At 34.5% G+C, this 72,089-nt stretch overlaps 1 protein-coding gene and 1 long non-coding RNA gene across 3 annotated transcripts; one reads left to right on the top strand and one right to left on the bottom strand.

Annotated features, from left to right (window-relative positions):
• Positions 1 to 39,273: 39,273 nt before the first annotated feature.
• On the bottom strand, positions 39,274 to 42,357 carry LOC141559625 (uncharacterized). Its single transcript, XR_012487507.1, has 3 exons — positions 42,194 to 42,357; positions 40,729 to 40,848; positions 39,274 to 40,258 (listed from the first exon to the last, which is right to left on the bottom strand). It is a non-coding gene; the product is annotated as an uncharacterized LOC141559625 (long non-coding RNA).
• Positions 42,358 to 44,477: 2,120 nt separating this feature from the next.
• On the top strand, positions 44,478 to 58,862 carry NABP1 (nucleic acid binding protein 1). 2 transcript variants are annotated; one of them, XM_074302824.1, is made up of 6 exons: positions 44,478 to 45,307; positions 45,731 to 45,869; positions 51,557 to 51,628; positions 53,441 to 53,516; positions 53,975 to 54,041; positions 55,097 to 58,862. In XM_074302824.1, the coding sequence occupies exons 1-6, from the start codon at positions 45,217 to 45,219 to the stop codon at positions 55,216 to 55,218; spliced, it is 567 nt and encodes a 188-aa protein (XP_074158925.1). In that variant the 5' UTR covers positions 44,478 to 45,216; the 3' UTR covers positions 55,219 to 58,862. The 2 variants fall into 2 exon arrangements, with proteins under 2 accessions (XP_074158925.1, XP_074158924.1); XM_074302823.1 differs by having other exon boundaries at positions 44,480 to 45,307; positions 55,025 to 58,862.
• Positions 58,863 to 72,089: the final 13,227 nt, after the last annotated feature.

The following is a 72,089-nucleotide window of genomic DNA, read 5'->3' as shown; positions in this document are numbered from 1 at the left end:
CTTATATTCCATAAATACTCAGATCAAGTATTACTTAATTTTGAAATGCATATCTGTATATATGTATATGTATATATATATATATATATATATGTATATATATATATATATATGTACATATATATATTTAGGGTATATTTTTTCAAATTACATGTAAAAACAATTTATACATTAATTTGTTAAAAATTCGTTAAGTTTAAGATGGCAAGCAATTTGATGTAGATCATATATATACAATCATGCAAAGCATATTTCCATGTTAGTCATGTTTTGAAAGAAAACACAGACTAAAAAAAAAAGAAAGAAAAAAAAAGAAAGAATGAAAAATAGTTTTTAAAAATATGCTTCAATTTGCATTTTGACTCCATTAGTTCTTTCTATGAAGTTCATAGCATTTTTCATCACAAATCCTTTGAAATTATTGATAATAGTTAATTTATTCACAATTGATCATTGTTTAATATTGTTGATAGTGTAAACAATTTTCTCCTAGTTCTGTTCACTTCACTTTGCATTAGTTCATATAAATCTTTTCATTTTTTTTTAAAGAGAGCATTATCTTTTCTTATAGTACAATAATATTTCATTATAATCATATACCGTAACTTGTTTAGCCATTCTCCAATTGATGGGCATTCCCTCAGTTTCCAATTTTTTGCCACTACAAAAAGAGCTGTTATAAATATTTTTCTACATATATATCTTTTTCCTTTTTTTTTTTTTAATCTTTTTGAGATATAGACCTAATAGTGTTATCACTGGGTTAAAGAGCATAATTTTTATAACCCTTTGGGCATAGTTCCAAATTGTTCTCCAGAATCAGTTCACAACTCCACTAAGAATACATTGGTGTCCCAGATTTCTCACATCTCCTTCAAAATTTGTCATTTTTCCTTTCTGCCTGCCAATCTCATAGGTGTGAGGTACTACTTTGGAGTTGTTTTAAGTTGCATTTCTCTAATCAATAGTGATTTAGAGCATTTTTTTCCATACAACTATAGATAGTTTTGATTATTTAGTGTAAAAATTGCCTGTTCATGTTCTTTGACCATTTCTCAATTGGGGAATGATTCATTTTTATAAATTTGACTCAGTTATCTAGATATTTAAGAAATGAGGCCTTTATTTGAGAAACTTGCAGTAAATTTTTTTTCACAATTATGATTGCTATGTGTTTCACTTCATCCTATCCCATCCAGCCCATTTATCTTAGTTTTTCTTTCCTTTTATCCTGTTCATTTTCAAAAGCATTTTGCTTCCAATTATTACTTGTCTCCATCCTCCCTTCTATTATTCTTCCCCACCCTGCCTCTTTCTCCTATCTTCTTCCTCTCTTACTTTCCTGTAGAGTAAGATAGATGTCTATATCCAACTGAGAATGTATATTATTCTCTCTTTTAACCAATTTCAATGAGATTAGTAAGACTTAAGTAGTTCCCCCTGCCATGTATACACACTCCCTTGATGTTCCCCTCTAATGTAAAAGCTTTTTCTTGCTTCTTTTATGTAAGATAATTTGCCACATTCTATGTTTCTCTTCACCCTTTTCCTAGCACGTTTCTGTAGAGGAATTAAACTCTGAAAAGGTGTACTTGAAACAAGGACAGCATGGTGCTTATAGTTAAGTACCTATTCAGTGTGAGATAGTAGTTCTCTATAAGGTAAAATAATGGCTCTCCTAACAGTTGGCACGTGCTTAGTGTGCTTTAGTGATGTAACTGTACTGAGGTATTTAAGAGAGTCTCAGATAAGAAGACTCTCAGCCACAGACACAGAGGACTCTCAGACACAGACATAGAGAAGACTTCAGGTTCCAGATTCCAGACACTAGACTTTATCGTTGGTAGCTCTCCTGCCTCTTTCACTTTTCTACCTAAAGATCAAAGGACTTAGGCTGATCCCAAAGTCCTCCAGAGAACTAGTCTGGATATTATACATTTCTTTCTTATTCCTAATTTTATCTTTTTAAATAACATTCTATCATAATGCAACTCACATCTATGCCTTCTATGTAAATACATTCCTTCTAACTGCCCTAGTAGTGATGTTGTTAAAGTTACATGAATCATCTTCCCATATGGGAATGTAAACATTTTTATCTTATTTAATCCCTTATGATTTCCCTTTCTTGTTTGCTTTGTATGCTTCTGTTGAGTCTTCTATTTGAAAGTCAAATTTTCTGTTCACAACTTTTTTCTCCACCTCTCTTCTTTGATTTAAAAAATCAAGAATCAGACTTTTTTTTTTTTTTTTTTTTTTTTTTTTGGTATTGAGACAAATTTACATTTTTTTAAAGAGGCTTTGGATGTAGTAATTTTGACTTAGTGATCTTCTTCTGAGTTTATATATTTATCTTCCCTATCATCATAGTAATTTTTTATGACCAGGTTCTTTCTTTGTTGTTTGCTAATTTTTCTAGCTTATTTCTTGGCTTTTAACTTTGTGTTAAAAGTTCAGCTCTACTCCTGGGGAGAAAGGAGCACTATTCCAAGTTTCAGGGTTTTTTTGTGCATCTGTTTTCAAAACTATTTTGGGGGAAGAACTTTCAGTTCTTCCAAGTTGGTATAATCTAAAGAGAGGTGTGTTGATTACTCTCCTGGCTTATTCTCTGATCTATGAATAACCATAGGCACTTTTTTCTACCTTGGAACTATGATCTGTGTCCCCATTCCCTGTGGCCACAAGCTCTGATATTCTAGTGTTCTTCCTTGTCCTTGGACTGCAACCCAGGACTATGAACTAAATTGGCATATGGGCAATACAACAGAGTCCTACACTCATTGTTAGCAAAGGAATTCCTGTATCATAGTGTATGGACTGAGAGCTCCAGAAACCAGTCACTGCCCCAAAGCCTACTGTTGGCTTGCTGAGACATGGTTGCCTTTCACCATGATGCAGGACTACACTGCTGCTATACTGGTTCATTGCCTTTGCTGGACTGTGCTCTACTCTCACTATAGTGAGACAGATGTTTTCTGCAGACCTTCTAAGTTGTCTTGGGCTGGAAAATTTTTTCACTCCATCCTTTGGTGGGCTCTGTCACTCCAGAATATATTTTGAGGCATTATTTAAAGTTATTCTAATGGGAATTTAGGAAAGCTTAGGTGAGTTCCTACCTTTTCTCTGCCATGTTAGCTCTATCCTCAAGTGCCACTTTGTATACAAAGCTCTTTGATTCTTTTATCTGTATAATTCAGCCCTATTCTCTCCTGATTTTCACTTCTGCATCACTAACTGTCTATTGAGCATTTCAAAATGGCTATTCCCTAGGAATATTTCAGAGTTTAAGAATTCAAAAGGATCTCAATGGCCATCTAGTCTAAATTGTACATGAAAGAAATCCTGCTTCTCTCAAAACTCAAAGCAAAAGGCATTTTATATTCCACCATCATTCCATCCCTTCCCTGAAACACTTTCTTCTTCTGAACTTCATATTACTATCAAGGGTACCACTGTCCATCTTATCAAACAAACAATTCTAGTGTCATCCTTAGACCCTTATTCTTACTCAACATACGTATCCAATTACTGTACCATATCATTTCTTTCCCCTCTACCTCTCTTACATATATACCCTCTTCTCTACTCATACAACCACCATCCTAGTTTAGGCCAACATCACCTTTCCTCTATGCTATTTCAACAGTTTCTTATTTTGTTTCCTTAATTTGAAGCTCTTCTCATGCCAATCCATTCTTCAGAATAATTCTCTTTTTTCAGTTTGAAGCCTCCCTTCCTCCTCCCTCTCTCTCTCTCTCTCTCTCTCTCTCTCTCTCTCTCTCTCTCTCTCTCTCTCTCTCTCTCTCTCCCCCCCCCCCCATCTTTTCCTTCTATCTTTTTATTAGAATATGATATATGAAACTTATGTAGATTACTCATGTAGTGGTCAATTGCTTCATCTTAAAAAAACAGTTCATTTTAAAATAAAGTGAAAAAAAGAAAAACAAATTCTTAAGGAAAAAAAGATTCGGAATGCAAGTTGTTCCTCTCTTTAGCATGAGTAAGAAGATGAAAGTAAAGTGAAGGACAGGATGAGGAGGAATCTTCAGTTCTGTTTTGAGCATCATAGAAGGCTCCATCCACTCTGGGTCTGTTCACTGTGGCTCCAATAATGCCTAATTACAGTAAGTCCCTTTTTTGAGAATCAAAGTCCTTTGATTTTCATCCTCCTGCCAGCATGCTCACAGGAACAATGGAGGCAGTAATGATGGCAGCTTTACTTGGAGCTACAGCCTGCTTATGCCATCTCTCAGCCTCCCTTTAGTTTCTTCTACTTGGCTTCATTTAGGATTGGGAGAGGCTACAGAGCCTCCTGAGAGGAGAGAGAGTAGGTATGACCACTAATGTCCTGTTTCATTTTACCAATGAATTGATTCTCTCCTAAATTATATACATATATAGGTTCATGCATATACATGTGCAGGAACCTCTCTATATATGTATAGGTTCGTGTATATGTATACACATACATATACCATAAATACATATACATGATTTTTACATATACATGGATCTATATATGTACTAGTTGTCTCCCCTGGTTGAATTGTAGGCACTTTGAGGGCAGAGATTAGTTCTCTTTTACTTTTGCATTCCTTATACCAGTGCCTAGAATATAATAGTTGCTTAATAAATGTTTGTTGATTGATTATTCTCCCAAGGAAGAGGCAAGAGAAATAACAATTGGAAAGAACATCAACCAGGAATTTTAGACTTAACTAGTTTTTTTCCATGCTCAGAAGTTATAGGATGAAATTATAGAATTCCAAGAGTTCAGACTTTACAAAGAATTACAATTCAATCTTTATTTTATAATATATATATATGCATATATATTTATATATTTATTTATTATGTTATAAATATAACATATATATGTACACTAATATATAAAATTATATTATTTTCCCAAAAAACTACCCTAAGCCATCTTCTGAAACCTGATAGTATATACTATCCCAATGAGTAGGAAGTACAGTGATTAGAGATAGAAGATGCCTCTAAGCAGCTAGGTGATCTCAGGTAAATTGCTTATATAATCTCTCTGGATTTCAGTTTCTTCATCTGTGAAAAGACAGGTTTGAAAGAAGTGATCTCAAAAATCACTTCTAAATCTAAAATTTTATGAATTACGCAATTAATATATGAAGGTAGATTTAGTCTGTGGAAATATCACTCAGAAAGACGTGAAGGCTTCCATCAAGATCAGATAGAGCTTATAATTACGTGTGTATATATATATGTCTAAAATGCATACACATATGTTTAAAGTTACAAATATATAATTTTCTCTCTCTTCTCTTATAGGTAGAAAGATCAAAATGTCCAAGGGGCTTGTTTTCACTTTCGCAACCCCTTGGGAACTTTGTCAAGACTAAGTGAGTGATTTATAAACCGATTGCTGAATTTCACAAGAGATTGCAGAAGTTGTGAAATCCAAGGACCTCCCCTTAATACTCCAAAAGAAAGGAGAGCAGGATTAGGAGTGCTAACTAAGCAATGTGCTCAGTTCCTCTGAACTTGCTTAAATCTGGGGGAGCCTGAAAGCAAACAATTGACTTCCATGTAAAGATCCTCTCCTCCCCTCACATTAATCCTTAGTATACAGACAATAAATGGGACTAACGCTATTACACTCTCAATGTCCTGGGAAGACATGAGTGGCACAGAAGAACCTACTTTCCAAACTGAACAAAGAAGGCAAAAAAAAAAAAAAAAAAAGGTTTCAAAAAGGATTCAGGTCAGAGTTTGAAGAAGGTTCCCTTTTCCTATACTATTTCCATCGTGTTAGATGAGGGGTTATGGGAGGGGTTGGAAGATGCTAGTTAAAACTGTTAGGGAAGTATCTATTATATGGAGATTGCAAAGCTATGGACCATTTACTAAAACACTAAGTCCTTTGCCACATAGGTTATTGGGCCTTCTGACTTCTCATAAAAGGGCTACATACTGTCCTATAGAACAGGAATTAACTATTGATTCTAATGGCTAGATTTTGCTCTTCACTCCTAAAATTCGGTAATATGTGATTCAGACCTTTAAGTAAGGCTTTTTTTAAAGGATAGCCAAACCACTAGAATATTCACAAGTGAGACTGTTAGTATACAATCTCAGGTTGTTAGTTTAAAGCTGATCTTAAATCCTCTTAAAATCCACCCACATACAGCCTTCAAATTTGAAAGATGAATATGAATTTGCTACTTTTCATAGTTGGCTTTTATTTCCTCCAATAGCCTTGAGCTTTGATTTAAGGCTTGGATCATTAAATATGCACATGTGTGGGTCTTAGGTCTTTCCAATTCAATATAATAAGAATTAGGTGCTTATTATATGATAGACACTACGCTAGCTATCTAGCTAGTTGTTGTTGTTTAGTCATTCAGTTACATCTAACACTTCATGACCCTGTGGACCATACTATCCATGTGGTTTTCTTGTCAAGGATACTGGAATGATTTGCCATTTCCTTCTCCAATGAATTAAGGCAAACAGACATTAAATAACTTACCCAGAATCACACAACTAATAAGTGTCTGGGGCCACATTTGAACTCAAACCTTCATGACTCCAGGCCTAATGTTCTATCCACTGACTCACATTCAGATGTAAAAGAGAACACTATCCACTGGGGAAGGGCTTGTCACAGGAAAGACCTTATTTAAGAAGGGATCTAAGTTGAACTTTGAAACCACAAATTTCAGGAGAACAAGATGAAAAAGAAGAGCTTATCAGGTATCCATAACAACTTGGGCAAAAACATTTAGATCAGAATTAGAATGTCTTTTTTTTTTAATTATATCTTTTTATTTTCAAAATATATACATAGATAATTTCTGATATTCACCCCTATAAAAAACCCTGTGTTCCAATATTTTTTTTTCCCTTCCTTCCTTCCTTCCTCCTCCTCCCCTAGTGGGCAAGTGATCCAACACATGTTAAACATGTGTACATATTTCTTCAAATATTATGCGGCACAAAAAAAAAAAAAAATCAGATCCAAAAGGAAAAAGAAAAATGATAAAGAAAACAAAATGCAAGCAAACAACAAAAAGAGTGAAAATACTATGTATTCATTCATTCAGTTCCCACTGTCCTCTCTATGGGTTCAGTTTTCATCATAAGACCATTGAAACTGGCCTGATCACCTCATTGTTGATGAGAGCCATGTCCATTAGAACTGATAATCATGTAATCTTGTTTTTGAAGTATATAATGATCTCCTGGGTTCTGCTCACTTCATTTAGCATCAATTCATGTAAGTCTCTCCAGGCCTTTCTGAAATCATCCTGCTGGTCATTTCTTATAGAACAATAATGTTCCATAACATTCGTACACCATAACTTATTCATCCATTCTCCAATTGATGGACATCCATTCAGTTTTCAGTTTCTTGCCACTACAAAAAGGGCTGCACAAACATTTTTGCACATGTGGGTCCCTTTCCCTCCTTTATGATCTTTTTAGGATACAAGCCCAATAGAAACACTGCTGGAAAAAAGGTATGCACAGTTTGATAGCCTTTTAGGCATGGAGCTAGAATGTCTTGTACAGAAAATGATAGATTCACTAGTGTGGAGGATAGAGTGTAGCGGATAGAGTATTTTAGTTTGGAGTTGAGAAAACATGAATTTAAATCCTGTCTCAAACATTTACTAGCTGTATGATCCTGGGCAAAACCCTTCTCATCTCTTAACCTTAGCTTCCCCATCTATAAAAGAGATAATAACAGCATCTACCTCCAATGGATGCCTTGTGAATTAAATGAGAAAATTTGTGTAAACTTCTTTGCAAACCTAAAAATACAATATAAATGCTTGCTAGTGATGTGACTAGAGTATGTGAAAAAGAGTAAAATAAAATCAATCTGGAAATATAGTGGAAGCCAGATTGTGAAAAGCTTTAAATATAAGCTTGCATTTTATACTAGAAGTCTTTAGAGCTTCTTGAGCTGGGGACTGATTTGGTCATATCTATGCTTTAAGGATACCAATTTACCAGCATGTAGAGAATGAAATGGAAAGACCTAAGATAAAGAGATTAATTCATTAGTATAAAAGGAAAAATCCAATAACCTCCCAAAATATTTATAATAGCAATTTCTGTGCAATAGTAAAAAGTTAGAAACTAAGCAATTCTCATTGATAGAGGAATGACTAAATAAGTTGTAGCACATTAATCTTAAAAAAAATTTTAGATATTTAATTTTCTCCCAATTACATGTAAAAACAATTTTAACAGTCACTTTTTGAAATTGTGAGTTCAATTCTTTTCTGAGATAGTAAGCAATTTGATATAGATTATACATGGGCAGTCATGCAAAACATATTTGCATGTGTCATGTTGTAAAAGAAAACCAGACCAAAAAAAGAAGTGAAAAATAGCATATTTCTATATTCACTCAGACTCCATCAGTTCTTTCTCTGGAGGGGATAGCATTTTTCATTATGAATCTTTTGGAATTGTCTTGGATTATTGTACTACTAACAAGGTCTAAGTCATTCATAGTTGATGATCATCTAATATCCTGTTACTGTGTAAAATGTATTCCTGATTCTTCTAACTTCACTGTGTATCAGTCAAGACTTTCCACAAGTTTTGTTTTGTTTTGTTTTTTGAGAGCATTTCCTTCATCATTTCTTATTGCACTGTAATATTCTATTACAATCATATACCACAGCTTTTTTGGCCATTCCTCAATTGATAGATATCACCTCAATTTTCAATTCTTTGTCACCACAAAAAGAGCTTCTATAAACATTTTTGTACCAATAGGCCCTTTCCCCTTCTTTTGGATATCTTTAGAATATAGATCTAGTAGTGGTATTGCTGGCTCTAAGGGCATGTACAGTTTTATATTTCTTTCAGCATAGTTCCAAATTGCTTTCCAAAAATATCAGTTCACAGCTCTACCAACAGTATATTAGTGTCCCAATTTTCCCACACCTCATCTAACATTTACTATTTTATTTTTCTGTCATAAGCTAATAGGCTGTTTTAATTTGCAATTCTTTAATTAATAGAATATTTTTTCATATGACTGTAGATAACTTTGATTTCATCTGAAAACTGCCTGTTCATAAACTTTGACCATTTGTCAATTGGGAAATAACATATTTTTATAAATTTGACTCAGTTCTCTATATATTTAAGAAATGAGGCCTTTATCAGAGACATTTGCTATAAATTTCTTTCCCCAGCTTTCTGCATTCCTTCTAATTTTGTTCTTTTTGCTTTTGTTTGCACAAAGCATTTTCACAAAGCCTTTTTAATTTAATATAATCAAAAGTATCCATTTTGCATTTCATAATGCTCTTTATCTCTCGTTTGGACATATATTCTTCCCTTATTCATAGATCTGACAGGTAGACTATCCCATGTAGAGGGCCACGGATAGTGGGGGAACTCTGGGTAAGTTATAAGACCCTTTAGCCCAGAGGAAACCTGCTAACAATATCTGGTTTGGCTCCCTACTTCCTTTTGGTGTTCATACCTTTTCCTGAGAAGTCAAGAAGGTTGTGACCACCTGTGTTCTACTTGAAGCAAGAATACTTACAGCAGGATGTTTACTCAGTGTGATTGATGAGATAATGGCACATACTCAGTATGCTGTAGTAATGTAATCATACTAAGGTATTTCAGGGCTGAAAAGACTGGAGAGGAGTGTGTGTGTGTTCAAGCTCGATCTCAGACTCAGAGACTCAGATACAGACTTGAGACAGACTCCAGACTCCATTCTTGACCATCCTCATGGTGGCTCTACTGCCTTCATCACTTCACCTAAGACCAAGGCCCATCCAGAGATCCTCCAAAGCTAGTCTGAACACTACAATTCCACAGTTCCCTAATGTGTTTATGGTGTCATCTTTCATATCTAAATCATGAACTCATGTTGGCTTTATCTTGGTATAAATGTATGATGTTGGTCGTATACCTAATTTCTGCAATACTGTTTTTCAGTTTTCCCAGCACTTTTTATCAAGTAGTTCTTGTCCTCAAAAATTGCATCTTTGGATTTATCAAATACTAAATTACTATGGTTATTACTAATGTGCTTTGTATACCTAATCTGTTCCACTGATTTCCTAGCTAGCACCAGATTGCTTTGATGATTCCTGCTTTATAATACAGTTTGAAATCTGATATAATTAGCCTGCTTTTCTTTACATTTTTCTATTTATTCCCTTGAAATTTTTGACCTTTTATTCTTTCAGATGAATTTTTTTTGTTATTTTTTAAATCTATAAAATAGGGGTTTTTTATAATTTGATAATTTTTTTAAAAGTATGATCTCCCAAAGGATATGAACAGACAATTTTCAAATGAAGAAATTGAAACTATTTCCACTCACATGAAAAAGTATTCTATATCACTATTGATCAGAGAAATGCAAATTAAGACAACTCTGAGTTACCACAACACATCTGTCAGATTGGCTAAGATGACAAGAAAAAATAATGATGAATGTTGGAGGGGCTTCGGGAAAACTAGAACACTGATGCATTGTTGGTAGAGTTGTGAAAGAATCCAACCATTCTGGAGAGCAATCTGGAATTATGCAGAAAAAGTTATCAAACTGTACATATCCTTTGATCCAGCAGTGTTTATACTGGGCTTATATCCCAAAGAAATACTAAAGAAGGAAAAGGGACCTGTATGTGCCAAAATGTTTGTGGCAGCCTTTTTTGTAGTGGCTAGAAACTGGAAAATGAATGGATGTCCATCAATTGGAGAATGGTTGGGTAAATTATGGTATATGAATGTTATGGAATATTATTGTTCTGTAAGAAATGACCAGCAGGAGGAATACAGAGAGGCTTGGAGACTTATATGAACTGATGCTGAATGAAATGAGCAGAACCAGGAGATCATTATACACTTCAACAATGATATTGTACGAAGATGTATTCTGATGGAAGTGGATATATTCAACAAAGAGAAGATCTAATTCAGATCCAATTGAGCAATGATGGACCGAATCAGCTACACCCAGAGAAGGAACACCGGGAAATGAGTGTAAACTGTTTGCATTTTTGTTTTTTACCTTCTGAATCCAATTCTTCCTGTGCAACAAGAAATTCGATTCTGCACACATATATTGAATCTAGGATATACTATAACATATCTAACATGTATAAGACTGCCTGCCATCTGGGGGAAGGGGTGAAGGGGAAGGAAGGGAAAAATTGGAACAGAAGTGAGTGCAAGGGATAATGCTGTAAAAAATTACCCATGTCAAAAAAGAGTTATAATTATAAAATTAAAAATAAATAAATAAAAGAATTAGTCTTTCTCTGTCCATTACTCAAAAAAAAAAATTATGGAGTAATAGAACATGAGGGGAAATAGAAATAGAAAAAATTCACTGATGACCACCTCAAAGAGATCCTTTGTGGAAAACACATAACATTATTGACAAATTTCAACCTACCCAGACAAAGATAACATTTTATAAGAAATAAGAAAAAAACAATTCAAATATACTGGAGCAACAATTAGAATTATACAAGACTTCTCAACAGCCACAATAAAAGACTGCCAGTTTTGGAATCATATCTACCAACAATTAAAAAAAACTAGGCCTGCAGCCAAAAATATCATATCCAGCAAAATTATCTATAATATTATAATATTAAACAAGAAAAAATGGACATTCAATGAGCTTGGAGATTTTCAGGACTTTCTATCAAACAAATCTGAATTTAATAGAAAATTTAATATATGAGTCAATATCAAAGATTAATTTCAAGGAACTCAACATGGATATATTGTTTATGTTTTTTTTAACATGGAAAATTTATAGCAGATTATTAAGCAATTGTTAAGATTGACATCAACAATGCAACAGCTAAAAAGAAAGATTAGGGAAGAGTTAAGGTAAAAAATAGTAATTAAGCATACAAATGAGGTGCAGACATAGAGGCATTAGAGAGGGGAAGAAGGCTCATAGTTCTTAAAACTTACTCACATTGAGAATGAGTTAAATAGGCAACACTACATATATACTAAGAAAGGATAACACTCTCCAAAATCTATAAAGAAATATGGGGAGAGGAATGGACAGACAGGGAAGCAAAGAATGAGGGAAGAAGACAAGAGAGGGGTCCATGAGTGGGGGCAAGTTAACTAATAGCAAGTCAAATTAGGAACAGAATTAAAGCAAAGAATCAGAAGAGGGTAGGGAAGATGTGTGTGTCTATAGATGTGGGGATATGTGTCTGTGTATATATGTGTATGTATATATCTACATATGTATATATAAATATATGCTTTCCTAACTGTAGCCTGCTTGGAGGGAAAGTGAGGGAGATAGAAGGGGGGAAAAGAATAAAGAAAAAAAGTGTGCAACAGAGAACAAAAGAACAATTTTCAAGGAAGTAAAAAAAAGATGGACACTCATGAATATAATTTCTTCTCCATATATAATATATATATACATACATATATATATATATACATACATATATATATATATATGTATATATATATATATACACATATATATATATATATATATATATATGCTTTCTTGAATTTATATTTGTTGTTACATATTTTGAATCCTCCCTGATGTTCTTCTGGTTACATGATAATGTTCTCTTTTGTTTTGTATTCATTTTGTTTTTCTTTTTTCTTATTCTGTTTCTTTAAATAAAATAAATTTTTAGAGAAAAAAAGAATATTTTTAAAATAGAAAAAATACAATAAAATAAGAAAATTTCCTAGAACTTATGAACACGGATAAAAGAGTTCCACTGAAAGAACCCAAAGAGTATGTTTAGAAAATAAAGCAAAACCATAACATCTAAGCAATGCTAAGACACTGATGGTTTAATTTAAATATTCCACTAACAAGAAATTCTATAAGTGATTCAGATTAAGTCCTTCAAATATAAAGAAATGAAAATTTGAATTACTCAAAACTATTCTATACTCATCAGAAACCACTGTGAAAAATGTAATGGTGTGTTCCAAAAAGTTTAAGCTCCAAAGGAACTTAGGATATAGCCCAAAGTGACCTACTCTGCAAATCTGAGGATAATCATAAATGAAAAAGATAGATGTCAATAAAAAGGAGGTATTCAAAATATTCTAAAAAGAAATCCCTTGTTTCTTGAAGACTTGAAGAAATTGTTTCTCAAGCACCTCAGGCAACAGACATATAAAATGGTAAACAAATCCTGTAACCAATGGCAACAATAACAAAATAACAACTCAGAGGCCATTTGGAGATTTATTTCTAAATATATATGAGGAGACAAGGATGAAAGCAGAATTTATATAGAAATAATTGTGGAGAAATAGTCTTGAAATCTTGGGATGAAACCTTACAGTATCTGGCATTACAGGTGAATGAATCATTTTCATGGGGTTAAATTACATATGAAAAAGCATATAAAAGGCAGAAGAAGAGGAAGGAGATAGAGGGGAATATTTGTACTTTAATAAAATCAAAGGCTTTAAAAAAAAAAAAGAAAAAAAAAACAATTCAGGAAGAGAGTCTATAAGAGAATGAGTGAGAAAAATATATAGAGAGAAGTGACTCAAATTTATAAGAATACAAGTCTTCCCCAATTGATAAATGGGCAAAAGAATATATGAACAGACAATTTTCAGATGAAGAAATTAAAGCCATTTCTGGTCATATGAAGAAGTGCTCTAAATGACTATTAATTAGAGAAATGCCAAGTATAACAACTCTGAGGTACTACTTCAAACCTCTCAAATTGACTAAGATGACAGGAAAATATAACAGTAAACGTTGGAGGTGATGTAGGAAAACTGAGACACCTAATGCATCATTGGCAAAGCAATTTGAAACTATGCCCCAAAGTGCTAAAAAAAAAACAAAAAAAAAACCGTGCATACCCTTTGGTTCAGCAGGATCACTTCTGGGTCTGTATCATAAAAGAGGAAAAAGGACACACATATGCAAAAATGTTTGTAGCAGACCTTTTTGTAGTAACAAGGAATTGAAAATTGAGTAAATGTCAATCTGTTGGAGAATGACTGATAAGTAAGTCATGGTAAGAAATGATGAGCAGGCTGATTTCAGAAAAGCCTGGAAAGACTTACATGAACTGATAATAAGTGAAGTGAGCAGAATCCAGAGAATATTGTACAGTAACAAGATTATGTGAAGATCAACTGTGATGGACTTAGATCTTTTCCACAGTGAGATGATTACAATAGACTTGTGATGGGGAAGTGCCATCTGCATCTAGAGTGAGACCTATGAAGACTGATTATGAATCAAAGCATAGAATTTTCATCTTTTTGTTGTTGCTTGTTTGCTTTGTTTTTGTTTTTCTTTCTCATATTTTGTTTCCTCTCTTGGTCTGATTTTTCTTGCAAACATGATTAATATAGAAATATGTTTAGAAGAACTGCACATGTTTAACTTATATTGGCTTGTTTGCTGTCTTGGGAAGGAAGGAGAGCATGAGAGAGTGAGAAAAATGTGGGACACAAAGTTTTACAAAGGTGAATGTTGAAAACTATCTTTGCATGTATTTAAAAAATAAAATATTAAAAACAGATATGAAGGAAAAAAATAAATATTTTTTTTAAAAAAATGAGCTTACCTAAAAAAAGAAAGAGAGAGGGAGAGAGAGAACAAGTGAGGAGACAAAGGGAAGGAATGAAAGAGAAAGTAAGAGGGAATCTCATTTTAGTGGTGGAAGAGGTTATCTTCAAAGAATGCTCCTTTGGGAAAAGAGACATCTTTTATAAAGGGATATGGGGACTTTGCAATGGTAGTACTTTCAGGATTTGGCAAGAATAATTATCCTGCTATAGGAAAAAGGAAAATAGAACTTTTAGGGGAATATGGTACTCAGAAAATTGGGAAGGCATGGATTCAAGGAAAAGATTTCTAGGCAAATGGGGGAAGATGACTGAGGGCAGGGCAAAATGCAGTAAGAAACTAGACAATTAAGGACATAGAAAGATTTCTTCCATGAGGCAACATCCTCTTTAACATTGAAGGAACTGGCATATCTTTTTATTTTATTTTACTTTTTAAAATTTTCAACAGCATTTTATTTTTCCAAATATATGCAAAAATAGTTTTCAACATTCATTTTTGTGAGATTTTGTGTTCCAATATTTTCTCCCTCTTTTTTTCACCGCCACCCTCCCCAAGGCAGCAAGAAATTTGATATAGCTTAAATATGTGCGATTCTTTTAGACATATATCCATATTTATCATTTTGTACAGGAAAAATCAGACCAAAATCAGCCTGTGAGAAAGAAACAAACAAACAAAACAAAAGTTGAAAATATTATGCTCTGTTCCATTTTCCATCTTTATAGTTTTCTTTCTGGATATCAGTGGCACTTTCTATCCCAACTCTATTGGAATTGCTTTGAACTATCAAGAAAAGAAAGAAAGAAAGAAACAAATCTCCATAACTAAAGAAAGGGGTAAAAAACTGGAAGGTAAGGAGAAGAGAGCCAGTGGAAATAAATAAATGAAAATTAAGTTCAAATAAATGAAAAGAAGTAGTACTATTATTGAGGTTAAGAAGGGAAGACTCCAAAAGGTTTTTTTAACTCATCTCCTAGTCAAGGAGTATAGCTTTATTGAAAGTAATATTGACACCATTACAAAGTAGACTGAATTCTAAAGGAATCCAGTAAAGAAAAAGCAAAGGAGATCTTTTTTTCAAGCTTCTACCATAAATATGCTAATTCTATGGCCCAAGGTTAGAGTTTGGGAGTAATCTCCAGATGAATTGAGGATAGTCTCCCAAATTTGATTATCCCTGATCAGAATATCTGTCAGTAATGAACTGAGAAGTAGTCTATTCAGAATTAGATAGACTGGGCATAGGAGTTTACTGAAGCATACTCCAAAAGTTTAGAGTTTCAGATTACATCATGATGTTCATAAAAGAAGAGGGATAGAAAGAATCTTTATTTTAAACAATCAAAGGCAAATGGGGGAAATCTAAATCTCACTCTAACATTAAATGTGAATGGGTTAAGCAATCTAATGAAACAAACGGACAAAAAAGAATTTGTTGAAAAAACAAAACCCCACAACCTGTGTTTTATAAGAAACACATTTTTAAAACAAAGCCATAAACAGAATGAAAATGAGAGGCTGGGGGAAAAAAAAAAAAAGATGTATTATGTATCAACTGAATACAAAAAGTTAGACTTGAGTCATGCTATCAAAATAAAACCAAACTTTTAAAACCTGAAAAGGGATAAGCAAGGAAAGAACATTTTGCTGAAAGGAACCAACCAATATCATTAAACTTCCGTGCTCCTACTGTTACATTAACTGAACTAGAAGACAAAGATTGTAGTAACACAATAGTGACAGATTTCAATGTCTATCTCTCAATTTTAGATAAATTAACAGAAAGATAAAATAAAAAATATAAAACAACAAATTACTGGAGGAATTAGAGCTAAAATTTTTCTATCATTTAAATGGGACTAAAAAAGAAGTTATGTATTTTTCAGTACCATAGAACATTTATAAAAATTGACTATATATAAAATAAAAATATTGCAAATACAAAAAAGTAGAAGAGGATGTAAATACATCCTTTAAAGATCATAACTAAATAAAAATAGTAATCAGTTCAGGCACCTCAAATAAGAGATATAGGTCCAAAACAACTAAACTTTAAATAATGAAAATGTCAAAGAAAAAATTATATGAATAATTTGAGAGGAAATAATGATAAAATAACACACCAACATACTTCAGGAAAAAATATGATATCCCTACAAATATATAATAACAAAATAAAAGATAATTAATGAACTGAATGTGCACTTTTAAAAATTAGAAAACCAAGAAATAATCAAATTTAAAATAAGCCCAAAAGAGAAAGAACTAAAAGTAAGAGAAGTATACAAACTGGAAATTAAACCACAGAAATGAAAAATAAAACTAAAATCTGTTTCTGTGAAAAGACTAATGAAGTTGATAAATCTTTAGGTAACCTCATTAAAAATGAGAGGAAAGAAAACCAAAGCAACAAAATAGAAAAGAATCAAAGAGAAATCACAAGACCAGTAGATTTACATGAAAATTCTATCAAACTTTTAAAAATAATCAATACTCATCATACAATTTATTTTCTAAAACTGAGAAAGAAAGAAATCTACCAGAATCCTTTTGTGAGATATAGTTCTAATACCTAAACAATGGAAATATAAAACACAGGAGAGTTATAGACTAATAGCATTAATGAATATCAATTTAAACGTTTTAAATACATACCGTATCATACAGACTACAGCAATTTATCTAAAAAATCTCCCTTTATACAAGGAATAAAAGATTCAAGGATGATTAACATTAGAAAAATAATTGATGTAATTAATCATTTTAAAACTAAAAACATCCCAAACCATATAATTATCTCAATTGGGTATAGAAAAAGTCTTTGACAAGAAACCTGACACCCACTTAGTGATTAAAGACTGGGTAAGAATTGAGCCCAAAGTTGATCTAGTTTGACTTCCCAAATGAATCAATATAGAAGGGGAACACCCTCAGAGTTTCTGGACAAAACAGAAACAATTGCTATTTATACTCCACTAAATACTTCAGTCACTAAGAAAAACCTGGCTTTTAGGTGGGGTTCTAATAAACTTCACTCAGAGGGTTCAGTGATTGATAAGGCTTAGCAGATATCTCTAAGTTCTATTTGCATTTCAAAAGGACTTAAGAATAAATACTAGATTCCAAAAAAACTGGTAAGAGGATAAATATTGTTTTGGGTGTGGCTACAATAGGCAGCACTGATCTATGAGTTCTGACTCTGGGTCTGATTTTTAAAACTGATTAATGTAGAAACACTCAGTAAGGATTTAGCCTATTGCTCTTGGAAAGTTGTTTCCTTCTCCAAGTTTGTTCTTAGAGCAGAGGGCTCTTTTGGATGTGGGGCAAGGTCTCACAGTTTTTTTCAGGGGATTACTGAAATGCTGGTGTCATCCATGTAGAAACTTTCTGCAACAATGCAGATCAGAACTTCCTGTTTTTCTGGACTAGTCTTTCTCCTAATAGATTCTCTATTGTATAGTCATTCATCTTCCTCCCACCATTTCCTTCTTGTTCTGCTCCTCTCTGGAACATGCCCTCTTGTCCATTTTTCCTTCTCCTCTACATTCTTTATTAGAAAATTCTACTTTCCTAACTCAGTGATCGCCAGATTTTTTTTTTTGCTGATTATGTACTTTTTTAATTAAAATTAAAGCATTAATACCCAACCTGTATATATTTTCTTATTTATAAATTATATATATATTATATATATATGTTCTATTGTGCTAATAATTAGGAATATTCTAAAACATACAAAGTAGAAATTAATAAAGAATAAGAAATAGGTGAAATAATATTTGATTTTAGAATCAAATTGGAATTATTAAATAGGGGAGTAATGTGCTCAAACTTACACATTAGGAAAATAATTGATAATATAATGGAGGATAGATTGGAGTGTAGAGGAATATGAAGCAAGGAAACCAATTAGAAGTCTATTGCTGGGGCAGCTAGGTGGCGCAGTGGATAGAGCACCAGCCCTGAAATCAGGAAGACCTGAATTCAAATTTGATCTCAGACACTTAACACTTCCTGCTGTGTGACCCTGAGCAAGTCACTTAATTCCAATTGCCTTAGCAAAAAAATACCAAACAAACAAAAAAAAGTAGTCAGGCTAGAGGTAATGAGAGCCTAAATTAAGCTGGTCACTGGGTCAGTAGAGCAAGAAATAGATTCAAGAGAAAGACTGTCAAAGCAGAAATGACAAGATTTGGCGACTGATTGGATATGTGGGACCAAAAATTGCTTGAGATTGGAATTGAGTAACTAGAAAAATTATGGTATCCTTGACAGACACAAGAGAATTCATAATATACATGGTTTGGAAAAAGAGGGGAAGAGCAGTTTGGAAAGATAATGAAATAAAATTTGTGATTCACTTGTGTTTTGGCCACTTTCTTCTACTTCTTCATTTCTATCCCACCTTAGACTTTAACTCTGGACCACTCTGAGTTTTGAGAGGTGAAATTTTGCCTTGTCCTACCCAGAATCAGGCTTCCCATATGACTTTCTAGCCATAAACCATGTCACTTAACACATACCCCCATCTCCAAGTCTGCTTTCTCTCCTTGCTTTCCAGCTCCCTTTTATGCATTATTATGCTTGCCCACTAAAATGTAACCTTCTTGAGGTCAAGGACTATCTTACATTCTTTTTTTGTGTCCCTATTGTTCAGCATGATACATTGTAAATATTTACAAAATTTTTAATAATTCATTTATTCATACTGCAACCCATCCATACACACCAAACCACTCCAATTCCATCTGTCTCATTCAAAAGAAAAAAGACTCTACCCCATCAATTACTGTTCTAGTCAGAGCTTTTATTTTCAAGGATACCTAGTATAGAAAGAAAGTGATCTTGGAGGCATGGAGTGTTTGCTGGTGGGGGTGAGGAGGGAATTTTTCCAGTGGCACCTAGATAGTTCCTGCTAGAGGTTGTTCATTTCTGATTTTAACTGTCCTGAGGGGCTTATGACCTGTTCAGAAGAAGATTGGGAACTGCGCAACTATGGAAAAGCGAGGAATGGGAGAGTATTGGGATATAATAGATGAAGAGTTACTGTGGTTATGTTGGAAACAGGCTCTGTCATAAGCTATGAATGTAAAGATGGATTGTGATCCATCTTCTCACCATTAATTAGTTGATCATATATCCCTTAAGGTCAAACCACCCACCAACTTTGGAGATCCCATTCTTAGTTGACTGGTTTTATGAATTTAGAGATGGGAAACTAATTACATTCCTAAATAGAACTCTTCTCTTTCTTCCAATGGTCCTGAACTTCCCTGATAACTTGGGTGCCATGACTACAGGAGATAAGCAGGAGTAGCTATAACTACTGAGTCTGTTTTCTTGACCTCACGCTGACCAAGGAATTTGATATCACTACTTGTAGTGTCTAGGATTCCCTGACAATATTCTTGGTTGTATTTCTTCCCTGTCCTGCTTTGAAGGTGTTATCTGGAAGAGCATTGTCATTTTAGATGTTTCAGTCAAATTTATGATCTTCTGTACTTGGGTGGATAGGATTTTCTTGGCAAAGATACTAGAGTGATTGACCAATTTTTTTCCCAGTGGCAAATAAAGGTTGATTGACTTGCCTAGGGTCACACAGCTAAGGAAATGTCTAAAGCTAGATTTGAACTCAGATTTTTAAGCCTAGTGTTTCATCCAATATATCACTTAGCTGTCTGACCTAGGAGAGTAATCAATGTCAGAATTACCTTAATTAAGGTCAGGAAGACCTGGTTTCAAATCTTGTCTCTGACACATACTAGCTAGGTGATCCATGGCAATTCATTTAGTTTCTCAATGACCCTAGGCAACAATCTTTAAGTCTAAAAATTGCAAAGCAGGTTCAATTCTTCATTAATAGACACAGTTTCTTTATGTGACATTTCCTATATTAATAAATCATAGGCTCAATCTTTTAAAAAATGCTTTAGTTATTTACTGGTTTGCCTAATTCTTCTTTGAAGGCCCGTTAATAACGTAATGGGCACTCAATTAAAAAAATTTTTTTTTCCTGCTTATGATATGGTACCTCCTTTATCATATTCCCAGGGAGCCCTCCTTTGTAACAAAAAAATTAAAAAGGGGGAAAAAGAAACAGTTCAAGAAAACTAAGCAACACGTGAATTGAGTATGAGAGCTTATGCAATATTCCATGCCTGTAATCCCTTACCTGTTCAAAGAAGTGAGTAAATTCCAACAATTCCAACAATGTGCTCTCTCTCTTGCTGTGTAATTATTGTCTATCTCAGCCTTTAAGTCCTAAAGATCTCTTCCCAGTGATAGGAATTCTTCTTTTAATTCTTTTGAAATTCAGTGAATGTTAGGACAACATTCAGATTGATCATTTGTCTTTCTCATATTCTTCATATATAACTGTTAGGCTTACTTCTCCCAGTCATGTATTTCTTAATTTCTTTTTTTGTCATTTCTTATGGTCAAATCATTATTGGCAATATATGGTGCCATACTTAGGCCAACCATTCATCTCTCTATTTTCATTTGGGTTAACCTTAATTAAAAATTTTTGTACATAATGACTTTTTACATTCTGTATTCATATATTGAACAATATTGATGCTAAAAAGATAGATTTTTGCATGAGTTTGGGATCATTTTTAAAGTGCTATGTAATTCCTTTCTTCTTATTTCTATTTTGGGGCCACTTCATTTTCCATCTTTAGTGTCTGTTCAAAATGTATTGATGAATAAACTTTAGAGGGACTGTTCATCCAGCTGTATCTCCTAGTCTAGATAACAGGCATCCTTTCTCCATTTGATTTTTCCTGTATACATCAGATCGCTTTTGAATGGCTATGACCTTTGTTGAAGAGGTCCTGTGGTATTTTAGGTCTTGATTCAATCAGCACATTATCAGCCACAAACCAACACATCTGGAGGATGTCACTGTCCATAGGGAATCCCTCTTCTATTTGGACTTTGCACAGGGCATCCTTCATAATAAAGGTAAACACCTCGGAAAGTGTATATTTCTGTTTTCTTTGCTTATCTAAGTTTTGTTTTGCCATTGTAATTTATATATGTCCTCATTCATGGATTATCTAAATGCAACAAGGACAGATATCTCTGGAGTCATGCACACTTCTCTCCAAGGGAGACTTTGATTATTATTGTTTAGAGGGGAGAAGGCAAAAATGCCATGAGGTTGACCATTCTGCCCTCCTCTGAGAGCAGATATTTGTCCTTGCTGATCTTAAGTCATTCTATCTACCAATCAGGAGACTCTTATCCTAAATGTTACTGGTTTGATGCTCAGATTACATTGGATGTTGCTGGTAAAATGATCATTAAACAAAATTATCACCATGATTGCATCAATCAAGGACTTTTTTGTGATCTTAACCTATATAGGCAAAGGAGTCATCTTGCTGGAGGAATTACTTTAAGACTTCATTCTACTATGCCTAATCAAATGTTTTTTGTAATCAAAAATAAATATTCATTATTTCTTTTTTTTAAGGGTATATATTTGATGCAGTGAAAAGTACACTAGAACTAAAGTCACAAATCACAGCTTGGATTCAAATTCTCAGATTTTGGGCTTGTCGATTACTGTAAGCAAGTGACTTCTTTTCTCTAGGACTACTTAGCTCATCTCTAAAAGAATTTTAGTCCTATTTTTTTGCCACTGATTAACTGTGTGACCTGTTCTTGGGATCTGATTGCTAAATTTTTATTATAAGCATTATATCTTGGAAATCAGAAATCAGCGTGTGTGTGTATGTGTGTGTGTGTGTGTATGTGTGTGTGTGTGTGTGTGTGTGTGTGTGTGTGTGTGTGTGTGTGTGTGTGTGTGGTTTTTTGGTTTTTTTGGATTGTCTAGACTTAAGAAAGTGATGAAGAAAATGTTAATAATGCAGATTAAATCTAAAAGTGTATCATGTATACATTTCCCTCCCAGAGAACAGTTTTTAAACATTTACCGTCATATCCCTGATTAAAACTATCTTTGATGTATACAGTAAGTCTCAGTAAATTCTCTGGAGAATTAATTACTTGAGGTCTATAAAGATAAGATGCCCTGAAGCAGTTATACCATAGATAGAATGCTGGATTTGGAGACAAGAAAACTTGAATTAAAATTAGCTGTGTTACCTGGGCAAATCATTTACCCTCTACTTGCCTGTTGACTTCATCTATAAAAATGGTAATGATGATAATAATAATCCTACCTGCCTGACAAGGTTGTTGTGAAAAACAAATGAAATAATATTTGTAATGTGCTATGCAAACCTTAAAGAAAATCTAAATGCTAGTTATTATTATTTCTTCCCCAAGATATCAGTAGCAGGATTTGATCTCTAAGTCCAGCATTCTGTTTATAATGCTACATTGCACATCTATAGAAAGGGAATAGTAATATGTAGTATTACTTGCCTTACAGAGGCATCAGGAAACAAGAATTTATAAATGGTAAGTCCTTTACATATAAATTTGATCTGATATTGATGATGAGGAAGACTACAATGATAACTTACATTTATATAGTGCTTTCAAGTTTGTAAAGGTCTTTACAAATATTATCTCAGTTTTTATCCTGACAAAGAGCATTAGAGATAAGTGATATAATTTCCCCCATTTTACAGATACGAAAACTAATATATAACCACCATGGTTACTATGTGAAGCGGTATTTGGATTCTGGTCTTTCCAACTCCAAGGACAATGCTATATCTACACATCACCTAACTTTTAAGTACACAGAGTCATTATTTATGACTCATGTTAATTAGAACCAGAGAACATATATACAATTAAAATCTATAGAAAATGTCAACCTCACTTTAGTCTTTCATACTATTCACATGCCCCCCTTTATTAGAAAGAACTACTCACAAAACCCAAAAAGAGATTATTTGAAATACACTATCTCTAATTATCTATTTTTCAGACTGTGAATAATAGAGTAAACAGCTTTATTGGGCTGAGGGAATTATCACTATTATCAGCATCATAAATAATTATGTAAAACCTTATTGGGGTTCTAAACACAATGACATTACCAAGAAATAAAAAGATGTAGATGCCATGCCCTTCCTCATTAACAAAAGAAATGAAGATAAACTCCAGAGTAATATATAACTAAAGCTATATAAGTGAATGGAATAGATTTGTTCCTGGTGAAAAAAATTTACAAATGGCATTTCTGCAAATTGAACTTTATTGAAAATACTCTTGAGGTAACTGATATTTAAAGGAAGCCTATGGTGAAACTTTTTATAAAGTGAAAAGTTATTTCATAAAAAAAGATTATCACTATGAAATAATATCTTTCTTCTAGATTTTCATGGACAGGATTTTTGCTAGCTTTCTGAATAAGCAGCTGCCTATAAGTTGTAGATCAAAGGGTTCTAGGAGGGGTACTCTGACTCCAAATTTGTACTAGGTGGTTTGTTATAGATGCCTGAAATCCTGTCATTAGAATTTAATTTCTTTGAGAAGATTCTACCATTAAATTGCATATACCTCAAGAAAAGCTAAATCCTTAAATTATTGTAATAATCTCTGGCAAGGGATTAGCTGTCCACAAAAACTGTGGGATTTGTAGTTCTTCCTTGGTTGAGAAGAGAGGAAACTGACACAAGCTTAGCCCTCAGAAGAGAGTGCAGAGCTTTTCTTCAGGAAGTAGGAATTCTCATAGTTCCCTCTAGGAAGAATGAGAAAAGAGAGAGGTAGAGAGAGGTGAAGATTATTTCATGGCTTGTCATAGATACTGGCTGCTGCCACATCTTTAGTTTCCTTCTTTAACTTCCCATGAGAGATGACTTCTAAACGGAGAGGTATGTGACTAAGATTGTGTGTGTGTGTGTGTGTGTGTGTGTGTGTGTGTGTGTGTATGTGTAAATCAAAGCAATCTCTTTATTATCAGAAGCATTAAGAGACAAATAAGTCTCCTCTTCAAAAAATTGGGGAACTGAAAGTCCCTGTGTTAACTCTGTCTTACTTCTACTTAATTGTTTCCTCCCATGTTAAAAATACATTTGTCAGAATTACTATTATCAATTATTTCTCAGTAATACCTACTTCTTAGGTTGCCTGATGGCCCTTTATATGTGGCATGAGAGAGTACAATGGAAACCATACAAGAGTGAGGGGATCCTTTCCTAGTCCAGAGTTCTTAAATCCAAACTGGTTGTTGGAGAAATGTCTTCTCTATCTGGAGGTATAAGTATTAGTCATTTTATACCTATACTTCCAATACAAACATCATTCATATTTCTATGTCTTTCCCATATACACAAACCTAAGAGTGACAGGATGTTATACTATTTATTATCAATTGATCTATAGCAAAACAGAAAACAAAATCTAGTATAGGCTCTTAAAAGGCAATGGAGAAATTAAAAATGACAGAATAAAGCAATTTGAAAGGACATCAAGTTATCTCATACCTGGATAAGAAAACTCTGTATATCACTTCTAAAATAGCCATAAACATAAAATTTCTATATTTTCTTTTGAAAAAAACACATTGGAAGTAAATGAAGTGAAGCAAATAGAATGAGGGCTCTCTGTGAGTTGAAAGACTTTAAATGTTCAGGAAACTTGATCAATTTCTCTCACCAATTTTAATTCCTATTTTTGTCTTTAAATGTCCATACATTCAAATGATTGGTAATTCATTTTGTGATAACTCATCTGCCATACAAGAAAGGTAGGAAAAGGAGAAAGCATGTGTACAAAATGTAAGTATTCCAAAGAGATTTATTACAAGATATTCATTGAAGCTGACTGGAGACGAGAGAGTCAGTCATTTAACAAGTATTCATTTGTCCATTCATTCATTCATGTATTTATTTTATTCTGAGAAATAAAACAAGCATTTCCATAACATAACAGAATTGGGGAAAAAAATGATTGTACATACAAAAGCAAATTCATTATGTACAACTTACTATTTCTTTTAAATATCTAATAAAATTAAAATAACCTTGAGATATCATTTTACATCTATCAGATTTACTCGAATGATTGTGAAGGGGAAAGCAAAAAAATGTTGGAGGGCATGAAGAAAAACTGGGATATTAATTCACTATTGGTGAAATTGGAATACTTAATATGTACCAGGCATTTTGCCAAGCACTAGAAATACAAAGAAAGGCAAAAACAGAATTTCTGCCCTTAAGCAGCTCAAGGGATTCTATATGCAGACAAATATGTACATTTTTGTACATATGTACATACAAGTTTGCAGGGAGGGAATCACAGAGGGAAGACATTAATAGTTGGGAGAAGAGGAAAAAGAGAGAGAACCAAGAAAAATCCTTTTGCAGAAGATAGGATTTGAGCTGAGGGAGGTCCTATAGCTTCCAAAATCTATGCCTAAATTGAAGTGATGTTGTGACAGCTTTTCCAAGATAGTTTCTGAGCTTTTCCTTTTGTATAGAAAAGTGTCATAGTTAATATGCATATATTTTTTTCCCTTTTAAAGGGTTCCAGAATGTCTGTTGATAGGGAGTGCTTCTTTCAGATATGTTCTTTGTGATCTTTAAGCACAGTATTTAGTCAAAGAAAATAAGAGTATGGGATCTGAATATTTCCCAGTTTACACAAAGATGCCTAATAAGAACAATATGAAGGCTCTTATCTATGATTCTTGGAAGTATTGGGTTATTTGAGCCCAGATGAATATTTATAAATTATAATTGGGGAAAGAGTTTGAGACTTTCTCAACTAATTTCTGGGATGAATATAAAAGAAGAAATAAGCAAAAAAGATTACATACATACACATACAAAAGAGTAGCTAATTCATGTAGGCTGTGGATTTTCCCTAGAAGCATCTTGGGTTGTACTCTATGTAAGGATCAATGGTGTTTGTAGAGATACATTTGAATTTCTCTTTGGCATTTGGCACATGAGTGATTTAGATTGGCATGTGATTAATTTAGATTCTACAGGAAAGGGAGAATAAACCTTTAATACACAAATATCTTAAGGAGAGAAAAATGGTCAAAACAAAACAAAACAAGAGAAGAATCTTAGTCAAGAATATAGCTATGTATAAATATATGCAGGTATGTGGTCTAGCAAGTAACAGCAATTCATTTACATTCCCCAGAGGAGCGAAGGCACTTTTAGTTACAAAATTCAAAGAAGCAAGCATATCCTTTACACTTCATAAAAAAAAGAGTAGAAAACAAAACAAAAAATCAAACCCACAAACCAACCACTGTGAAATGAGTTCTGGCAGTCATAGCTTAATGGGCTCTACAACAATCATTAATCTACTTGCAACTTATTGAGTACAAGCTGTGAGATGTAGATTTAATCCCATTTTTCACCATGCTGCTATCCAATTTTCTCAACAATTTCTATTAAATGATTCCTCTTACTGCATAATCTTGAAGTTATCTAGTCCTAATCTATAATATGCCTTCAATTTTATTGCTATTATATCTTCAAAACTGTTCATTATTTTGCCTGGCGTCTCATTCAATACTTAAATTAGGTTAACATATATCTACAGCTTATTTTTATACTTGACTCATCTTTAAAAACCCACTCAATTACTTTTCTGCAGGTCACATTGTAAATGAAACAATCTAATAATTAAGCCATCTCAATAATTTGTTCCTACGTTTTTTGCCCATAGTTTTGTTTCATTCCTCACTTTTTCTTGACTCTTGCTAGTTGTTGCGTGTCCAGGGTTTCATTTTTCTTATTTTGTGTGCACCCCTTATTGCAAAGACCAATTAATAAAAATAAAACCCATCACTGACATCCCCCCAGCAGTCCATTTCCAAGAATGTTCTTTTGGTATTAATGCATTTTGTAACTCTGATTCTGATTGCTCTCAGAAAAGCAGAATCAGTTATAAAATGTCCTTCCTAAGATAAGTTTTTGTTGTTCATTGTGTACTATTCCTCAAGATCCCATTTGGGACTTTCTTAGCAGAGATATTGGAATAGTTTGCCTTTTCTTCTTCAAGTCATTTTTTTACAAATGAGAAAATTGAAGCAAACAAGAGTAAGTGACTTGCCCAGTATCACACAGCTAGTAAGTGTCAGGGCAGATTTGGACTCAGGAAATCTTCCTCTATCTACTACCCCATTTAGCTACCCCACCATACTGCCAACTCAAATCTTGGTTGACACACCACCTCCCTCAGACTTCTTTCTTTACTTAATGGAGGTCTGAAAGTTGTAAACTTCTCTCAATGCCTTTCTTTACAGAGGAAGTCCAGTGAAAGTGGACTTGACTTACTTTACTTTGCCTCTAGTTCCCTGCCTGACTTCTACAAAACAAGGTGCTCCCAGGTATCCTATTGTTTCTTTCCCCACTTCCTGTATCCTTTTGTATTGTCTTCCCCTTTAGACTGTAAGATTTTGGAGGTTAGGGACCATTCCCCTTGATTTTAGCACGATATCTGGCACATAGTAGGAGTTTAATTCATATATATTAGATTGGACTGTTGAAACTGTCCTATTGTGTGGATTAGCTGATGTTTCAGTAACTACCATTCAAATGGTCTTAAAAACTTATGTGCATATATAATGTATGTATGTGTATATATATGTATATATATACATATACATGTATACATACATATATATCATGACATTAAGAGTAGAAGATACTTTTAAGAGTTTTAAAGTGATTTTATGTAAATATACTTAGTCTATAGATAGTAAACTTAAAATTTGACCTTTTTTCATGGGATTATTCTAGCTTTCCCTTGATTTTTAAAGTTCAAATTGCTTTCTTCCCTGGGAATCAATACTAAAATAGCTATTTAAAAGTTGCAGAGTGATTTAGTTCTTAAAGTAAAAGTATAATAGAAAGATACAGGAAGAGGGGCTGGACCTGTGATTAAAATGGTATAGGAAGCTCTGTCAGTAAATTTGTTCTGGTGCAAACCAGCCAGAACCTTTGCTGAAAGGTGAAATGGGTTAGAGACTTCATTATAAATGCAAAAATAATTATTGCATTTTAGTCCATCCATTCAACAAACATTATTCAGCCAAATGTATAGCACCCCGTAAGGGCAATTTACCCACTTTCCACTAGCAGAGTCAGGGTCCCTAGAGGTCAATGATTATGACTCTTCTTTCTCCAAGTCCTAGTGTACTTATCACTTCAGAGTTAATTCACCTTGAAAAAGAGTATTTGTTATGCAATTATAGCAAGGATTATTGTTACAAAATCATTCCCTTCACCAATCCTTCCCCCTACTTCCCACATATAAGGAGGGACATTTTTACACAAGTTCTTGAGGAGAACAGGCTCCAATGGAAAGAGCTCATGTGGCCAAAGGGTCTACTCATAGTTCCTGATTATCTGGAAATCTAGCCCTCTCTTTTTTTTTTTTTCTTCTAGCCCTCTCTTAATGAAGCCCTCATGAAGTTTTCCTTAGTGTAGCACTCTAGAGGACAACCAGTACAAAGGCATGGAGAGGGGAGATACAATGCCATGTATGATGAACACTAAAAAGGAAATAAGCCTTTAAATAGGAAATTTTTTATTTAGGAAAAGACTAAAAATACAGGATTACTTAAAGACATTGACAGATTACAAGATAGGAACAGGGTAATGGTATCAGGTCAATGCACTAATAGCCTATGGGACCAGGATTTATACTTCTAAACTAGGGCAATACATCAACCTCCCACAATGAGATTGGTACTAAACACCTGCAAAACAGGATAGGTAAGGGAAATAACCAGAAGTATCATCAGAGAACCTTAAACTTGATAATTTTGAGGTCATGGCAATGAAAGAAAAATCACAGTGGTATAAAATTTTTAGGTCAATGATCTTATTAAGCACCTACTATGTGTTAGTCTCTATGCAGGACACTATAAACATAAATACCAAAAAATTAACAATCCTTATTCTCAAGGAGTACACATTCTCTTAGGGGAAACAATGTGTGTATGTATGTGTATACATATATGAAATAAATATTCCCTGAGAATATGTCATAGAGGAAGGGAAGGCTGCAAGTCAAGCTAGGGGCTATCACAGAATTAGAGACAATCTAGACATCAATGAATGATTTCGCATCCTTTAATCCCATAGCCACTTCTAAAACAGTCCCACAAGTTCTAGTGTCTTATATCCAAATTATACTGGGATCTAACAGAAAGAACTATAGCTGAGGATTTATTCCATTCTCTGATTTCAGTTCTTTGATTGATTCACTGGATGCAACCTGAGAGCTTCTGGCCAAGCAGCATAGTGTGAAATATGGGCTCAGGGATTGTGTTGATTACCCATAAAGTTCTGAGTGACTTGCCCTTACCAAAACGAACAAAGAAGAGAAACTGACTCCTGGGAAGAATAGTATCTTTATGTGCTCTTTGTAATTTGGAGTTATTTGAGTTAATAAGTTCACAAGGAAAGATTTAGTATACAAGACATAGTAAACTTTTTTCTTTTGGTATACTATATTCTTCCCTTTCTACAAGTGACTAAAAGATATTTTAAAAATATCTTTTGATGTGCAGCATCAGTTTACTAGATTTTTGAGGATCTTCTTGAAATTGGTAAGATGCAGAAATCTGATTAATTAGAGATTACTATATGGTGTGATTCATGACCACAAAGTATCTCTGGCAGAAATTATGAATTCCCCAAAAGATCTATGATTTTTCTTAAGAATGGGAAATTCTCTGATTGGGAATTGTTTTCTTTCTTTTGAGAAAAAAATTCATAGATGGTATTATTATTCCAAAAAAGTCATTTTATGGAATATTAAAAACTATCAACTTATATGCCAGCTTTATTACCTCTACAAAATCTTGATGCAAATAATCTATACACATATTTAAGGACATCCTTGATAAAAGATGAAAAGGGAACAGGCAAACTTTTCTAAAGAATATTCCACAGTAAATGATATTTCTTATAATCACTCAATTGACTAAAAAGTACAGAAAATTCATGATACCATTATGTTTATTTTTTTAAATAATTTCTTAAAAAGCATTTTATTCAGTAGAACAAAATATACCCTAAAAGACTTTTTTTTCCAGTAAGGTAGATGTCTGCTACATGCATGATAAGATTATATAAGATTCTTTGATCAATTTAAAGAAAAAGATAACCTTATTAGATGATCTTTTCATTATCAATATCAAGTGATGCATACAACGGAGATTTTTGCTTGCTAAAAGTGGTTGTCACTGTCATGGAGAATATCCAATATAAGGGAGGGAGATTCCATATAGGAAATTAATTCCTTGAGATGCTCTGACTTTGGTTTGACACCACAGTTTACATGTATTGTAGAAATAGTGAAGAGTTCCCTAAAAAATAAAGGAAGATAGAAAGGAAGGAAAGAAGGAAGAAGAGATGGAGGGAAAGAAGAGAAAAAGAAAATAATTCAGTTTATTTACACAGAAAATAAAAGTGGATAAAGCAAGTCTTTTGTTTGGCCTATCATATGTAATTATGTAAACAGTTCATGAAATTGTTCAATTGGGATCATATAGATTGGACACACACTAAAGATGGATAATTAGCTAGACCTGGAATTAAACTGAAGAAAGAATGGGCTGTTTGGGAAACTACACAGTGGTTTCAATGACCCCATTTTTCTCTGTGAATAGGTATATTTTTAATATGAAAAATATGACCCTCCCCTAGAGCATTTAGGGGCATTTTGGGGAAGCTTTGTCATAAAGAGATCCATTGAAAGAAATGATTGGTTGTCCTGGAGAAGTTTAGTAGTTTTTAAGTATTTAAAGAATCCTCATTAGGAAGAGGGACTAGATTTGTTCTGCTTAGCCTTGGTGAATAGAACTAGGGAGACTTGTAAGAAAGCAAATATAACCTATGCATAAGGAAATGCTTCTTAATCATTAAAACTATCCTTAAATGGAATATAATACCCCAAGAAGCAAAATGTTTTATCTTCAGTGGACATCTTTGGACACCATACTTCCTATTTTTAATAATGATATATTGATGAGAGACAATCTAGAATTGTGGACCTGGATAGTCTGCTGGGTTTGGAATCAGGAAGTCCTGGGGTTAAATTTCCCCTCTGACACTTGATAGCCATTTGACCTCTAAGCCACTGATTTTATCTTCCTCAGGCAAATTTTTAGGATTTATCTTCTAAATTATACATGGATTGTAATCTGTATTGGTTGAAGGAATTCCCAGGCAGAGAACTTCCCATTCTTAAGAAAAATCACAGATCCTTTGGGGAATTCATGTTTCTTCCAATTTTGCTATGTGGTTACTAATCTCACGATACAGTCATTTCTAGCTAATCAGATATACAAGCCATTCAAAGGTTAAGTGAGAAATTAGTGTTGGTACCAATTTGCCAAAATTTATTGCCAAAAAATTATATGAAAGATATCATCAAATAGATGATTGAGAAAAGAGCTAATAAGAATTGCCTTCAGTAGCAGTTTTCTTCCACTTACTTCAATATTTTAGGAGTTTCACAACTTCAGCATCTCATTCCAGCAATACAAATCACAAAGTATACATATTTCAAAAACATAGAATTAAAAAAGTTTCAAAGTTGAAAGAAATGTTAGTGACCATCTAGTCAACATGTTCCTGAAAAATAATCCCACCTAACAAGTAGTTATTCATTAATGAGCCTTTGGCCAAAGATGTCCTGTGAGGGGAAAACCTTTTGCTGGTTGGGTTACTATATTCTACTTTAGAACAGTTGTAATAAAGAACAAGGCCAATTCCTCTTCCTAACTGATGACTCTTTAAATACTTGAAAACTGCTTAACTTCTTCAGGCTAACCAATCTTATTTTTTTCAAGTAATCTTTTTATAACTAAGCTTCCCATAAATGCTCTTCAGTGGTTCAAGGATAAAATTCTTGACTATTTTCAGCTTTAACAATTCCATGATTCTCTACGGTTGTATCCACTTGCTTATCTCTGGTTGTCATTCATTCTTTAATCTGGATTTTTTTGTTTTCTATCCTTTTTCATTTAGGGACAATTCCACTATTTCCTCTGGCAAGTTATGTTTATAACTTGTGTTTACATATTGTGTTTACAAATTCTTTTTCTTTTGTATATCTTCTGGTCATTGAAGCTATTTCTGCAGTTCACTAAATATAGCATTAATAATGTAGAGAACTTTACTGATAATGTTAAGAAGCCAAAAATGGAATGTTTCCTATCAGGAAAAAGAAATACTGACAGGAGGAGGTTTACATATTTCCAAGAAAAAAACTGTTGTTTCATACTTCCTGAGAAATGGGTAATAATCAGTGTAGCAACTATTACAGATGGTAATAAATATTAATGAAAACCTTTTTCCTTGAATCTTTTTTTTTAGATGAAAGCAAGAATTCCAAATGACATTTCAATTAATTATTTAATGCTAACAAAATGATGATTGCACTTCTCTTTTCTGTGCCTTCATTACTTACTAGTGCTTTCTAATGTCAAATAAAATAGGTTGGACTGTTTCATTTTCACTTCCATAAATACCTTTTTAACAATAAGTGACCTTAATATTCCCAGAAAGTAGAATCTGAAAGTGAAAAGGGTTAACATTTGCTCTTCATATTAACTGGAACTTAATCAACTGGAATCTTGGGGGGAAAATTATAACAGACAACTGTGTTTAATATTGCATCTTTATTAAATATATGATTGATAACAAAGAATATTATAGTAAGATTCTACAATATAGAACTTGAAAATAAGTTAACATTTTTGGATATTGTTATGATTATAAGAAAGAAAGAATGATTCCCCCCAAAAAAAGAAGTTTCTACTGCAATACACTCAGATAGAAAGGGAAAGATAAATGAGTTTAAAGTTATGCTAACCTTAAATTAACTTCTACAATAACGAAGTTTGGTATCTCCTTTTCCAAGTAGTTTATTACTAAAAGTAGAAGACTAATTATGATATCACTTTAAAATGGTCCCCACTATATAGTTCTTGAGAAAAGCAGAATAAAATGGATCCAATCTTCTTAATAAAATGAAACTAGAAACATGGTACTGTGGCTACGATGGTAATTCTGGAGCCAGAGGAGGTTGTTGAGACTTTTCAGTATTATTTGATATTTCATGAGCCTATTTGAGATTTTTTTTTTTAGCAAAGACACTGAGTTTTGCTATTTCCTTTCTAGTTCATTTTACAGATGAGGAAACTGAAGACCTGAATTCATATTTTGATTCTGTTACTTACTAAAGAACTTTAGTAGATCTGTTTATCTCCTTGAGCCTCAGATTATATTTCTGTGGAAGTATCATACCGAATATAGCCAAAGTCCCTTCTAGTTCTAAATTGAAAAGTCCATGTTTTTGGGATATAACATCATCATAGTAATAAATTCACATTTATGTAGAATTTTACAAAATCCATTCCTAAAAACAACAATCACTGGCAAGTCTGAGCTGCCAGAGAAGGATTTACCACCATGAAGTCACAATTAAGTTTTCTCAGGGTCCTAGGGAAAAACCTTTTTGGGAGAATATCATCCTGCTTCTACTCCTTCCTCTTCCTCCCCACTATCATTGCTCTAGACCCTTCTCAGCATGCTTCCAATTATATAAAAAGGTCACACATAGTGATGATATCTTACAAATATTTCACAAATTATTTATCTTACAAATAACTATTTAACAAAAGACAAAATAAATAACCATCAGAGCATCACAAGGACAGAGACAGATGTTTCTGAGATTTCTTGGTTTCTTTCAAGACTTAGCTTAAATGACATAATAATGGCTCCATTAGAACATAAACTCTTTGATGATAGGGTTTGTTTTTATTTTTATTTATTTATTTATTTTTGAGTAATGAACACTCAGGGGCTATTTCACCAACAATCCTTCAAATTGATGGTCAATAATCTCCGAGAGTAGCTGACTACTTTTCTTTCTAGCATCCTAGGGGTATCCTTGAGGCTGAAGTTTCTAGTAATGTTTTTCACAAACCTCTAAAAGGATGTATCCCACTGATAACCAAGTGACCAGATTTCAATGAGTTTTTAGAAATGTATATTTATTGAGGTGATTTTTTTGGTACTGATCTACCTCTAAGAAGCCTGGAAGAATTCCATGGGTACCTGGGAGAATGGTGATAGGTGTTAAGTACAATGATAGTGTAGGACATGTATTGAAAATGGAGAAAGACAGACTCATAACTAGCTGGTACAGTGCATAGATTTTGGCCTTGAAGCAAAGAAAACTCTGAATTCAAATCCTCCCTTATATACTTATTAGTTGTATCTTGGGCAACTTCCTTAATCTTTCAGCTTTTTTAAATTCATAAAATACAGAAGTTGGACCCAATGACCTTTATGATCCCTTCCATCTCTAAATCTACAATTTTATGGTTCTTGGAAGTCCTTTCTACAGTAGATAACAGGCTTTCTTTTTTTCTTTTTTCTTTTTTCCTAGTTCAAGAGGCTAAGTGTTTTGAAGCTGCTTTTTTCCTTGGGTAGCTATATTGTGTTTCCATCTGTAGGTACTAGCCATCCCATATATCTGGAATATACTCCTTCTTTGCCCTCTTCTTTTCTTTTAAGATACAGCTTAAATACTATCTGAAATGAAACCTTTCCTGATTCTCCCAACTACTAGTTTCCTCCTTCCCCAAGTTACCCTTGTATTTGACTATTTTGAATATATTTGAATTTATGAATGCTATATTTATGTAGTTATAAACTTAATTTGTACTTATTGTTTCCCCATTGGAATGTAAACTCCTTTAAGTAAAGATTGTAACATTTTCTGTCCTTGTACTCCTAATTTCTATCACAGTGCCTGGCATATCTTAGATGCATACTATATGCTTGTTGATAGTCCGTGAACCTCTCCAACTTTGACATTTTATTGTTCTATATATTTTCATATAGTTAAGATCTATGCTTTCTAAAGGATGTTCACACACCAATAAATTCATAAGTCCTTGTTGGGTTGATATAACTTTGAGTAAATCAGTTTCTTAGAGCCTATGGAGCCTTATCTACATATTGGAGCAAATAATACTTGCATTACCTATGTTTCTGCAATTTGAAAGCCCTTACATGTTAAAGAAATGTGAGTTTTGAACTATTTTGCACTATTGTCTTTCTACCCAGGTTACTTATACCTTCGAAATCCAATTCTTAATGTGCAACAAGAAAATTGGATTTACACACATATATTGTATCTAGGTTATACTGTAACACATTTAATATGTACGGGATTGCCTGTCATCTAGGGGAGGGAGTAGAGGGAGGGAGGGGAAAATTTGGAAAAAATGAATACAAGGGATAATGTAAAAAAAAAAAATTACTCATGCATATGTACTGTCAAAAAATTATAATTATAAAATTAATAAATTTTAAAAAATGTGAGTTTTGGTGCTGTTATAAGAATTCTACATTGTAATTTTTCTCCCCTCAAACCCATTCTACTGTTCGAGTTAGCATAGACAGCAACTGCAGCAGTTTTCCACGAAGTTTGAAGCTTGGTAGGACAGCTTACTGCTGCTCACACCCATCTTGTTTATCAAATAGTGATTAATTAAACTTTTGTCTTAATTAAAGTGCCTGGTTGCAGTTTCATTTCTCAGAATTCTTGCGTCAGTCAGGAAATAGGGGCTGATAGTGTGTGTGTTCTTAACTGTGGGGGAAGGGAGGTTACTTGTAGAGACAATACTTCCTCCTCTAAGCTGTCAATCTTTGGACTGGGCACAGACTTTGCCTTAATTGCTGGGAGGGCTTTAGAATGGTCTAGTGGTAAGTATAAAACTTCAGTTTCCTTAGGGGGCAAAATGTTTCACTGCAGCTTATATCTTAATTCTGTTTCCCAGTGGATGGTTGTGGGCTTGGGAAAAAGCACTCTCTGCCCTACCACACCTCTTCCAGCTTCTCATCAAGCTTGGAGTTGGTTCCTCTTCCATTGTTAATCACTATTGTTATGTACGAATCAAAATTCCTATTTTTGAATAAAATGTGGCTGGTTTCTGCTGTATTCTGCAGTTTTCAAGTTGGGAAAAGAGTTTTGGATTGGGTCCAAGTCCTAGTTCGGTTGCTTCCTGTCTATGTGATCCTTAATTTATGGACATAAATTGACTTCTAGAAGGGACTTTATACATTTTCTAATCTAATCTTAGCATTTTACAGAAGCATTAAGTGATGTGTCCAAGGTCATATAGCTGATAAGTAGCAGAAGCAAGATTTGAACCCAGATCTTATGATTCAATGTCTTATTTGCTTCCATCATTCCCATACCTTCTTGCTTTATCTATAAAATGAGGGAATTTTGTTGTGCAATAAAAATGTCCCTCCTAGGCATAAGCTTTTATTGTTCAGTCCTGTCTGACTCTTCATGACCCCATTTGGGGTTTTCTTGGCAAAGATATTTAGAGTGTTTTGCCATTTCCTTCTCCAGCTCATTTTACAAGTGAGGAAACTGAAGCAAACAGGAATTAAGTGATTTCTCCAGGGACACATCTGAAGACAGATTTGAACTCATGAAGATATGTCTTCCTGATTCCAGGCCTGGAACTCTATCTGCTGTATCACCTAGTTGCCCAAGAAGCCTAAGATACTTACATTTTTAAAATTTTTATCTTTTTTTTTTTTTTTTTTTTTAAGCAAATAGGATTGATAGTCCTATATGTAAAATCACTAAATAACTAAGACAAGGGTTTACTATGACACTGTCAATGATATCATCATCTAGGATATGAAACAGATCTTTAAATTGTGCTGCTCATATATTTATTTTTTTAACATACTTTTTAAAGATTTATATCAGCATTTTTGGCACTGAGGCTTCTACTTGCCCTTAAATGAATACTCATTTCCCCTTAAAAGCACCTATAAAATTTTGCTACTCCTACCATTCTGACTATTTTGGAAAAATTTTCATGCCTATAATATATTTGGGACACTTGTTTGTAGATGTTTAGTAAATGGTGGCTAATCTAAAAATATCCAAAAGTAAATATGTAGAAATAATTATGGTTTCAAACACTCAGATTCTCCAGTAACATATCCTTCATGTTTTTGTTTTTGTCCTAAATAATTGCTAGACAAGATGGTGAATACCTGTAATTCTTGCTACTGAGTAGGCTGAGGGTGGAAGATCTGAGCAAAGGACTTCTGAGCTTCAGTGGGTTAAAGCTGATCAGCTGTCTGCGCTAATTTCACTATTAATATATGGCTAATTCCCCACCCCTCCACCCCCCAGGAGCTGGTGATTAAGTGGTCTAAGAAAAGGTATAACAACCTAATGTGAAAATAGATCAGGTCAAAGCTTTCAAGTTTATTGGAGTGGCCCCGGTCTGATCATGATAGGAAGACAGTCTTTAAAATCATCATCTAAACGAATCTTTAAATCCATAAAACTACCTTGTAAAGATAACATCACCTTGTTTTTTCATCCTATTTATTCTTAAATATTTATCATAGAAATTGAAATCTAAATATCTTCTTAAGATAACTCCATTCCAACTTCAATGAATAGATTCAAATAATATGAAAAAGACTAGCAAAAACCTGAATCTGCCTTCTATTCCTTTCACTCCACACCAGATTAAACATTTTGGGGTAATTTTCTTTATATGATTAATTTATAGAGGAATCTAATTTTTTTTTTAAACCAAGCATGCAAGATAGGAAAAAGAAAATCAAGTAAAAACTACAAGTTTAAAAAGTAACTTCATTTTTTCTCATCTTCATAGAATGACAGAATTGGAATTGAGAGGGACCTTAGAGGACTTCTTTCCTAAACTGTACCTGAAGCAAGATTATTCTCTAAGTTATCCTTGACCAGTTTTTTAAGACTTTCCATAAGGTGAGGGGAGAGAGGATGCACTCATCTCCCATTTCACTTTTGAATAGCTCTGCTTGCTAGCAGTTTTTCCTTACTCTTAAATCTATCTGTGAACTCATAAACTTGGTAGTCCACTCCAGTGAGGCAGGTCATAACATATCTATATTTATCCATTTTATGCAATTCTTGACTGTTCACAGTGAGGGGCCTACCCAAAGTGCTAGAGGCCTTCTTGGTCTGAATTCAGAGGGTATCAATGGAACATTCTGTCTATCAAATTGTCATCCATAGACCTCTGCATGTTACCAGACCATCTTCTCTTTAAACCTACCATGAAATTCCTAAATTTAGCTTTATTTCAACTTCAATCTATTGTACCTAGGTTTATCCTTGAAGCCAAACAGAATAAGCTGAAACACTTTTCCATGTGACCACACTAGTTACAGAAAATAAGGGATTCTATTTTCTTTTTCTCCAGGCTAAACATCTTTAGTTCCTTTAACTATTTTTCATTAGGCCAAAATTCACTGCCCTTCCTCTTTTTGGTTGCTTGCCTCTAGAAAGTAGAAATTCACTTCCACTTAAATTAAGAAGTGACACACCAAACTTTTTTTTTTTAACAATAAATTCACTTCCATTTAAATTATTATTATTATTATTATTATTATTATTATTATTATTATTATTATTTCCTGAGCCTGGGGATAAGTGACTTGCTCAGGGTCACACAGCTAGGAAGTGTTAAGTGTCTGAGACCAGATTTGAACTCGGGTCCTCCTGAATTCAAGGCTGGTGCTCTATCCATTGCACCACGTAGCTGCCCCTGTTATTTTTTTTTAATTGATTTTATAATTATAACATTTTTTTGACAGTACATAAGCATAAGTAATTTTTTTTTTTTTTTACAACATTATCCCTTGTACTCCCTTCTGATCCGAATTTTTCTCCTCCTTCCCTCCAACCCCTCCCCTAGATGGCAGGCATTCCTATACATATTAAATATTCCATTTAAATTAAAAAGTGAAACACCAAATTTTTTTTTTAATGATTACAACTCCTAGGAAGGTTGGTTGGTGGTTGTCCTTTGTTTTCAAAAAGGACCAAAATGCCACCACTATGTTAGAGTCCAGTTACAGTGTGTCTAACTGTGGCTGATAGTACCAATATGAGTTCGGAGTGCTCTGCCACAGATCTGACACAAAAGTCCCTGTGAACATTTGGGGTGATTGTCTAATTTTGTGCATTTCACGTTTCTTTTAATCTAATTCAATTCTTCTTTGTTCATAGAGCATGGCATCTTCTCTGATGAGGGCATGCCATACTGGGTGGTCCTGTGCCAATCAATGTCTCCCATGTTATGCAATCTTTTCTAAAGTTCTTATGAGAGATCTTGAGAGTGTCCTTATATTGCTTTTTTCTGACCACCTTGTAAACACCTGCCAAGTGTGAATTCTCCACAAAATAATTTTTTTGTCAAGCTTACATTTGGTATTCAAATAATGTGGTCAACCCAACAGAGTCGTGCTCTGGGTAGTAGAGTTCAAATACTTGGCAGTTTACTTGAGAAAGGACCTCAGTGTCTGGTATCTTATTCTGCTGGATGATCTTCAGAATCTTCCTAAGACAATTCAAATGGAAACTATTCAGTTTCCTGTACTGGTGCAAAGATTGAGCTAGCTCTAGCAATGTATATATCAATTTCATTATCAGTGTAGACATCCCTGGAAAGTATATTGCCAAGGTAAGAGAACTTATACATAGTATTCAAAATTTTACTATTTGTTGTAACTGATAGTTTTACATATGGATAGTGTGGTGCTAGCTGATGGAGGATCTGTGTTTTCTTGGTGTTAATTGTTAGGCCAAAGTTAGCACAAGCAGCAGAGAATCAATCCATACTTTATTGGATCTCAGCTTCAGAGGCTGCACAATCATCTGTAAGCAAAAAATCATGCATCAGCTGAGATGTACAAGATGGGCTGTCCATTGCTCATACAAAAACTGACTGAAATTTTCCATATTATATGGCAAGAGGAAGTTATGCCCCAGGAGTTCAAGGATGCCTCTGTTGTCCATCATTATAAAGGAAATGGATTGTCCAATGACAGTGTCTCTTGGTCATTGCTGCAAGATTCTTGCCAGAGTCTTCCTTAATAGGTTGTCCCAGCAAATGGAAAGAGCCAGTATGGCATCAAAGTTGATATGGTATTTACTGCTCGACAACTCCAGTAAAAATGCCAGGAGCATTAGAGATAGGAGAATAGAGATCCGTATACAGCATTTGAAGATCTGACCAAGATCTTTGATACTTTCAGTCATGAGGGCTTATAGAAAACTATGTCAAAATTTAGTTGCCCAGAGAAATTCATCAGAACACTATGCCATTTTCATGAAAGTGGGCTTACCTGGGTTCTGGACAATAGACAATGCTCTTGAGCTTTCTCAGTCCTCACTAGAGTGAAACAAGGCCATCTGCTTGCTCTCATGCTTTTGAACATGATGTTTTCAGCTATGTTGTCAAACATCTTCAATTAGAACAAACATGCAATCAAAGTCAGCTCCCACATTGATGATAAATTCTTCAACTTGAAAAGGCTATAAGCCTAAGAGAGAATAGTTTTCAATTATGGGAGGGGTAGAATTTAGAGGAATGTAGAGAAGAAAAGAAGGGCAGGTAAAGAAAATATTAAGGGAAAAAGAAGAGGAGAGACTAACCAAAGTAGAGAGGGAAGAAATCAAAAGGGCATAAACACAAGGGTTAGTCATATAGCTGGGGAAGATAGGAAAGGTAATAGATGGGAGAGACAAGTATAGGTAGAAAAAAGAGAAGTGGGCTGGTGAGAGAGAAAGGCAGAGAAAGCAATAGAGGGGGAAATTCTGAGGTGGGGGAAGAAGCAGCAGAATCAGTGGGTTCTAAGGCAAGTGTTAAAAAGTAATCTGCTTTAGTCATTCTTCAACAATTCACTTCAGTCTAGAATTGTAGAATGATAACTTATTATGAATCAATTGATCAATTAAAGTGATAATTTCTTATCATTAAGTTGATTAACCAGTGGTTTTTATTTTTTTATTCTTAAACCTTCAGAAAGTCTCCTCTGAACAAGGTAATAATAGCAACTCACATAAATATAACATTCCTCACAATAACTCTGTGAACTAGGTATTGGAAGAGCTGTTGCCCCCAATTTAGAAATGAGGAAAGAAACAGGATTTTTACAGAGGTTAAGTGACATGCTCATTGTCAAAGAATAGATGGGATCCAAAAACAGATCATATCCCAAGCCCAGAGTCTTACCTCTACAAAGTAGTTTATGAAGGAGGTGCTTTTCTCTCTCTCTCTCTCTCAGTATGTGTATGTATGTGACAATATAAATTCCTACAGTTGTATGAAATTAAGAGGAAGGCCTGGAATTCCTTTTCTCTAATTTATAGTATCCAGTGTTTATTAGAAAACTTAAGTCTACTAATTCACTATCAGTAGGTCATGCACTCTGCACTTTACTTAGTAATGATGATTTATTCTTCATGTATTTATTTTTTATGTATTAATTATGAGTTCAGTACCATCAATGAGCTCCACAATATAACCATGGAGTCCAGAATTACAAAGATGAAACAATTACAATGAGAAAAGTGGTTACATTGTTTTAAGGGGTCAACAACCTTTTAAAACAAAGTCTCACTGTGAGGGCTGTGCAACACACTAATTCTATTGGTTGAGCTAAGCTACTGACAGGACAGAGAGAGAGAATCATAACTACTTAAATTTATACAGCACTTTAAAAATGTATTTATCATTTGAACCTCATAATTACCCTGCCCCATACATATTATTATCCCCATTTTAAAGATAAACAAATTGAGACTCACAAAGGTAGTAGCTTGCCCAAAGTCACACACTGTTAAGAGAGAATAAGGATTTTGAAAGCAAGGTCTTCCTTACTGCTAGCTCAGTGATCTAAAGAGAGTCAAAGGAAAACTAGAAATAAGAGATAGAAGCAAAATTTAAAATGCTTTGTGGAAAGCAATGCAATGTTTCCCTCAACTATCTCAAGGGGTGTGTGCTGGAACCAGCTTTTATAGCATCAACATTTTCCATGTAATCATTTCCCCTTTGGAAATTTGCAAACATTAGAAACCAGGCTTTGATTTATTTATTTTTTGTTGATTGTGTACACTTAAAGTGATGGAAAGAATGTTAATAATGCAGATTAAAGTTTAAAATGTGTCTTGTTTTCTGAGAGTCCATTGTTAAACATTTACTAGCATATCACTGAACTATTATTCCTTCCTTGGCATTCATAGTGGTAGTGGTCAACCTTTGGAGTGGTATTAAAATGTATGCAATGTGCAGATGGAAAAATCTCTGTATTTTCTTGTCATTGAAATTTTCTTTTTTGAAGAGTATGTATATTACCTTTTCACTAACAGAGACACCACAATAGAATAAAATTCTGTTTTCTGTCTTGGCTAAGTCCAGGAAAGCACTGAATTAACATTGGTTCTACAAAGCTAAGTAAAGTACTAGGTCTGACCCATTTTTCCAGTCTATAAAGTTGAGTACTGGCCAGAGGACTTTTTTGTGAATGTGCCTCCCTGGGACTAGCCTAAGTGTGAAAGGTTACTTGTCCAAAGGTGATAAACTTCAGGGACACAACAACTGGTATTTATTTCCTTTGAATAGAAAGAATTCCTTGAAGAAACTCTGGAACTTCTCACTTCCTCTATTTCCTGCTTTGATGTACAGCCACAAACCCAGGAGTTTTGAATCATTTTTATTATCATCATTCCCCACTGAAGCTTGGGGCTATAAAGAAAGGTTAAAAAAAAAAAATCCCTTCAAATTCTAATGGGAGAAGACCAGAAGCAAATCACAAGGGATATACAAGTGTAAATGAGAGCCTCTCAAAGGGGAAGGCTCCAGCAGTGGGGGGAATCTGGAAAGAGTTCTAGCAGGAGGGGAGATTTGAGTGGATCTTTCTTAAAGAAAGTCAGGGAAGCTATAAGGTGGAGTTGTGAGGAGGGAGAGAATTTTAGATTTGGGAGAGTGCCAGACATGGGGGAGTGGTGTGAGAGGAACAACAAGAATGTCAAATGTTGCTGGCTCTACATGGAAGAAAGTAAAGAGAAAGGCAGAAAAGGAACCGATTGTCAACAGCTTTAAAGGCCAGAGGATTTTATTTAATTCTGGAAGTAACAGAGCGCCATAGGAGTTTATGGGAGTGATTATAGATGTGACACGGTCATACTCTTCCTTCAGTTTTAAGCTTAGTTTTTCTGTCTCTGATCTTGGATTAAGCACTTTAGTCCATGTTCCTTCTAAATCCTCTTCCACATCTTTTTCCAGTTCTAACGTTTCTAGGAAAGAATGAAAATGCATTTAGGTTCTTCCTGGAAGAAAGGCATTATGCTAGGAGCAGGGGATACTAATTAAAAACAGCAGTAAGCAGATCTCCGAGCTCACATCCCAGCTATCCCTTCCTGCTCTCCCCTTTCAGAATGCACATTTTAGGTGTGTGGGGAGGAAAGGGCAGGACGTTTACAGCCACAAGCACGGACTTGAATCCCGGTTCTTTGCCTTAGAGCTTGTCACTTTGGCTTTGTTTTCACCTTTCTGCCTCAGCTTCTGTGAAATGTGCTACATGATTTCCAGGGCCCTTTCTAGCTCAAAAGGTTTTGAGTTTAATTATGCGTTTTTCCACAGATACCATCCCTCGGTCCCTGGGGCCGGCCCCAGTGAGAACTTTTTGCCAAATTCTTTCTACAGCCGTGCAAGGGGCCACGTTTCCGATCTGCGCTCCCGAGTTCAGGGCTGGGGAGATAGGTGAGTGGAGGTGTGACTCTAGGAGAAGGGTGTGAAAAAGGATTGCAGAAGAGGGGGCAGAACACCTGGGGCCCGAGGAGAAGGGAGAGGAAAAGCAGGAGGAGGAGGAGGGTAAAGGGGAAGAAAGAACAGGGAGGGGGAAGAGAAAGGAGAAAGGGGGAGGAAGAAAAGGAAGAGGAAGGAGTAAAGGGAGGAGGAGGGGAAAAGGGTAAAAGGGACAAAAGACGGTGCAGAGCGTGCAAAGTGTCACCTTCAGAATTTAGGCTAGAGGGTGAGGCTCTCCGGCCCGCCCCCAACTTTCTCCCCTCCCCCAAGCCGTGCGGACGTGCAGACGTGCTGACGCCACACCTGTGGCGTCACAAGGGGCGGGGCGAGTCGGGTCTAGCTGCCTGGGCAAGCGGCTCTGCCGTAGACTTGGTCAGTCGCTGCTGGTGGCTGGAGCTCAGTGCACACGCTCTTGCTCTGCCTGCCTCCTTCCCACCCCACCCCCTCCACCCGTCCCCCGGTCTCTCTTTCCCGGATCCCTTAGCACGCGCGTGGACCCGGCGGCCGGGCGCGTGTGTGTGCGTGTGTTTGTGTGCGCGTGTGTGAGCGAGCGCGCCGGGGGCTGGAGGCCGGCTCGCGAGCTGAGCTCAGCCCGGCAGCGCGGAGCGCGCAGCCGGCTCTTCCCGGCTTTCTTTTTTACAAAGCGGGGCGTTTGCATTAAACGCTCCCTTTACTCCCTTCCATTAAGCGGGTGGCCGCTGCTGTGTTGGCCCCAGGCGGGCCGTGTGGTCGCGAGTGCCCCCCCGCCCGCCCCCTCTCCGTGGCTTCTTCCATTTTCTTTCTGCGGCTTCGATTCCCCTCCCCCTTTTTTTAACTTGGGGGGGAACCCAGGAGGGCTGATCAGACGCTGACCGTCCGGCCCCCGCGCCCCCTGTGTTTTTCTAAGCTTCCCCAGCGCCCAAGGTCGAGCCTCGTCTGCCCCCTTCCGCCCCCTCTCCCGTGCCCCGAGGGGTGGGATGCTTTGTCCTCTGCCCGGGTCACAGCCGTACCAGCAGCCGCCACCGCACCTGCAGCCGCTCTCAATATGAATGGGGCGAACGACCCGCACTTCTTTATAAAAGATATTAAGCCCGGGCTGAAAAACTTAAATGTCGTCTTTATTGTCCTGGAGATAGGTAAGTTGGGTCCCCGCCACTGGAGCTACACCCCCTCCTCTCCAAGGCTTGTGCAACCCTCTCCTCCCCCTTCCCCTTCCTCCACCCCTGCCCACTCTTCCCACGGGGAGGTGCTTCACGCGTGTTCTCCCCCACCCCCACCCCCGGCCTTCTCCGTACGCACGTGGCCGCTTCTCGGAGTCCCAGATGGAGACCTGCTCCCGTGTCTCTCGTTAGCTTTCCCTTTCCCACTTTGCGAAAATCCCATGGGAGGGAAGGGTGATCTCGTCGTCGGAGACCTGTGGGGGAGAAAAAAAATTTCCTTCCCCGAGTTCGTGGAGAGGAGCCCTCGTCGAAAGTCACTTCTTCCTTAAAAAAAAAAAAATGTTGACCTGAATATTTTTTTCCCCCCTACCCCTCTTTGGATGTTTTAAATTCTCGCAGGACGAGTGACCAAAACCAAAGACGGCCACGAAGTAAGGTCATGCAAAGTAGCCGATAAGACGGGAAGCATCACTATTTCGGTGTGGGATGAAATCGGAGGTCTTATCCAGCCCGGGGATATTATTCGATTAACCCGAGGGTAGGTATGAAGAAAGAGGAGTGTGGACTACTACTGTGTCCATCCATCCATCCACACATCCACCCATCATAAAGTCTATGAAGCCACACTCAACGTGCTTTCCCCATAAAGGACAGACAAGAATTAAAATGAGCACTTTTGCCACTAAAGCAGTAGCTTTCAGTTCAAACTTATTTCTCACTTCTAAACAATGCAATTCAGGGTTTTTAGATTGCATTGGAAAGAAGAGAAAATTTAGGTAGTGTAGTGTAAGGGGTGAGATAGTAAATCAACATTGTCCAATAAATGAGTGAGATTATTGATCTCTGGAGTGAGGCACTCATTCAGAACCTGCCCAAATTTTACCAGGTATGTGTTTACACCTGGTATCTGGAAGAGGACAAGCCTGAGTTGGAGAACTTAGTTTCTGTTAGTATGTCAAAGGTAGGCTGTAATCGTATATTTAGCATGTGTGACATTTGTTTTAGATAGCCAGAAACTATTTTTGTTCTTCCTTTAAGTAAACATATGCTTATGCTTTTTTTTTTTCTTGTTCAAATCTTCATTAGGAGAGAGTGGCTTGTAACATTCTGGTAGGTAAACTGGGGGAAAAAAAGCATAGTAGTAGTAGTATGATTTATTATGCTAAATTTTTTTTTAGAATGCAAAGCAAAAACAAATTTATGTAGCAGTTATATATATTGCAAAAACTTAGTTCCAACATCCATAGGAATAAATTGATGAACTTACTTGGGGATGATTGTGATAGAAGAGTTAATAGAATTTCCCATAAATTAGGAAAGATTTGGAAGTTTTTGCAGTGAGATGATTGTAATATATTTGTGAGTCATGAATAACTACAGGGAAGTAGGGTGGGGATAGATAATAGTCATAATAGTATGATGTAATTAGGCATGTTACCTTGATGCTAAGGAACTCAGAAAACTTAACAGGCATTATCTTGATATTTTTATAACATCTCCAGGAAGGAAGCCTAAGAGTTTGTTATCTTCAAAGCAGGAAGTTGGGAACAGACATTATTCTTGACTACATATTTGATTCATTGACAATGAATCAGGTGACATATAAGTGACCATGTAAATTTGACCTTCATAGTTAAAGAATCCAGAGATAATTTCTATTTTGGAAGGGATGGGTGAAACTTAAATAACATTTAGATTGTTAGCATTCCTAATTTAGGATTAAAAATACCATATAAATAGGATTTTTCATCAAAATTTTACTTTTCTCAATTATGTATTTGAAATTTGGCTTTTAAGGAAAGGTTCCTTAGTGTAGTAATTGTTGATAGCTTTTATTTAGAATTATATTATTTCACATAATAAAAGCTAGCTTTAATTTATATAGTGCTTTAAGGGTTGCAAAATGCTACAAATATTCTTATTGGTTCTCCAAATTCTTGGAATAAAGTGCTTTATTATTTATCTCCATTTATAGATGCAGAAACAGGCAGAGAGATTTGCTCAATAGTCCAATAATACACAGCTAGTATTTTAGGGTGCATTTGAACTCCAGTTCTTAAAGATTCCCAAGTTGAAAACATTTATCTTCTATTCCACCCAGTGGTCATGTAGTTCAAAATACTGTTGCCCCCAGCTTTACAGATGAAAAACTTGCTCCCAGAGAAATTACTTGTCCCTGGATTACAAAGTAAGTGACAGAACCAAGGGTTCCAGTCAAGGTCCCTCTAGTTAATTACACACAAATCTTTTTGTATTTGTCCAGGTTTAAGGTAGAACTTTTGTTTTACCTGGTTTTGAAGCAGTATATGACTTAAAGCAGGAAGCAGGTTAGAAATCAATTAACTTCCTTACATTTTTGAGAACTGAAAGTGAAGAGAAATGACTTTTTAAAGGTCAGATAGATGATGGAGTGGTTCCCTATTAAGTATCCCGACTCTAAAATCCATTGACCTTTACTCTCTACCTCTATTTTAAAGAGAGGAGAAAAAAGAAATGACAAAAATGGTTTTGTTAAAAAAAATAAGTTCTCTTTTACATATAGTAATTTGTTTTTTGTCACAGTAATTTTTTCCCTCCAGAAAACCCTTTATGCTTGGTATTTTTTACTCATATTCCTCTAACTCTAAAGTTATTCTTCAGAATAATTATAATTCTGTTCACAGCAATTTGCTTTTGTCCAAAAAAAAAAACCAAAAAACAAAAAACCCAAAATAAAAAGCTCCAAACTTTCCTACATTGGCAACTACAATTATTGAATATCAAGATAGGTGTGTGACTGAGAGCACTTTATTATTAAAATAACTTGGTTAAAAGAAAATTAACAGTCTGGGAATGGAACTGGTATTTCTTAGCATAAACTGTTAGTATTAACAGAGACCACAGTATCAACCATTTGTATAGAGAAGAGTGTTTATAGATGAGGACTGCTAAAAACAATATTCAACTAAAGGTCAGACCTAGTGCTATAAATAAACTATTTGGAAGAAATGAATATTTTGGTTACATAATTTTTATATTTTATAACTTATTACATTCAGAAAATTAATATGTTCTCAAGTTTAACTTAATACATGCTGCAGGTAAATCAGGACACAAAGAAACTCAAGCATTTTGTAAAAGTTATTCATTTTATAGATTTTCCTTAAATTTAAAGGTTGTCCTTATAATCTATCTAGGCTAAACTATTTGGCACCCGTAATTGTGCAAAGTGACAAATTCTAGACAAATTACTTTGATAGCTTAATGCTCAAATTCAGTGCAGAAAAACATTTCTTTTGATATAAATACTTTTGTTCAGTTTTAAAATTTAGAATCTAGGTTATAGATTTAATCGAGAAAGAATTTTAGTGTCCTGAATTTTACTAATGAGAATATTGAGGGCCCAGTATACAGTTGTTTCTCAGATTTACACAGGTGGTAAGAGAGCTGGGAGAACTCAGGCTCCATTTTAAGCAACACTAATTAGCCACTCTTCTAAGCTTCTAAAATCTAGTATTTTTATGATTAAAAAACAGTAAATTGTTTTCCTATGGTTGAAGATACCTTATTGAGGGTTGGAAGAAACCACATCTGCCACCAACTCCATCCCCATCATTTGACAGATGAGGATGCTGAGGACCAAAGAAATGGAATTTCTTGCATGAATCCAGAGCCAGTGTTCTTTTTACTATCACACTTCCTTCCCTTTTCATTGGAACTCATGCAAATATTTTTATAATTATACCTACAAAATGCCAACACCACAATAAGCCAGTACTAAAATGCCAAGCATTGTAATAGGCCTTGGTGATAAAAACAAAAAGAAAGTTATTGTCATAAAGGGCTTAGGTTCTATCCAGGGAGATATAATAGACATATGCCTGAGTATATTTTTGGGCGGGGGAGAAGGAAGCAGATACGGGGAATAGAGAAAGTCAGCTGGGGAGATAGGGGAAAGCTCATATAAAAAGAGGTATTTGTGTTGAAAAGTACAATAAGTTTAATAAATTTAATGAAGATTTTATTACTTGACATATATATACATATATATAGGTTGGAGTTGGGAAGACAAGTGTTTGAATTTTCTAGCTAGTTTGAATTTCTAGCTCTGTGACTTGGGACAAGTCAAGCCCTCAACCTCTTTTTCTGTTCTGTAAAGGGGGAAAGATAATAACTCCTGCTTTACAGTATTAATTGTGTTAATCAAGTGAATTAACATACATAATATACATAAAGCTCTTTGTAAAATGTAAAGTGCTTTTCATTCTGTTATTTTGTTAAGTGGTCAGGAACTAGAATGTCACCCTCAGTGGTTGGATTTCTAGGCCAGTCTGCAAATCATCTTTAATCCATAATACTCATTTGGGTATAGTGTTATTTGAGTATGACTAGAATTTTAGCTAGTCTATTTAACGGTATTTCTATACAAGTCTTTATATGTGGAACCCATTTTGGGGAGCTAGTCTCACACATACCTCCTTACTCCTCATGTGCCCTAACGAACAAATAAAAGGGAAAAGGCATACACATCACTTGGTTGTAGGAGTTGTGAGCCCTCTGATTTACTCTTTTGTTGTGTATTGGAGAAAAGGGGTCCAGGGTTTCTAGAGGTCAGGGAATAATAGTAAGGAGATGGTGCTATAGAGCCTATGATCTCCTGCCAAATTATCCTATTATCCCTTTTATTTTCTATTGCCTTCCATTTCTTTGAGTAAGATTTCTAACCCCACTATCTGGCCAATGGAAAGAAGGCTATAGCAAACCCAAAATCCATTTTGTGGTTTTCTAAGTTTATTACTCTATAACTAGATTTTCCCTTCCTATTAAGCATCAGTGAAGGAAGCCTATAATGCACATACATGGTGTAATGAGTAGGTACTTGGACACCAAAAAGATAGATTTAAACTATTTGCATTTTTACTAGCTCAGCAGTTCTCTTGAGTCTCTTGGATATTTCATCACCTAGCAGAATTGGGTACGGTGAGGGGAAGAGGAGCTATGTGAAAAAGAATAGGGGTAGTTGGAGGGGAGAGATGCAGGCTTTGTTGGATTTTGTTAGATTGATCTTTCCCCCCCCTTCCATTAATTTAGCCTACACTAGATGGGAAGCAGTTACTCCAGATTGCACCTTGAAATGATTGGGGGGGGGGAATTGGAAGAGAGGGGAAAAAGTCCCTAGTAGTTGGAAAGAAAGGAAAGGGAGATAGCTAGCTGGGTTCTCAGCACATTATTTATCTATTTGGAAACCAGTTAACTCAGGGACCCTACTGTATTCTGCATATGGTTTAAAAAAAAAAACAAACAAACAAACCCTTTTTTGGATGGTGCCATTCACATTAAATAACCTACTTAAAATATTTATTGATTTTAGGTGCAGGAAATGTTAGTTTGTCAAAATGAGTAACTGCTAGTTGTGTCTCCTTGCTTCATAACATGAATATAAGCTCTTCAGGCCTCCTGTCATTTTTGATAAATTCTAGCTTCATTTTTTTGGCTTTTAAATTAAGAATGGCAGATTTTCTATGGTGAAATCAAGTTGATTTCTCTATTAGGGTGCTAGCTTTAACATAAAGTAATAGTTTAGTTGTTATGAAACTAATAGAAACCTTCTAAAGTCTTGAAATTTATAGTAAATATAATTTATTTTGGACTTAAAGCAGGATGTTATTTCTTATTTCATGCTTGTTTTTTTTTTTTTTTTTTTTTTAGCATACTAGATTATTGGTACCTACTCACCCAGATTAGTGATTAAAATTTTATGTGAAGGAAGGCAGGTGAACGTTTCCTCCAATCAGGCCAATCTTTTGGCAGATTGATTATATTCTAATAAATGTATGTATAGGAAAAGTTGATATATAGCTAGTGTGAGTTAAGTATAGTATTAAGCACAAGAATGCTGATATTTCTATTTCTTGGTTGAATTAATATTATCTGCTTGAAGGGAAGGGAAGAGAATGCAAAGGAAGAAAAGGATCCAGTACATTGGATTGACTCTTTGTGGCAAATTGATGGGGAATTGGAATTACCCCTGTGGCACATTAATTGGAAGACAAAGGGAGCCTTGCATAGTATTGGTAGGAATGGATGAATGGGTGATGAATTACAATCATTAAAATGAAAACATTGTTGACATCAGATCATAATTCCATTAGAGTAATAGAGTAAAGCTTCTATACCACATTCAAGAGGAACATTTTGCAGTGCATGCAGCAGGTACACACATAATTGATTCTTGTTTGTCCTCAGATATGCATCCATGTGGAAAGGGTGCCTGACTCTCTACACAGGAAGAGGAGGTGAACTTCAGAAAATTGGGGAGTAAGTATTTAAGTATGGAAGCTATGGTGTACATAACATTTTGCAAAATAAATGGTAGGTATGAAGTACAATTTAATCTGGAGGTTTGTTTTTCAATTTAAAAAAGAACTGAAAGTTAATGCTATTTGATAGCTTAAAAAAAAACCACGAATAAGTTAAATTTATCTTTTTATTTGTCTTAATTGTATATTGACTAAATTTCTATTTCTTACATGATTGGTCTCAATTATTCTAGCAGAAAGAACAGTAAGAAACTTCCTCAAATCTCTCCCCAGAAGGACCATTCCTGTAGGCCTTTGGTACATAGTTTTTTCCAAGAATCACAATGGGCATTTACTGATATCAGCTGCTGTCTTCTAAAATATAAACAAAAACAAAGCATGCAATAGTTATCTAGGTATAAGTTATAGGTATAAGTTAAAATTTGATTTTTTTTCTGTTCTTGGGTGAATGTGTGCTCATGTTAAAAGGACTGACAGCACTGAAAAATTGAAGCCCTCTATTTATTCACAGTCTAGGTACGGTGCAGGCAGCCGCAATGCGAGCTTCCATACACTGCCCTGGTAATGATCTCCACCTTGACCTGGAGGGACCATCCTCTCTGGGGGTGTAAAGGTAATCCAGCCTCCATGCTAGCCTAGTCATTGGGATGCAATAATACAAGTATAATATATATATATATATATATATATAGTGACCCAAATAATTAATCCATTCAGCTTTTGGTCAGGGCTCAGGAAAAAAACCAAAATAAAACTTAATTTGAGGCCATATATTAAATTGGAGATTTAATTTGTTGAAAGAAACATCACGTTATAAAATTTTTTTTTTTAATTAAAAATCAACAGTGAAGGGAGCAGAATAAGTTTTGTTTCAGGGAAGCTGTAAATAATGGTAAAAGGAGAATGTCATCAATTCGGTTCAGAAATTGGTAACACTTTGTGTGGTTTAGGTCAAGGGAAGAGATGGTTTCTTTATATTTGTCTTATGTGTTAATTTGTCTAATGTTGAATGTTGCAAGGAGATAAAAGCAAAAGTATGGGATACTGGTCATCTTATGTACTGGTGGTCATTTTATCTGTTTAGGAATAACTAAAATTAATCCTGTTGGGAATAGTAGAAATAAAAGATCCGTAGAAGTTAAATGCTTAAGCCAGTCAATTCTGAAATGACTTCCAAGGTGGTATGCTTGTCCTTTGTCAGATGCAAATACATTTTACCTTTTATTTTTTTTTTTTTTCTTTTTAAAATTAAGCTAAGAAGTGAATGGTTTATCTATATATTTAGGTGGTAGTGAGTGTACTTGGGTATGTGAATTGTAGCATACACCTTAACTGCCTCCTTAATAAATATTATTGTCATTGGGAGATAACTAGAGGTAGGGATAATGATTGGACTGCATCCAGATATATTCAGCCACAACTGAGAAGAATGCTAACATGTGCTATACCAAGGTGTGGGACAGTAGATTCATCTTTTGATCTAAAGATACCATGGGGATGTTCTAATGTTTCTGATGCTCAGTATTGAATAGTTCATTGTAGGTATAAAAACATGCAACCCAATATACTAAACAGTGGAGGAGTGATATTTGCAAGGTTGTGCTTAATAAATACTTTAATGTCTTTGAGTTTCTTTTATTGTTGTAAGGAGGACATATATGTTTAGTAGGGAAGGAGTGAGAATTTGATTTATTTTTGACACTTAATGCAGAGAGAATTCTTATTTGATTTCCCAATCTAGAAATTCTCCAGTTGCCTTTTTTTCTTTTTTAAATCCCAGCAGCCATCTAACTTTTTGCTTTATTTTCAGATTTTGTATGGTATATTCAGAAGTGCCAAACTTCAGTGAACCTAACCCAGACTATCTTGGACAGCAGAACAAAGTGGTAATTAACAGTTTTATGTGCAAACTGCTTTTTTTGTTTTATAGATCAATTGTTAACTATTTTCTTGACACACTAATGTGTCTATAATTATTTCAAAAGGTAATATGAAATTCTCAAATCTTAAATCATTTGTCTTCATGCACATACATACACAAAAACTTCATGGATATATATGTATGTATTTGGATGTATGTCATTTGCCATTCTGAGGGGGTGGGAAAAGAGATGTGAGGAAATTTAGCAACTTTGTGTGCTTTCATGCCTTCATTATATGAATAGTTTAGGCAGAGGTACTGTTGATTAGAGAACTGTACATGGGCAAACTTTTAAAAATACTAACTAGGAGTGGATAGAAACTAAGAAACATGCATTTCTATGAGCTTTTGGTACATTTCATGGTCATCTAGGTTTTCTTTGATGCTATTTATTTAAATTTTTTTCTTAACATTTTCCTTAAGGCACATGGTGAACAAAAAAATAATTCTTCAGCAAGTAATATGGGTACAGGTACATTTGGGCCAGTAGGTAAGTTTTTGTGTGTCTACTATATGTAAGGTTGAAGAATATGTGTATTTTGTAGACCGAACTATGGGTTTGACTTTTAAGAAAGAGCTGTGTTACTAGAAGCATGTAAACAAACCCTTTTGCCATTGAATTTATAGAACTTAGTATCCTGGTAATTTCATTTGATATAAAATGGATCTTTTGCTATTATACTTAATGGTTTCATGTTTATAACTTAGCTTTTCAAACTTCACTATGATGGAGTATTCTTTTAAAGTTTTTTTTTTTTTTTTTTTTAAAAAGACTAGAATTAACTATTATATTCTTAGTCTTAAAAATAACCAAATAAAAATTTACATTGGGGAACTTGCATAGTGGTATTTTGAAGATCAGGTTAGCAGAAATTTTGTCTTAATGATCACAACACTAGTTTATGAGTGAATGCCAAGTTTTTTCTTATTAACTTTTGTGTCTTAAAACTTCTGCACAAATCAAAACGATCTATTGTGTTTGTCTGTCTTGATGCATCAATAATAGTGTCTACTAGGGCTTTTAACTCCTACTGTTTTCTGTTTTCTCTCTGCCTTTATTTTCAGTATAGGGAGGGGACATCTGTTCTTTTGTAAGTGTTGATTTCTGACTTTGGTCCCTAAGTTAATCTTCTCTCTTCTCTTTCTCTTGATGACAGCACAAAGTACAATTTAGAGCTATCATATATGCTTATTTAAAATGATCAGTTTTTGGGGAAAAAAGGCAGTCACCAGAAATGTGTTTCCCTAGTCTTTAACAGTCTTGAGAGAGAGAGAGAGAGAGAGAGAGAGTGAGAGTGTGTGAGAGTGTGTGTGTGTGTGTGTGAGAGAGAGAGAGAGAGAGAGAGAGAGAGAGAGAGAGAGAGAGAGAGAGAGAGAGAGAGAGAGAAAGAAAAAAAAAGAAAGGGGGATATTTTTATACAGGTGTCAGTGTGAGGATCTGGAACTGGTGATGAATTGTTACTGTCGTTTTAGGAAATGGTGTACAAACTGGACCTGAATCAGGGCGATTCCCATTTTCATATAATCATGCCCACTCCTATGCAGGTACTGGGAGAGCCAATGGACGAGGACCTGTAAACCCACAGCTACCAGCAACAGCTAATGCTCAGCCAGTTGTGACCACAATAAGTAATGGGAGGGACCCCCGGAGAGCCTTTAAAAGATGACCTATGCCAAATGTTCACATACAGCTTGCCTAAACTACATGATGCCCTACTTGAACACTTATTGCACTTTTATTTATGGTTATCTGTGAAAAGTTTGTCTTTTATTGGTATGTTTTTATGTTTTGGTTTGTTGAGAAAAGTGATTTGTTTTATGATGATGCAATTAAGCTGCTTAAATGCCATCTGAAAGAATGGTCTATAAAGGAGGGAAAATATTTTTGGAACAAAAAAAAAAAAAAAGAAAAAAAGAAAAAGCCCCACCCCTCAACTGCACTTCACATGGGTGTATGGGTCAGCTTTAATAGTCTCTATGAGTCTACTGTATCCTCTGTAAAAATTTTGTAATTCCTATTTGACTTAATGAGAGGTGGTTTTTTTTTTTTTTTTTTTTTTTTTTTTGTTTGTTAAATAATAAAGAAAGATTGCCAATTAAAAACAATAACTCTCCCCCAAAATGGTTAAAAAGATAGCAGCAAATGTTGAGATTGTCTTGTGACTCCAATAAGATTGATTTTCTGACATTAATTCATGTTACTACCATTAATATATTTCCAATGATTGAACAATCTTAGGCTATCTTTAATACCTAAAACAGGCTAGCAGAATTATGAAATATAATAGCATTTTAATATCATAGCAGGTAATTTTATTTTTAAAGCTGCATTTATTGTATTTTGGGGCAGGGTTCTAAAATATTCTTTGGCTAAATATTATAAAAAAGAAAGATTTAAAATTGTCCTTTAAATATTTTTCTCAAAGCCATCCCTTTTAAAATGTTTTAGAACTTTAAAATTTAAAAAACCTCTTTAAGGACATTAGTCTGTGGTGTATTTAATGAAGTGATGATGATATTAAGTACTTAGTTAAGTTATGGGGATATTGAACAGAAGTCAGGTAGAAATCTGCAATCTAATCATAATTTAAGATGCTTATTATCAAAGTACTACAGTTTTTTTTTCACCAAAAATATCTGATGTGGATTGAAATTCCTAGAAACTTATTTGAGCTTATATCAGACAGCTTATTTTTTAAAATAAACATTTCATCATCAACTTCAAGTTTCTGGAGAAAATTTACAGTACTTTATTTTTCAGCCAAAGATACAGAAATGCCTCTGGTAGAACTGAATGTAGCTTTATTTAAGAATTGCTTTGGGAAGTGGATTTTTCACTTGATATATGATTTCCATTCAGTTCCACCATTTCTTGTAAGATGGATTATTAGTAAAATTTTCATTTGTTAGACTTATTCTCAAAGTTGACTCCTTGAATAAAACTTGCACTAATGTTTAAAAAAAAAAAACAAAAAACAAAAACCTTACTTAATTCTTTGTCTAGCTTTAAATGTTACATTGTGGAGAAAACTTGTATGCCATTCTGTTCTTATTTACATGTTTACTTAAAAGTATTTTAAAAAATAATTCCTGTGGAAGTCCCGCATGTAAGGAATAGTCTCTAGACTTGCTTTCTTGGTCACAGACACTGGTAAAGACTATCTTTATTGTGGGTATGTTGCTTTTCTTCCTTCTCTTTAAATCACAGTGCTTATTTTTCCTGAAAACTACATAGCATTTGGATTGGGGAGATTGATGGCCTGGATATTTTTTTCCTTTGCTTTTGTTATAGAGCCTTTCATATTATTTATTTTGATACAGAAATGAGTTTTTTGGGGTTTTTTTTGCTTTGTTGGAGTTTCATAGGAAGTATCCAAAGTCTGAGAGCTGCTCTTTTCGTCTTTAAGATAGTACTGAAGGCGGTACCATTTTCATGATTAGTGTATTTGTGTTGACGTTGACATGATGTCTATGTCTGAAAAATTATTTAATGTATGTAATTTCCTGGTACATTTTATGGAAATGGATCTTTTAAAAATGAATTTAATGAATTTCTGCTACATAATGAAATGATAAAAGGGAAGAGATTGTTTAATCTAGATATGCAAGCTTATTTCTAAATGTGTTCCTTTTTTAATAAGCCAAATAATTCCAACCAGATTCCCCAACCAAACTTTTTTTTTTTTTTTTAAACTTTAAGATACTTTTTAAACTGTTTACTTTTTAATAATTGAAACTGGGTCATCTTTGCTCTTATTATTTTGCTCTTTTTTTCTAAGGACTTTGCATTTCAGTTGTTCACTAGATAAAATTATCAAAAAAGTAAAACCATTTGGTATGAAGTAGTGATGTAAAATCAACCTCAAAAAAAAAAAATTCCTCCATCTTGGAACAAATGGCTTCTGAGTAAATTAACTACTTTTCTAACAGACACACACATGCAAAAAGTTGTTTGGTAGGACATTTTTGTACTTTTAAGTAATGTAACAAATGTTTCCAAAGAAAAGTAAAGATATTTTCATTTTAAAAAAGGAAATAAAAATATTAAACATTGTAATGTACCCCTGTGGGTACATCAACTTTCATGTAGTATGCATTAGAAAACAAAGGATATAGGGGGAAGGCTAGATCTGACACCATTACTACACTTGCTATAAATGTACTATGGTTTTTAATTGGAAAAACATGCTTTTTCTTCTTTTGAGGTTAGTGATATTCTTGTTTCAATATTTTGCCTTTGTTCTCTTTTTTTCTGTGCCATTTATTAATGAATCTCTTTTCTCTTAAGGAAAGACCCTTCAGTACCAAAGCAAGTGACTTTCAATCTATAGTGACCTACATTTATCTAACCAGTCTAGTCTACTTGGGCAACTCTCATCAAGAAGTCAGAGGAAGATTATTTTTCTGCTTTCCCCTCACTCCAATTTTTCACTTACCAACTTAATTTTTTAAAAGAGCACTTAAGATGGAAATATTAACATCTACTGGAAAAGTCACTGGATTGAGTTCCCCACATAATTTCTACATCATGGTTAATTCTGAAGTGGATTGAAGTTTCATCAGAAGAACCAGCTTATTATGGCTTATGCCTCTGTCTTGGGCATATGGATGGTGTGGGTTGGGGGGTTGGTGAAATTTGAGAGTTGTGAAAGATGGAACAGAGAAACTCTGATGAAACCTATTTCATATAGGTGATACCTAAGCACTCTAACATTACCCTAGTCTTTCCTCTGCTGTTCTTGATCATAGCTTTATTACTAAAGCCTTAGTGTTCACACATAGAATATAATTTACATGTTGAAGCATTAGAGGAGTATGAATACATCTTTGGAGGAAGGAGAAATAATTGTTTGCTAGGAATCATACACATGCTCATTGATATTTTTTTCCCCCTCCTACTTTGTAGTTAAGCCCAGGAATAGCCCTTGACCATTTGAATAGCTTCATCACTTAAGGGGACCTATGTTTGTAAGACAATTTGACTATTAAGCTGTTATACTCAATAGTCATTCTTAGTAAGACTATAAGCTACCTATTCTGTATGTTTAAAGGAATGCTTAGAGGTACAGATCATTTTCTATACAGCCAAAGCCAATAATTAGGCCATTGAAGTCTGTCATAGTATGTTATGAAGAAGTGGCAATACAATGTCATTTTTTGATAATACAGGTTGCTAACACCTAACAATCTTAAAGTAATTGACAAAATCCCAAGTTAAAACTTTGTAACAATTATTACTCTTACTGAGTTATGGATCTGAATATGTTTGGAGACTGAACACGTGATCTCATTCTATACCTATGTTCTCCCTTAATGTCACGTCTCTATTTCGTATTCCATGTCTTAGACAAACTTATCTTTTCGTCTTAAAGGGGGGGGGGGCTAACTAGATGGCACAATGGATAAAACTGGCTCTAGAATCAAGAGGATCTGTATTTAGATGCAACCTCTTGACACTGACCCTAGATAAATCACAACTCCCTCCAATTGCCTTTCAGAAATGACTAAAAATTTCTTGCTGCTTTCTGAGGCAAAAAGTCATGTTCTTAAATAACTCCATTGTGCAAATGAAATTGCAATAACTATCAGGTGTTGACTTTTTAATCCTGGTTAATGATAGAGGCTTGAAAAGTCCCAGTTGTAAGCTGTGAAAAGTAATACTCTTGTAGCATGTACCTAGCCCTAGTGTACAAAGTCTAGTGGCTTTGAAGAAACCAGAGTTTTTTTTTTTTTTTTTTTTTCTTTTGAGGCAAATGCAATATCAAGTTGACATTTTTATGACCTTTAAGCCTTGTAATCAAGAGTTTTTTTTTTTTTTTTTTTTTTTTTTTAAAGATACATCTAAAGGCCTGCCTATTTTGTCCATCTCCAGATACTGTTGTCCTGTGACCACATGAGCAAACTAAATGGGAAAGAGTGGCTTGAACAGTTTTTGGCTATGTTTCATATTTTGTAATCATGACAGATTTTTAGTGCCTAAGGCCGTGAGCATAACGTGGTAAAACCTCAATAATTCAGAAAAGAGCAGTCATGATTTACTAGGAAATCTGGAGATTTTAAAGATGCCTTATGTTAAAAATACAGTGCTGTTACAAGGCAGTAAGTGTATGCCATTAAATTGGATAAATTTTTTTAGAGGATCCATGATAACATTGAACCACAAAAGGCCTTTATGAGTTCTTGGACCCACTGTGGAAGGCACAAAGTATTAAATCAATTTGTGATTGGTAAAAGAGCTTAGAATTTATACTTTATTAGCAGCAACCTTGACTTGGCTGTAAGTTACTTCAGTTTACTGGAATTTCAATTTGGGGAGCATTAATTAGGAACTGAGTTTTTTAAAGGTACCATTCCTAAATTAACACCTGTCTCAATTCTCCCTTTATAACTGGGCAGATTTGATTTGGGATGTGGCAGTGATAGAATTAACCTTGAGTTAATCTTCACTCTTTCAATACATGACTTCTGGCACCTTTAGTTTCAAAATAACGTAAGGGAATATAAAAACTTGAAATCCAAATGACTAGAGCATAATTGGAACATAAGTGATAATTTTAAGTCTTTAAAATACATAATGTGCCAATGACAAAATATTGATACTTTTATAGCTAATGTTAGAATTAGGCTAGAACAGATTTTTTGACCTGGCCCATCTTTATTAGACTCAACCTTTCTCTGAGTCAGTGGAAGACGACCACCACTTAGCAGAGGTATTTTGTCTATGTCTAGCCTGTGAAGTACAAAGAAATAGAAAAGCTTGAGTTTTGACTCGATTTAAAACAAGTTTCTATTTGGGTTCATGTATGTAGTTTTCTACATCAGTACATTCAACCCAATATTAAGACATTTGCCATCAGACATTAAAATGGCAGGTCCTAGATAAGAACCTCTGTACAAGGTAGACATTTTGTGGAGAGATGCATGTTCTTCCACTTGTTACCCTGAAGTCTGATGGGAAGGGAAGGCTGGAAGAAGAATGCTGGCTATCCATCAAACAGCCAAGAATTTTTTAGAGCTTACATTCTGACCCTCCTGAAAATAGAATTTATAAAGCCATTTATTCCCTACAAATAGTTATTGAATGATATAAATCAAAGTCATTAGGATGGGTCTTGGAATGGAGCCAGGGATAAGGAAATATGTATACTCACTTTTTAAGTTTTTGTCATTTTAGATTTCTAGTGACCCCTTTTGGGATTTTCTTGGCAAAGATACTGGAGTGGTTAGTTATTTCCTTCTATAGTTTTACAGACAAAACTGAGGCAAACGGGGTTAAAGTGACACCAAAAGTGTTTGAGGTCAGTTTTGAACAATTGAGTTTCCCTGATTCTAGGTCTGGCGTTCTATCCAATGTGTAACCCTATCAACAGTGCCATCTACTGGTCAGATAATACAGATTAGAAATTCTGAAGCAGAAAATTTAAACTAGCTCTCATCTTTGGGTGAAGTACTGTCATTCTAGTGAGACTTCTGCCTACTCGTTTCAGCACTATGTGAAAACTTTAGATGTTATAACCAAGAAAATCTGTTCATTCCTTTATGTTAAAAAAAAAAAATTGTAGTGAAAGCAGTACCCCTACAGGCTCCAACTAGAAACTAGTTGCAAGGGTTATAGAATCGGAGTAGACACTTTGCTTCACAGTAAGTAGTTGCCATTAATACTGGCAAAAAGTATAATGATTAAAAATAGCTCTTGAGAAGTGTCTTTGTAAAAATATGAAGTGGAATATAAACTTGTCCTTCAAAATTGTACTCCTTTAGCCTATTGGTATTTTGTAAAATGATAGTCATGTGAATGTTAGTATTCATGCTCTGCTTATATGAGATTTTACTAAATATGTTTATGTATTTATACATATGTATATAACTGTAGCTTTTAACTTACATCTATGATCTTATTCCTATAAGCTCCCAGGTGAGGAAACTTTCAATGAAGATGAACAACCCTTCTGCAACTACAGTTACTTGTATCACTGATAAGTGACTTTGGCAGGGTCACATAAACATTAGGACAGACTTAAGTGCAACTGTTTACCATCCAGTTGTTGCCTCAGTTGTGGGTACATCCTTACCCTGCTCTCCTCTAACATCCCCCCTCCCCCAACATAACTGGTAGTCACTCCAAATAGCATTATTAGAAAAAACGAATTAGCTTGTCTTATTTTGTCTTTAATTGCCTGGTACTGTAGTCTCTGAATTTTTTCGTAGTGAGAAATGTTACTTGAGCAATGAACTGTGAATACTGAGCATACATACACACACAATATATGTGAAACACATTTTACGACCCAAAGCACATGTGCCTCTGCTCAACCTGGATCTTGAAAGACTGGCTGCCCTTTGGTGAAGTTCTTATCCTAGTTCTGGGTAGTTCTTAGATCTCAGTTCAGACCTGATTTTATCACACCACAGGATAAGGCTCTGGAGAATGGTTTCATGGTAACCAAGCTCACAAGACAGTATTATAGCAGAACATCAATGTTAATTTGAAATGGGAGAAACATCTTGGTGAGATAACTAGTAGCAATTACTTAGTCAGGATATTCCCTCATGAATAGATAAATCTCATGAGACCAAATTATTTAAAGAAGTTGCTTAGCAAGAATAAGCAAAGAGTTGAATGTTCTGAAAAGATTTCCTTTAACCTCTCATACATAGAGATGTTTTAAAATAACTATTATTGACCTTTAGAATCTACTCTTTCTTTGGAAAGCCCTGGATATAGGCTTCTGGAAGACAAACTTAGAGAGCATTACCTTAGTCATATATTGAGGGGGGGGGGTGTCAAATACTTAGAGTAGAATTATATCTAGCCTTAGTCTCATGACTAACAGGGAAGGACTCACATACTCTAACCTCCCCCCACCACTTTGACTTAGAGAGATGAAGTAAGATTGCACAAAGATAAGATAGGATGAAAAAAATCGAGTTCTTGCCCTACACCCTGCTTAAAGCCATTGACAAGAGCCTAGTAAGTTCCTTGATATGTATGTGCCTCAATTTTCCTTATTTGTAAAATGGGAGACTATCATACTTGTATTGGCTACCTTTTAGGCTTATGAGGCTAAGCACATTTTAAACTTTAAAATGCTATAGTAATGTGAATTGCTGCTCATGGCAGTCAGACATGGAATCCATATTTCATGAATATTATGTTGCTTTATAATTTGTCAACTGGACCAAACCAGCTTTAATCCATGGGTGACGAGAAGTGAAAGAGCAGGCTAGACGTGGACTCAATATTCAAATGGAAGTTTAATTGCAGAGGGAAACTGTAGGAAGAGGATGTATGTGGGCAGATTCTCAGTATACCAATAGCAGAAAGCTATACTTCTCACAATGAGGGAAAACAGCAACAATGAGACAAAAGTTTGGTTAGACTTTGTGATCAGAATTCATCCAAGCTGAGAGAACAAGTAGTGTTGCTCAAAGCAATACAATAATTAGTGATTTTGCCAGAGGGTGAACACAAAGGATTATTGTGCCAGGACACAGCTTAGTTCTGGAAAACTGGGTATTGCTTAATATCTTGACAGCATAAATGTTTCAATAATTCACATAAATGACTAGGAGGATTTTTATACAGCCAAGTCAAATTTATACTTTTTTTTTTTTTTTTTTTTGCCTTGTTCTCTAGAATTTATATGAAAAAACATTGATAATAGTCGAATTTCTATCAAAGGCATACTTTGAGCTTTTAGAAACAAAACTTTACTAAGCTCTATTTCTAAGTTACCTGCAATATAAGCTTAAGGGGAACTAAGAGTCCTAGAGTTGGAAAGAATCTCAGATGAATGAATTAAATGTAATTCCCAAAACTTAATTGTGTTTAGAGCTCCATTCTAGGCTTGGGAGACAGTTTAGAGGAGGTTAGGTACTTGTCTACATGAAACTTGATGAAACATGAGACTAGATGGAGAATTTATACAAATAGATCATGTTTAGAGAACTGCAAAAGTATTGTGTGAGTTCTACAGGGGAAAATGAAGAGAAGGAAACATCTTTATAGATGTTGGGGATCATAACTTTACATCTGGGAAGGGACCTCAGAGGCCATCTAGTCCAACTCATTTTTACAGATGAGGAAACCAAGGCACAGGGGAATTAAATGACTTGTCTTAAGTTCATACAAGTAATGAGTACAAACATTGCCATCTCATACCTCTGCTTTCCTCCTCTGTATCCCAGATGCTGAAAATACAGAATGCATCTCTATATGTCCTTCCTTCTGCTTTGAATCTTTTGGGAGTCAGGACATGTGGGACTTGACTTTTGGAGGTTGTGAGTATTTTAACACCTCTTAGGTAGGGATGGGAGGGGAATGATGGAAAGAGCTTCCATCTTGGGACAGTGGAAGAGGGGAAGTTTTGAAGGATTATAGCAGAAAACCTCTGAGTCATTTTTAAAATCTTTGTGTTTGATGGGGAATTTTAAGGACTCTTTTTTTTTTTTCATGGAGAACTTTAAAGACTTTTTTTTTCTTAAGACAAAGCTATTTGAAATTAAATTTAAAATCAATAGACATTAAATAATGAATATATACAAAGCATTATCATAGCTAGTGGGCAGGGAAAGACAGTTACTGCCCTCAAAGAACTTGGGAAGAGATGAATTATAATATGCACTTCCATTCTTTGAGAGATGTTCGATACTTCTTCCTTTGGCATAGATCACTAAACTCAGTCATGTCCATATTCTTCCTCAGATTTCTCCACAGATCATCGCTTAACATGTTGGGTTTTACGTTTTATTGATATTGCTAAAGCATTGGCTATTTCTTAAAGAAGCAGAGCTTTAGAAACTCTGAAGTTAAACCATTTAAATTTTTAGTTTCTACTTTTCTAGGAAAATTCATGGCCACTCTACTAGGCAAAACTTTCTTCTTGCTAATTTCATTACTATGTGAAAACTTGGTGAAATAATTTCCTGCTCTTATTGCATAACTTCTTCACATGCTTTTTGGGTCATACACCCATGATCATAAAGTCAGCACTGGAAAGGGTCTTAGAAGTGTAATATTTCAAAAATTTCAGAGATAAAATTTCTAGGTAATTAGTAATTTTAGTAATATCAGCATTTTTATTAATAAAAGTAGTCAGTGGCTCTCTGGAATGTCAAAGATTCTCATGGGGATGGGCTCATAGTTTATTTGCCTTTGGAAGAGTGAGGGTTCCTGAAAGTGATTAACAATTAGAAGATGAATACTACAATGAGAAGTAGTCTCACTCCAAGGAGGGACCTGAGAGAATGATGATGTTACTCTTGGACAAAGAGACTATCTCTATGCCCAGCTTTGGACAATCTAATCAAACAATTTATTCTCCTGAGTTAGAATAATGGACTTCTCCAACTTAAGTCTAAATTCCATGTAAGGTTGAAGAGGATTAATTCAATCTCATTACTAGTAATGTCTTTCAAGAAACTGAGCTTTATCCCTATCTAATATTCAAATTAGGAAGGAAGAAGGAGCAAATGGAGAACTATAATCAATATAGTTAACAAATATGAATGCAGTTAGGTAAAGATAAAAAGGCTAAAGTAATATAAAACTATTCATTAGTTTCAAGTGGCATTTGTATTAGAAATTCAAGAAGAATTTAGTAGTAATAACTATATGTTATGGTATTACCTACTGTAATTACATTAGTAATTCTAAATCACAATTATATTGCTAATGCAAAAAATACATTTGAAAAAAAATTCAACTTTTATATGTATTAAAAAGGCCAAAAAGTGTCATAATTAAAAGACCTTTCCAAAAAAGGATCAAATGTATTTATCTAAAACTTAGAGACAGTATTATTAATTATAAAGAAACATAGGAAGCTTTTCTAGTAAGGCTTCCATTGTCATTTGACAATGCTAGAAATGCTAGTTGTAGCATTAAGAAAAAAATAAATTATGGTAACAAGCAGAGATAAAACTAAGACAAAAATGATTTTTTTCATTGCTATATCATAGTTTACTTAGAAAATTCAAAAACCAACACAAATTAAACAAGAAAATAGAACTATACAAAATAAATATAAAAATCACAAGCATTTCTGTATATTACTAAGAGAAAACAGCAAGCAGAATATATCTAGGCTATTTCTTTCATGCTTTTTTTACCTTCTAATATTAGTCTAGCCCCTCTTCCATTGGAGAAGTGGCTCTTTTCTTCCTCTCTTCACTCTTCCTTCCTCCCTGTCCCATTCCCTTTTCCCCCAAAAAAGCAGGCTTTGGAAAGGAAAAGCAATAAGACTCTTAATTTCAGTACAAATCCAGCCAGTCAGGCCAACCCAAGTCTACAGGGATTCCAGTATAATTAATCTCTGTAAAAAATGAATAAATTTTTTTCTTCTATAGCTTTGAGGCCCCAGGCAGAGGCAGTACTCTGGCAAAATGCTGCAGTTTTAAATATCTCTTTCTTCCAGCTACATTTGCAATGTAAGTGGCTACCAAAGGTTTACTGGTGATTTGCTAATTTAAGAGACAAAGAAGCCATAAAAAAAAGTTGTTGTTGTTGTTGTTTTTTAAAGACTAGATTTGTCTTACTCAGACTAGAAATAATGGGTCTATGGACTCAATACTATTGCTAAACAGCACAGGAATTTTTCCTTTCTCTGTTTCTGACCTGAACTGTTCTAACTCTTGTTAAGCAATCTTGTGGTTCCCCTGAAACTTAGGGCTCACTGCATTGATGCTGAAGTGGATAACTCACTGAAGCTCAGAACTGAGCCAAGGATACCTACCTATTTTATCATTCCTGGTATCTGATAGTATAGACATACACCATGATACCCAATAATAATCTCAAGTTAGACTTTCATGATCTGAAGAAGATAATAGGTTTCTACCTTCCCTGAAGGGGGATGGGAAGAAGAAAGGAGAGGAATCAAAGAGGAATCCTGACCAGTTTCAGCAATGAAGCACCTGACCTGGGTTTCATGCATGATTTGATTACATTCTTTGTGTTCTGAAGTCCCTAGTACTTGTTCTTAATATTTTTTTTTCAAATATCCTACTTTACTATCATAAGTTCTTGTGATTTCTTGGATTCTCTTCCATACATTTGAAAGGAAAGCAGATTGAGTCTCTTAGTCAAAGCCATATTATCTACCCTAGAAAAGGAAGGGAAAATGTTGAGAAACTTCTACCCACAATAGCTGGTAAAGGCGTCCACTTTAAGTAACCCTGATTTCCTTGATAGCTAAGATAGCACTGCAGATAGAAGGGAGGAAAGGACAAAATAAAGAAAATTAATGGAAAATAATAAAAACCAAAGGGAATTTGGTGCTATCAAATCTTAGTTTGTACACAAAACAAAAATTGTCAAAAAATATTTAGTTCCTGGCAAAACACAGAAAATCAGATTATTTGAACTAGATTAGATAAGCAAAACCTAGAAGTACACACACACACACACACACACACACACACACACACACACACACACACACACAGAGAAAATAGTGTGCAAAAAACCCAAGAAAGCAAATAAATGACTCAAGAACTGTGAATCTTGGAAGGCAGTTTTATGGAAAACAATTTCTTATACAATATATCATACGTTCCAAATATATATATGATCTAAACAAAAATTAGAGAGATAAGTAATCTAAACAAAAAATAGAGAAGAATGAAATGTTACTGCTTTCCTAAATATGAGTAAGGGTACAATTAGAAATTAGATACTACATATAGGAAAGATGTTATATAAGACAAATTTGTGATCTTTATATAATACAATTGATGCACCAATTAGAAGAAAGACAAATTGCAGAAAATAACTTTACATTAAAAATCTCTGATTAAATTTTAGTAGTCCAAATCTATAGGAAAGTATTACAAATCTATAAGATTAAAAGTAAACACATTGAATGAGTAGAACATTGAGAAATAGTTTGCAAAAGAAGATAAATTATTGACAAACATGAACAATAATTGCTGATAATCAGAGGAATGCAAATTAAAACAACTATTACACTAATCATATTTGCACTGGAAATTCAGTGTTGGAGGGGCCATGGGAAAACAAGTATACTAATTTATTGTTGCTGAAATTTTAAGTTCATCAGGCATTTTGATGACAACTTGAAATTATTGACTATATATCAAAGAGGTTAATGACAAGAAAACCATACAGGTATCTCTTCTACATGGCGACTTTCTTCATCAAAGTTTTTATATGATGTGGGTTGGCAGAAGAAATTGAATGGAACTTTTTGGAGAGTTTTGTAAAAGCTGCGGATAACAAGTGAAGGCCAGCAGACAACACAAACAATATATTTAACCCAAATTTTATAATAAGGTACTATAAACACCTCATAAGAAAAATTCAGACTTCTCTGATACAAAAGGAGGTTCAATAAATTCTAAGCAGATTTTCTAGATGGTAGGGGTGCTATATCATTAACTCCTGTGATGTGGAAGGGATAACTACATATATATGTATGTATATACATACACACATATACACATACACACACACATATGTATATGTGTGTGTAAACATTCATAGCAGGATTATTAAAAACTACAAAAATATATATCCATCACTTGGAAAATGGCTAAACAAACTGGCATGTGAATATAATAGAATATTACTGCATCATAAGAAAAAATAAATATATAGAATCCAGACAAACTTTGGGAGATTTTATGAAGTAATATTGAATGGAGACTGGTCAAAGAGAATTATCTATAATGACTACTAATATGTAGATATTTATGTATATATTACTATATATAAAATGTCTATAGCAATATCTCATTTGAAGTTTCATTTGCTATACTGACCCTCTTCACCCGTTGGTGGGTTTTTCTTGGTGTTTCTATTTGAGGGAAGGAGATAGGCAAACTAGTCTTCATTCCACTCTGGGCTGGGCTTATGACTTTCCAGACTTCTATAGGGTGTCCTTAGCACTAGATATCTATTTTCCATCCACCCCCACTCCTTCAGCTACTTTTTTGTAGTTTATATCTCAAGTTAGTATATGGAAATTGAGACAGTAATCATGCATTTAGATAATTTTGCTTAAGTGTCTCTAGGCAATGTTTTTTTTTTTTTTTTTTTTTTTTTTTCCAGGGTTAAACCTTTTTTTAAAGTTTCAAGGCAATATATTTTTTTCAGGATTAAAAAAATGTTTAGTTAGAAGTATACATTATACCAAAACAAACTATACTTTGTCCATGTAGGTTATGTGTATCCACTTGGGCCTGTCTAGATGAAGCTTAGAGAGAAATAAGAACATCTAGATATTTTTAAAATATATTCCCCATACTATGCTCCAAGGGAAAATTTGCTTCTTGCCAGGGAGAAAAATAGAAGATTGGTGTCAGAGGCTAGCTATAGAGGCTAGCCTTAGAAAGGCAGGTAGTGTCAAAATAGAATATATTATAGAATATATTGATCCTCACCCTAATATATTATTAATTCAGGAGAAGGAATTTTTAGGTTCAAAATGAACACCTGATAAAGTCCTTTTAATCAGCATAGATGACCCCAAAGTTACTACCTTCTAACCAAATGCCAATTTCAAAATGAGCACATGTAGCAAATAGTGAATAAACTCATTTATCCAAATCAATAGCAAAACAAATACCAGAGAAAATATAACATAAGAGAACATAAACCAGACAAATAAGTAAATGAGGTAGGTCTTTGAGAGTGACATAGCACAGCTCAGTGAATAGAGTCTCACATTTAACTCAAGGGGAAATTCCCCGATGTCTTTAGTGAAGTAAACTGGGAACAAAATGGTAACCACCTTCATGTTGACTTGTTCTCTGAGTCTTTCTTTCTCCCTTTTGGAACTGGAGAAAATTTGGAATCATATGTCTTCTCTCTCTAAACTGGAAACCAGAAGATTAGAATCTCTCTTTACTTCTCACCAACTTCACTCCTAATCCAGGTGCAGAGGACCAAGCAATCAAGTTTGACTAATGAGGATAGTCTCATGTAATTGATCTTTTGAGCTAAGGGTTATACTAAAATACAAAATTAGCTTTTAGAACAATGGAACAGGTTGAGATTGTTTAAAAAAAAAAAAAGTACTTCATTTCTCAAATGCAGTCTTACCTTCTCTCTTAGTGCAACTCCTGGTCCAGGCATATGTATATACTGATATTTCAGCTCTATAGCCATCCAACTCCATGTCATAGTCACATAACACAAATATATAAGATCAAGAGACATTACTCAATGGAGGAATAGTCAAAGCAAATGAAGGAACAGTTTCAAAAAGAAAATCACAAATAATTAATCACCAGTCACAAATTGGAGAAAAATGAATCATGAAATTTTTTATTATATATAGCAAATTGGCAAAGATGGAAAAAGTTTGAAATAGTGTTACAGAATGGCAAGTACATGAATGTAACTGAATATTGGTTTAAACATTCTGGAAAGTCATTTGAAACTATGCTAAAAAGTGACCAAAATGTCCAAACTTTGGCCCAGACATTGAAAGCTAGGGTAAAGACATTAAACAAAATGTAACTATATAACAAAATAATTTATAGCAATTTTTTTTTTTGTGGTAAGAAAAACTGAAAAAAGAGAATGGCTATAAAAACTTATCATCCTTATACCTATATTATCACTGTGCTGCCATATCATTATACCATAAGAAAATATTAATACCATAAGAAAAATTAGAAAAGTGGGGGAAGAGTATAAAATGATGCATAATGAAGCAGTCATGAAAAGAGCATTCACAATGGCTACAACAATGAAAATGAAGAAAAGATGTTAAAAAAACCGAAACTGAACATTGTGGAATCGTAGTGTGGTATAAACTATCAGATTTAATTTATTGCTTATTATCCACAGCTACTTTTTCACTTTTAAAAAATTCTCCCTTTAAATTTCAGTAGCAGAGGGCAAAAAGAAAGACCAGAGATGAAAGCTTTCATCAGTGGGTGTAAGAAGGGTAAAGATTTTGTTACAATGTAATGCAGTACTTAAAAACAAAGCTTTAGGGACTGTGTTACATTATATCCCTCAAACCTAAGCTTATTCACTGGCATGATAGGTACTTAAAACATGCTTGTTTGTCAGAAAAAAAGTTTTATGTCTTTTGTATTCTTGTCCCAATCATTCTCAGGTATATCTCCCTTCTCCACACCTTTAAGTGAATACTTCTTTGTAACAATACAAAACAAGACCAATGAACATCATGACCTCATCTGACAGCATATATAATACTTCACACTTGTTGAACCAGTCCTCTTTGTTAAAAGGAAGAAAATGGTAAGCACAATTTCTTAACTAAGTTGTCAAGCAATGTATTGAATGTTTTGGGAAGTAATGAGGATCCAACAATGCATATGTTCAAATGGAAGGTGGAAACATTTGTCTGGGATATTGGCGAAAGGATATGTATGATATATGTATGATAAAGTGATTCAATTGATCAATCAGTAAACATTAATTAAACTTCCAGAACCTTGTATTAAGCAATGGGAATACCAGAAGAGGTAAAAGATAATCCCTATCCTCAAGGAGTTTATAATTTAATGGGAGAGACAAGATGCAAACAAATATGTACAAAGCAAGCTTATGAAGATAAATAGGAAATGATTAAGAGGGAATGCCTTAGAATTAAGAAAGGTTTGGGAGGGCATCCTGTGGAAGGTAGGATTTGAATTGGTTCTTAAAGAGTGGAAGGTCAGTAGGAGGAAAAGACATGAAGAGAGAGTATTGCAATTATTGAAATCAACCAGGGATAATGCCCAGAGTGGAGAGATAAAGTGTCTTGTTTATGTAGCAGCCAGGAAAGGAGGCCAATGTCACTGGATCAAACAACAAGTGTTGGGGAGTAAGTTGTAAGAAGATTGGAAAGGTAGGAAAAGGGGGTTAGCTTATGAAGGACACTGAATGCAAACAGAACATTTTGTATTTGATTCTGGAGATAATAGGGAGCCACTGGAGTCCACTAAGTAGGAGAAGGAGTGACATGATGGGACCTTCATTTTAGGAAAATTACTTTAGTGGTTGAATGATATATAGTCTGGAGGGGGAAGAGAATTGAGGCAGGCTGATCTACTTCCAGACTTTTGTACTAGTTCAGGTGTGAGGTGATGAAGGCCTGCACTAAAGTGGTGGAGAAGCATAAACAGGTTAAAAAAAGAGAGAGGAAAACAGAAAGGATTCAATACAGCAAAATTGTTTTCATCCATACATAGGAAAATGATACTTGTAATTCTTAATAATATAGTTAGAAGGCATATATGTATACACACATATATACATACAATATACAGCTACAGATACAGATATATATATATGGAATGGATATAAGGTGAAAATGAGGGAGCATTGGAAGAAAAATAGGGCTTAATGGGGTAAATTATTTCACATGAAGAGATATGAAAGGCCTATTACAGTGAAGTTCATAATGGGGGCAGTGAGCATCACTTGAACCTTACTCTTATCTGCACTGGTTCAAAGAGGGAATGATATACACAATCAATTGATTATAGAAATATATCTTACCCAATAGGGAAGTAGAATGGGAGGAGGTTAAGTAAAGATGGAGTGGGAATTGATAGA

The sequence above is a fragment of the Sminthopsis crassicaudata genome, chromosome 3 (genome assembly GCF_048593235.1).
Source record: "Sminthopsis crassicaudata isolate SCR6 chromosome 3, ASM4859323v1, whole genome shotgun sequence".
NCBI lineage: Eukaryota > Metazoa > Chordata > Mammalia > Dasyuromorphia > Dasyuridae > Sminthopsis > Sminthopsis crassicaudata.
This window is presented reverse-complemented; position numbering and strand designations above follow the sequence as displayed.

What these genes read in the sequence shown, in the direction of transcription:
- NABP1 (XM_074302823.1), top strand. Translation starts at nt 45,217, where the DNA reads ATGAATGGGGCGAACGACCCGCACTTCTTTATAAAAGATATTAAGCCC. An exon ending in TTGGACAGCAGAACAAAGTG is followed by an intron (nt 53,517 to 53,974) that starts GTAATTAACAGT and finishes ATTTTCCTTAAG; the next exon opens with GCACATGGTGAACAAAAAAA. An exon ending in AGGTACATTTGGGCCAGTAG is followed by an intron (nt 54,042 to 55,024) that starts GTAAGTTTTTGT and finishes CTGTCGTTTTAG; the next exon opens with GAAATGGTGTACAAACTGGA.